Source organism: Rhipicephalus sanguineus, chromosome 1 (assembly GCF_013339695.2).
Source record: "Rhipicephalus sanguineus isolate Rsan-2018 chromosome 1, BIME_Rsan_1.4, whole genome shotgun sequence".
NCBI classification, from domain to species: domain Eukaryota; kingdom Metazoa; phylum Arthropoda; class Arachnida; order Ixodida; family Ixodidae; genus Rhipicephalus; species Rhipicephalus sanguineus.
The window spans coordinates 131,971,286-132,043,374 of NC_051176.1; the positions used below are offsets into that span (position 1 = coordinate 131,971,286).

At 45.0% G+C, this 72,089-nt stretch overlaps 1 protein-coding gene and 1 long non-coding RNA gene across 2 annotated transcripts; one reads left to right on the forward strand and one right to left on the reverse strand.

The window, feature by feature from the left end:
• Positions 1-23,383: 23,383 nt before the first annotated feature.
• On the reverse strand, positions 23,384-24,899 carry LOC119386835 (uncharacterized). The gene is made up of 3 exons (XR_007416448.1): positions 24,860-24,899; positions 24,212-24,369; positions 23,384-23,500 (listed from the first exon to the last, which is right to left on the reverse strand). It is a non-coding gene; the product is annotated as an uncharacterized LOC119386835 (long non-coding RNA).
• A 21,401-nt stretch (positions 24,900-46,300) lies between these two features.
• LOC119398242 (antimicrobial peptide microplusin-like) lies at positions 46,301-57,342 on the forward strand. The gene is made up of 5 exons (XM_037665339.2): positions 46,301-46,555; positions 46,735-46,796; positions 50,910-50,999; positions 53,181-53,207; positions 57,056-57,342. The coding sequence occupies exons 1-5, from the start codon at positions 46,471-46,473 to the stop codon at positions 57,131-57,133; spliced, it is 342 nt and encodes a 113-aa protein (XP_037521267.1). The 5' UTR covers positions 46,301-46,470; the 3' UTR covers positions 57,134-57,342.
• The last annotated feature ends 14,747 nt before the right edge of the window (positions 57,343-72,089 follow it).

The following is a 72,089-nucleotide window of genomic DNA, read 5'->3' on the forward strand; positions in this document are numbered from 1 at the left end:
TAAGTAGATAGAAACGCTCAAAGTGCCTAAAGTTCGCTAAGAAATGCTTCGAATTTAAAACAATCCAAAGAGAGGGCAGCCGGATAACTTCTATGCAGTTCATTGCAAGAAATGCACCTGCCACCTAGGTAGGAGCATAGACGAAATGGCCAGGCGCATCCCTGAAGCTCATCAATAGCTATCAATGGCGATGCGTGTAGCAAACCATTCATATCATTAACTGAAAAAAAAACAGTTGAAATTTCCGCTCATGACATGATCCCTTAGCAACATGCGACGCAGGTTGTGCCCTGCAGACTGAAGTCATCTGTGCAATACCAACGTCTTGCGGTGGCCGCTGCGTCGGGCAGACAGGCCGCTGCATTAACGACCGGCTGCGAGAGCACAAGAATAACCTCAAGGCCAAAACTGGAAGCAATCTGGCAATTCATTGTGCCGAGTGTGGCGACGCTCCTCTAGTTTCGAACAGACGCGCATCTTGCACAGTTATCGTGATTGCCGCGCCCGGATATTCTACGAAGCATTCACAATTCATTCCATTGGGACATCGTAATAATAAATAATAATATCTGGGGTTTAACGTCCCAAAACCACGATATGATTATGAGAGACGCCGTAGTGGAGGGCTCCGGAAATTTCGACCACCTGGGGTTCTTTAACGTGCACCTAAATCTAAGTACACGGGCCTCAAACATCATTGGGACATCGTGTGTAAGCGCACCGTCCATGGTACAAGCCGACAAGGAGAATAATTATCTCCGCGAGTGAACTTTGCAGTTTTATGTATTAGTCGAGACGCATGCGTAGCGGCTTCCCCTCTCCCTCCCCTTTTGTTCTCTCTCTCCAAGGAAGCGTCCTATATTTGTTCCCACGAAATAAATGTTCATGCTGTTAGCCAGCGCAAAATCCTGTCTGTCTTTCTTGTCCCGTTTGCCCGCGCTGTTTCCTGTGATGAAGCCATGCCAAGAAGCTCAAGCTTTTTATCCCTTTTATCGTTTTATTCTATAGGGCAGGATTTCTCTATTTACTCCGTTGGTCATTTGCAAGGATTTCCGGAAGTAGACAATGAACACTGAAATTTCGCAAAAAAGTTATTGAATGATGATCTAATAACTGCAACATTCGCATTCGAAAACAAATGTAAGTAAGCCCACTGACGAATAGTGCAAGCATAACATTGCAGGTTCGTAAATAGTACATTTATACACACCAACCGCATCAAGATGCAAGGAACGTATTCAGGAATTTGCAGCTTACCTTTAGCACACATCATCGTTATAATGAAGACATCGCAATGAGCACTCGACATTGTGCTATAAGTGATTGTTCGTTAAAATTTGAGGAACGCCGAAAAAAAAAAAAGTAATGGGGCAATTGTACAAAATTACGAACTTGGAGCTTTACCGCGTTTTTATTTCTGCTTAAATTTTGACTTCCCATAAACGTTAACATGGTTGCGCGGCAAAAGCTGGTGTCATCATTCTTTCCAATTCTTGTAGTGGTACTGACTGAACCCGTAGCATCTGACATCAACACGTAAACACGAATACAACGCATTCTCAGGAAACATCACTGGTGCGTACATTTACTAAACTCGGATGCAGACGTTGACTGAATTCTTTATTGGTTGTATTAAGTGAAATCACGTGCTACCTACATGCGTAACCTAAAATACTTGTTTTTTTTTAATTCACAGAATATTGTTCTTCCGCATTATTTCTCGGTAAGTGATTTATGTTTCCTGATTGTTCAGCGATTTGTGTGGTTGTTGCTATCACTGAAACAGCAGAGTGCGGTCAACATAAATGCTGCATGTTTTAAGCGTTCGGACAAAGGGTTCGAAACCAGTAGGAAAATCATTTTTCCTCGATTCATACAGACCGATTTGTGGCTGACAGAGGACCGTATTGACTGATTACGTTTAAGGTAGGCTACACTTAAAGGCACAGTAGACGGTACGCCAAATCTTATAACAACAGCTTCAGTTCGCATTACGAAACTCAAGGTTTATGTTCATTTTGTCACGCTGTGCTTTAATAGCATACATGGTATGACAATTCCGAACTAAACAATAAAGTGGAACGCTAAGCTATATATGCTTGACATATTAATGAACCTTCAGAGGGGATGATTGTTGTACGAGGGGCGTTCAATAAAGATTTCCCCTGACCTACTTCCTGTGGACGGAGAGCAACGAAAATTTGCAGATTTATTAGTCCTTATCTACATATGTGCCACCCAGCGACACACACTTCTCCTTTCTTTTTATGCAACTGTAAACACCTCGCTTGTAGAAGTCGACAGGTTGCTCCAAAAGCCACGTTGTGACTTCAGAAATCAGAGTCTCATCATCTGGAAAATGCTTGCCCTTCAAATATGACTTCATTGTTGGAAAGAGGTGGAAGTCCGGTGGTGCGAGGTCGGGTGAATAAGGGGGATGCGGTAAAATTTCAAAGCGGCAGGAGCGTGCTTCCATCTGGGCAACATGTGAGTTGTGAACTGGGCCATTGTCTTGCAGAAGGCGGACACCTTTGGTGAGCATGCGACGTCTCTTGCTTTTGATGGCCTCCCGCAATTTCCGCAGCAGTGAAGCATAGTATGCCCCAGTAATCGTGGCACACTTTCCTAGGAAATCCATCAAGACTACTCCGTGATGGTCTTAAGGGACTGTGAGCATGACGTTGCCCGCCGAGGGCTGGGTGCGTGTCTTCTTTGGTGGCGGTGACTCCAAGTGCTTCCATTGCATCGACTGGACTTTAGTGTCCGGATCAGAGTGATGGACAGAGCATTCATCCTGTGTATTCAGTTTGTTGAAAAAGTCCTGCTCGTTTCCATGGCACGTGGTCAAAAGAGCCTGGGATGATTCGACTCATTCCTGTTTTTGGAAAGGTGTGAGCAGCCGGGGAACCCAGCGTGCGGATGCCTTGCGCATATGAAGATGGTCCTGAATGATTTTTTCCATGGACCCCACACTAATCTTGACATTTTGGGCTAGGTCTCGAACGGTTACGCGGCGATTTTCCAAAATGGCGGCCTGCACTTGCTGGATGGTGTGTTAATCGATAGCGGAGCGGGGTAGCCCAGCAATCGGAGCCGTTTCCACCGAAGTCCTACCGTATTTGAATTGACAATGCTAGTTCTTCACTGCATCATATGATGGGGAATCCTCCCCATAAACCTCTTTTATATCATCGAACGTCTCCCTTGGAGTGCGGCCTTTCAAGTAGAGGAACATGACGGCTGCTCTGTGTTCTACTGCATCCATTATCCCACCTCACACTACTTCAGCACCTCTAAAAGATAGACCGTTGTTAGTTCAAAGTTGCACATTGGCACGTGACCTACAGTGACCTATGTCATTACACATGCGCAGTTTCAGCATGCTTCAATAAATAGAAGTGAGTCAGGGGAAATCTTTATTGAACGCCCCTCGTACACCATCCGTCCACTTAGAGTGTGCAGCGTACACGAAAACTGCCACTGAGAAACTCGAGATTATCACGTTTTCAATGTGGGCATTGCATGCCCTAACCAGCATGCTTTCATCTTAAGAACGGTTTAAAAAGTTAAACTTCACACAGGATTTGTTCTTGCGTGTCGAAATGGGTTGTTGTGAGGCAAGTAGTGCCAAATAATCCTTCGCAATCCAATCAAAATGAAATATACGTATAAACCCACGCGCAGACGCAATGGCCACGAGTTTGGTACTAGATTGCATATAATAATTGTTGAAGTTTTACGTCCTGAAACCACTATATGACTATGAGAGACGCCGTAATGGAGGGTTCAGGATTTGACCACCTCGGGTTCTTTAACGTGCACATAAATCTAAGCACAAGTGCAGGGTTCTAGACTGAAATAGACATTTAAAACCCGATAAAAACAAAGAGCTTGGGTACTATATGCCTCCACCCCTTTACAAAAGGGATGCCAATAATAATAATAATAATAATAATAATAATAATAATAATAATAATAATAATAATAATAACAATAATAATAATAATAATAATAATAATAATAATAATAATAATAATAATCAATCAATCGTTTATTTACCGTGCCCAGGAACAACCGTGAGGTCTTTGTGCAGGCGCACGCAAAAAAAAATCAATAAAAATAAAGAATACAATACAGACAGTCTTCAGAAATAAAAAGAGCAAAAACACGTAGACAAAGAGAAATGAACACGAAAGGGGAGGAGTAAAATAAGACAATATGAGAAATACTGAAGGGGAATAAAAAATTAGATTGCACATATACAACTATGCGGAAAGACGGAGAAGGGAAGACTTTGTACATTGGGCCATACTATGTCAAAACAGTGCAAAGCTCAGATAAAAACAACGATTGTGGACTATGAAAAACGTCAAGATCAAGAAAATTAATATTATAAAGACTTTGTATTCTGTGAACGGTAGAGTGTTGGAAGAAGCAGGCGGGTACATGAAACGGTCTGTTCTCTCTGGTTAACTTACGCGGAATTCGAAAATTAACACAATTGAGGAGTACAGGGCAGGATAGGATACCGTGGACTAGTTTGTAAAGAAATAAGAGATCAGAACGATTTCGTCGGCAGTGAAGTGATGGCAGTGATAATGATTCAGCAGTATTTGAACGAGATCCAGAGTCATTTTTAGCAAAGCGATGGTTATATATGCTGAGGAATTTTTTCTGGACTCGTTCAATGGTGTTACCGCTGGATTGAGCAATACCATTCCATATCACGGACGCATACTCAAGTTGCGGAAGACATATTGCCGTGTACAATTTGTGTAGGGCCATGGGAGACCTGAATTCTCGAGATATTCTACAAACACATCCGAGAGAACGAAGGCCCCGCATAGCAGCACGCTTAACGTGAGAAGAAAAGTTTAACGCGCTGTCAACAACAACACCAAGATCACTGATTTCATAAACCTTGCATAACGGCACAGAATTGACAGAGTATTGAAATGACAAGCTAGATGTTTTGCGAGTGATAGACATGAATTTTATCTTTGAGGTATTTAGAGAAAGGTTATTGCCGTTGCACCCTTCGGAAAAAGAACACAAATTTGACTGCAGCAAGCGACAGTCGTTAACTGAATGAATTTCCTTAAATATCTTGATGTCATCGGCATACAAGAGGAAAGAAGAATTACAAATGGCAAAAGAAACATCATTAACGTAAATTAAAAATAGGAGTGCGCCTAATACCGACCCTTGAGGGACCCCACTAGTCACTTTATACAAAGAAGAGGTTTGGCCATTTACGGCAACATAACAAGATCTATTGAGCAGATAGCTGTGCAAGAGATTCACAGTCGACAAGTCAACGTCAAAGTTCGCAAGTTTAACCATAATCAGTGTGTGGCTGACTACGTCAAAAGCCTTGCTCAGGTCACAGTAGATTACGTCAACCTGTCCTCTCTGAGAAATAGGTGTGGAGATCTGCGTCATGAAACTAGCAAGATTTGTGGTAGTTGAGCGGCCAGCAAGAAAACCATGTTGATTTGGAATCATTGAGTTTTTCACACTAAAGACAATATTTTGTGAAGAGCCAGTTCGAAGATCTTTGATGTGGCACATAGTAGAGAAATCGGGCGATAATTAGAAACATCTGTCTTAGAGCCCGACTTAAATACTGGGAAAACACGAGCAGTTTTCCACATGCTAGGAAATGTGGAAGTGTCCAGGCAGTTATTAAATATCGTAGTCAGTACTGGGACAAATATACTACCATAAGCTTTTAGTATGGCGGAGGGGATGCCATCTCGGCCACATGATAAGGATTGTTTTAAGCGCTTAATGCATTCGCTAAGATTTTCATCCAGCGACAAAGCACTGGATGAGCTAACTGCCTTGGGCTGTTGTCTGATATCAGTGCTTGAGTCTGAGGCCTTATAAACAGATGAGAAATGCGTGGCAAAACAGTCAGCGACTTCTACCCCATTCGAGTCTAGTAGTCTGAAGGACTCTCCGCTTTTTCTAGACCGTTTACGTACATACTTCCAAAACTCAGCCGGCCTGTCAGAGGCGCTTTTTTCTAAGAATTCAATGTACGAACTATGATCCTGTTTATATAGGCGTTTAGAGAGAGTTCGAAAAAAGCTGAACTCTTCCTTCCACTCGCTGGATTGAGAACATTTAGATTTCCTGTGTGCATGATCTTTACGCTTCAGTGCACTGATAGGTTCAGATAAGAACCAGTGGGGATATTTACGTTGTTTAGGTGTATACTGGGGAATAAAATTAAGCATGCTGCTCAGTACAAGCTCCGTAAACCGATCAACCTGGTCATCAACATTAGGTTTGTCAGTAACCTGTGACCACTCAACGGTGGACAAGAGATGATAGAGGCCCGTGTAATCACCTCGCTTGAACGCAAATCTTGGAGATTTGTTTACGTAACTGCTGTAGCTCGTTGTTTCGGCTGATGCAGATAATCTTACGTTAAGTGGTGGGTGGAATTTTTCCGGACGTACAAGAGAGATGTTGGAGCGGGAAACTTCAAGGGGTTGATCGTTTGACACACACAGGTCTAAGACGTTGCCACTCGAATTGACGACTGAATTATGTTGCAGTAGGGAATTAAACGCCAGAAAGTCCAAGAGCAGGCAGCACTTTTTCTCTGTGAAATGATTGTAATGAGAAAAGGTAAGCGTGCTCCAGTCAATTCCAGGTGCATTGAAATTCCCAAGAACAATAATTCTGTGCCCACTATGAGAAGATATCACAAGTTCAATAGAAGACATGACATCATGAAACGAGGCAGGGGAAATGCTGGGCGGTAAACAGAAACATCCAATCAACAATTTTTCACGGCGCTCAAGGTTGATTTCTAGCCAGATCGATTCTTCGATAGTTTCTAGGTCTTTCCGTCTAACGGATTTCAGTGAATTGTCAATGGCAATCGGCACGCCAGCGCCTTTCTGTTTGGTTTCACTGAAATCTCGGTCACGGCGGAAGGTGGTGTAGGTCGGGGGAAAAAAGTCCGATGAGGGAATTTCAGTGCCGAGCCAGGTTTCAGAAATAGCAATAATAGGAAAAGAAGACGAAAGAACATTAGAGAAAAACTCGAGTGTCTTGGTACGCAGACCCCGAGCATTTTGGTAGAATATGTCTACGTTACACGGCACTTTCGATTCCAGGCACTAGCTCAGATGGATGAAGCATGTCATCGCGCAGCTCCCCACGAAATGGCTTGAAGAGGCATCCGAGGGGCCACATCGAAGGGCCATTCAGGCGTTGTAGCGTTTCTTCGTCAACTTCTATATATATGAGAATATGACTGGAATCTTGTTTGAAGTCGCCGGCAGGAAATGGAAGACATATCAAGTGAAGCAATATGTTTTTTGATGTCAGCAGCAGTGGTGTCCGGGCTCAGCTTCGTAACAAAAATGGCCTTTGGCCGTTGTGGCCGTTGTGGCCGCTGAGCTACAGATATAGTGGATGTCTTCAACGCTCCAAACGAGGCGGATTTCTTCTTTCTTACACCCTCAGTTACCGCTGCAGAAGAGGCTGTCGCAGGCATCACACTGACACGCGCGGACGTGTCTACGTCACCTGGTGGCGAATTCGAAGATGAAAGAATTTTGGACAGAGGTTGTTCTGAGTACGCAGGTTGCTTGGAGGTCACAGATCGGCCAACGGTCACCTGCTCTGGAGGGATCACAGGTGCCTTCACTGACACGGCGGCCGTGCGGCGCGCCAGCTCCTCACGCAGGAAGCGGACCTCTGCACGAAGGGAGGCGACCACACGGGCTTGTTGTTCAACACCGCGGGAATGATCCTTACGGAGGCGCTCGTTTTCTTCGCCTAGTTGGGAATAATAATAATAATAATAATAATAATAATAATAATAATAATATAATAATAATAATAATAATAATAATAATAATAATAATATTATTATTATTATTATTATTATTATTATTATTATTATTATTATTACTATTATTATTATTATTATTATTATCATTATTGTAATGCTGAAACAAGAGGAGGCGAAAGGAAGCGCTTGCGTGAGACTGCAAGAATTTGAGTAGCAGGGCCTAGAACAGCATCAGAATGTTGGCTACCTTCACTGCATGAACGAGGCTTTTATAGCAGAGCTGTTATGATAGAGGTTTGTCGTGCGTCGTAGATAGAAAATTATGATCATCATGAACGGGGACGCGCAATATGACCGCCCAAGCATTCTGTACAGATGGTTAACAAGAGAAGCGAAACGTACAGCCACGTCCACATCTGTGTATAGCGCGCGAGCAGCCGGCCCCGCGACACCTTGCGGCAGTTGCGGGCTCTGACGTGGTGTGGCTAGGAGCATGCGCGGCCTTAGACATGAAGACCTACTTTGCACGAGTGACAACGTTGAAAAGTGCGCTTGTCTAACCAAAGATGCACGCTCACTCAGGGCGCTTTCGGCACCTCGATTCTAAGAGATGACACATTGCGACTGATAACACGCGCCTGACTCAGTCGCAACGTGTTCTCGAAACGCGCGTTATCAGTCGCAGCGTGCGTGATAACACACATTTGCGCAGTTTCCGCGGCCCCACTTCCTATTTTCGCCTATTGGTACGAGACTACGCCTCATCAGCTTAACCCTACACAGTTCTGGTGTTTCCCTTTGTGTGGTCACCCGAATGAGAATCAGCGTTTGCCCACCCGAAGCATGCCCTCATATCTGAATCAGTACTTCGCAGTTTTGACGTAACCGCACGTACGCTCCTGCCTAAGGACGCTTGTGGTCACAGCATTGGTAATATTTTCTTACAGCGAGACAAGGTTTTACGTTTTGTAAGGCAAAGGCCTTAGATGCCTTATCAAACGATAAAAGATACCGTCGGCGTCAACGAGAAGTGATGCAAAAAATCATGTGATGACGTCATCACGACGTCACTAGGACGTCGCATAACGTGACGTCATCACATTACCTCGACCAACCTTCAAAGGTGGGCCGATCCCGGAGGCATGTGAGGTGCAAAAGGCCACGAGTGTGCACGCCACCAATGCCCGCGCTGTTGATCATTCTCATATTCCATAAAGCCGCAGGACAACGCCGGTTCCCCATGCCTCCACCCTAATTATAACGCATTTCTCGCGCACTTACCACTAAGTCGAGAGTGGCTTTTTAACAGCGAAGCTGCTCTAGCTCGGCGCAAAGTGGGTAATCGTACACTAAAACTATCATCATCATGAACGGGTATGAGCCACAGAATCTGGACAGATCCCACTACTCACCGCTACGGCGTGGCCTATCATAACCCTGCGAACAAGGACAAGGGGGAGAGCGAGGGAAAGAAGTAGACAAGCAAACAGAGAGACGGAAAGAAAGATATAAAGAAAGAGAAAGAGGATGCTTGCCGAAAAAAATTCTTCTCGAGGCGGGATTCGAACCCGCGCGTGTACCCTCGATCCGAAGGCGAGCGTCCTAACCACTAGGCTACCCACACACGCCAGCAGAGCTTTGTATAGTATAGTGCAGCATGGGGATGGTAAAGGGAAGTGAGTATTAGGTGGAGAGATGTGATGGTAAGGAGGAGAGAAAGGAGGAGGGGAAAAGGTAAAGCGTAGCACAGAACGAGAAAGAGAGAAATTAGAAAGAAATGCAGAAAGAAAATGAAAGAGAGACAGAGAGAAAACCAACGAAAAAGAGGGAACGAAGTAGAGAGAGAGAGAAAAGATAGAGAGAAAAGATAGAAAGATAGAGGAAGCGAGCATCGCGTTGTCTAGCGACCAAATACCGCACCACTTGGCCAAGCCGCCCACGCGCAGTAGCTAAGCCACGCCCACCGACGGAGACATCGCGCACAACCTTCGCTCTATATAGTGCGTATTCCCGAGGAGGAAGCCGTGAATATCGGAGCTAGACTTGGCGGTCGACGGGAATTGCGAGCGGCGACGGGTCCGTGCTTCGCTGTGCCAAGCTTTGCGCGACTTAGTGCAAACTGCCCGCAATTTTTTCTTTTTTGTGCGCTTTTTTTTACAGGCCAAAGATATCTTCTTGCTTCACCAAGCCGTCGTAGCGTGCAAATTGTTCTGACGCCCGCAAGCGGAAGCAATGTGCTTGACGTGAGAAAAGGGTCGCTTGAATAAAATTTATCGGCACCTTGTCTGATGTGTGTGTGCGTCGATGATCTTGCTGCTCCGTTTGGGACATGAGAAACTGACCAGTTAAAATAGAAACATGCATTGAACTTATTATGTGGTCATTGAAAATCTAAAGCCAGAAGAAAGCCAGTTAACCTTATTTTAATAATTGGGAGGACAAATAGCTGCCTCCCGCCATTTACAGCAGTATAAGGTGCTTTCTATAGTATGTAATTTATTTACTTTCAAAAAATTTTTGGAAAGTAATTAGTAACGTAATTTAACGACTTCTTAGCAGCAATTGCGCCATCTCAGCTTGCAGTTAACAGGAGCAAATTACATATAAGGGTCGAATGCACAGTGTGTTTCAAGAAAGGTACCCGACAATTCTCAAAAATGAGGGAAAGGGAATATTCGCCCGATGCCTTCCTAAATAGTTTTTGTTGCGGCAGTCATCTTAAAGGGACCCAGAAGCGGTCTTTTGAAGTTTTGTCAGCGGTTAGGCAAGAGCATCCCCAAATCATTCGCACCAAAAATTAGGCGACGCACCCTGTACCAAGGCCTCTACGGAATGTATATCTATACCCTCCTCCTCACGACTACCTTGCACGCTTGCACCCCCAACTCACAGACACGCTGGCATCGCCGGCGATCGCAGCGCTCTCATGAGCGCACTCGACGGTTTGAGCTTCGCCCAGTCATGGCCTCAGATATTGCGCGCCGACGGGTTGCGCGCAATCTCGGAGGCCCAACAAAGACGAAGCTCGCGGAGTGGTTGATATCAGCTCCGACAGGTGCCGCCACACTACTAGCCGATGTTATTTTATTTTCCTGTACGGCGACAACCTGCAAAAGCATGCGGACAAACAAAAATAATTCGAGAATGATCACCGATAAGCGTAAACTCGGGCAATGTAGTTGTGTCTTCAGGGGTGAAGTTACAGCCGCAGACACGTAGATCGTGGCGTTGAACGGATAGCGAGAGCGCGACGCTCCTTGCAGCGACGAGCTGAAGGGATTCCCCTCGCCAGATGCCTCACGAACATTGCACGATGTCGCAGATTTACAAGTCACCAATTGCTAGAAATTGCTAGATATGTGGTACACAACACGGTCAGGGCGATTCATTGTGTCCAAGAAAACAGACCTCGAGATAAACACTGTCGCTCAGCTCACGTCAACACAGCACGTTGTAACACAGGCAGACGACGCTCGCTGCCCACAGGTTCAGCCACGCCTTCACAATGCAATACGGTTATCTAGGTACGAAGTTTTCAAGTCGGCTACCTGCAGCGAGCAGAGTAAAGTCATCGTTTATATCAGATGCGAGCTTACCTACATCGAACACTTAGTAACACCACATGATAACAACCAGTACGCCTGCCTGACAGTAAAACGCAGGGATTTCACTTTCACGCTAGTAGGTGCATATATTTCACCTTCAAGCCGTTTTGACACTGCAAGACTAAGCGCAATTTTATCAGCCTCTCCTGGACCGTGGATTGTTACCAGTGATTTACACTCACCACCCACTAGGGAAGTCAGAAGATGGATCGTTGTGGAAGACAAGTTTTCTCCTTTGCGTCCGATCAGGAGCTGCGCTGTGTAAACGACGCCAGTCCTACGTTTCTACGGGGATTGACATACAGCAGCTGCCTCGACCTCACGTTTGTGTCACGAAGCCTAACTGACAAGATGCAGTGGTTTGCAGACAATGAGACCCATGGGAGTGACCACATTTCGACTTATTTAAAAATCAAGGGCCTGAGCAAATCACAAAATTTCACCGCTTGGCCTCGCATCGACTGGCCAATGTTCAGGTCGCTAAGAGAAGAGTGGTGTCAGGAAAATGAAGCGTGTCCTCTTGAAAATCTGGAAGGTATGATGAGAGATTCTGTTCAAGAAGCTACTTATAATTTTGAACCTATATCAAAATTTTGCGAGTATGAAGCGGAATTGGAGCGGCTCAGAGCTATCTGTCACCGTGCCGAACGACGCTATAGGCGCACAAAATCCATTTACGACTTGAGGGAGGCAAGACGTCTGCAGAAGAAGATACAGCGTCGGATCAACTCACTCCAGTCTTTTAGGTGGAAATCTTTATGCGAGTCGCTTGATCCCCACAAGCCTCTATCGCGAATATGGAGGATTGTTCGCGGCCTACGAACATCGCCGCACCAACATCGCCCCTTCAAATGCCTTGCTCTCCACCAAGGTCGCCGCGAAATTGAAGTCGCAGAAGATTTCTGCGTGAAGGTTGCCGGTCAGGTGTCCGCGGCCACCACGCGTTACCTAGGAAACGCGCCAGTTTCAATAGATTCGAGAATGGACAATGCGTTCTTTCTAGAGAAACTTCAGGCTGCCTTGGCTGCACGCAAGCGACCTTCATCACCTGGACCTGATGGGGTCACCTGCCTGGTTCTTTGCAACCTCGGTCAAGCAGCTCGGCGCGCCCTTCTGGCCGTGTACAATGACTCAAGGTGCAACGGACTGGTCCCATCTTCGTGGAAACCCAGCCGCCTCGTCCCTCTGCTTGGACAGGTAAATATCTTCTAGACTTGACCTCCTATCGCCCCATCGCACTTGCCAGCTGCTTTGGAAAAGTGATGCAGAGGATGGTACTGACTCGCCTAGAGTGGTACCTGGAGCACTATAAGATATACCCTGAGGCTATGACCGGCTTTCGGCTTGGACGGTCATCCATAGATAACGTTATCGACCTGGTTTCGTCTGTGCAACAGCAAAAGAGCCTAAAAAGGTTATCTGGGAACGATGTTCTTGGACGTGAAAGGCGCATACGACAACGTATCCCGTGATGCCATTTTGGATGTCTCGGGGAGTATTGCACTGGGAGGCCGTGTTTACCAATGGATTGACAGCTATTTGAAGGGCAGGACCTTCTTTGTACAGACTGAAGATGGTCCAACAGCGCGCCATTACACCTGTCGCGGCGTACCTCAAGATGGAGTTTACAGCCCCACACCTTTTAACCTAGCACTCCTCGGCCTGGTTGACTCACTTCCACGGTCTATTCATCTATCAATATATGCAGATGACATCTGCATCTGGGCTTCGGGGGTGACGCGTCTCCACGTACGTGCCAGGCTTCAGAGAGCGGCTACACTGACGTCAAAGTACCTTCAAGGACGGGGGCTGGAGCTGTCATCAGAGAAGTGCTCACTTGTTGCCTTCACGCGCAAGGCGATGGACCCGTATTAAAATCAACAGACATGCTATCACTTATGAGAAGACCCACCGCTTTCTGGGAGTCATAATTGATTGGGAGCCCTCGCCTACATGAAGAAGAAACTGACCATCATCACCCACGTCCTAAGGTTTCTTGCTGGAAAATCGTGGGGTGCATCTGTGCGAGCGATGCTTCAACTTTACACCGTTCTGTTCCTCTGTTTCATGCGCTATAGCCTACCTGTGCTTTGTAAAACCAGAAGAACAAATGTACGTGTCCTCCAGTCGCTTCAAGCTCAAGCACTGAGAATATGCCTTGGCCTTCCGAGATGCACAACTACAGCAGCGACTGCCGTCATCCCGCGTGACCATCCAGTCACTACACGCATACGCATCGATGCTTTGAGAATGCACATCAGGCATTTCGCTCGGATTACATCGCACCACCTTGCCTCACTTCCTACATCTAGGCCGCACTCGGCGTTCAGCGGTACTGTAGCATCACATCGCGCAGTGATTCCCTCGAACTTCACGCATGCAGAAAGACCGCTCTTACCACTGTGGTGCCTACACCCACTCGAAGCCCTTCTTACCATTCCCGGAATCCAAAAGAAAAAACAGTCGCCGTATTTAGCCTTACAACAGGCCTCACTATTGTACCTGCATAAGAAACACAGCGGACGTCTTCACATCTACACGGATGATTCTGTCTCTCCTGCATGCTCAGCAGGGGCAGTGTTTATTCCCGCAAAATCAGCCACCATAAAATTCAAAACATCGCATTTGACATCGTCGACGGCCGCAGAACTCGCCGCCATCCGTGCAGCACTAGTTTGTGTTTGAAGAACCTTCGCAAGCTTGGTCCATTTTCTCTGACTCGAAGGCAGCTTTTCAATGTCTTATGTCGCCATTTCGTTATGGACCTAATGAGCAGTTAGTCGCTGCTATATGGCTCCTTCACCACCATGCCATCGAGAAACAACACAACATAGCGTATCAGTGGATACCGGGTCATTGTGGTATATAGGGTAACGACCACGTGGAGGGGCCGCCCGATCTGCACATGACAGTGACCGCTCCGCAGATATACCGTTCTCCAGAACCGACTCAGCTACAAGACTTCGTTCGCTGGCACGTGAACTCACACTTGCCCAGTGGAACTCGGCGGAATTCACCAATGCTCGTCTACACAGCTTGGATCCCAATCTCCAGCTCCGTCTTCCGTCAGGAATATCGCGAGCTGAGGAGACGCTTCTGTGCCGCCTGTGGCTTGGCGCGGCCTTCACGAATGCCTACTCCTGTCTGATTGAAATGGGCAACAACTCTACATTCAATAATTGCAGCTGCGAAGAAAAGATCTCCCATCTTCTGTGTGAGTGTCCCCGTTTCAGTGCGCCAAGACAGGAACTTTCGCATGCGCTAGATAAACTTGATAATCGCCCTCTGTCAGAACAAAGGGTTTTGGGACCTTGGCCGAGTCCGCCGTCAGCACAGAAGGCTTTGAAGCCATTATTGCGCTTCTTGCGGACATGTGGTCTTAGAGACAGACTCTAAGCAGTGTCGTATTCTCCTTTCATTTTTTTCTCTCTCTCTTTGTCCTTTTCTTGCTCTCCTATTTCTTTTGTAGCATCTCTCTTCTATCATCTTTTATCCCCCCTACCCTTTCCCCCAGCACAGGGTAGTCAGCCGGTCTAAGAACTGGCTAACCTCCATGTCTGTGCGCTTGTTTCTTCATTCCTTCTTAAAAAGCGGCAGCAGGTAATTTTAGCACAGTAATTCAATTAGACCAATTTCACCGGCAAAACCGAAATGCGGAAGAGCTCAACCGCCATATTCTTCTTAGACGCCCTGAATAATTGAGCCTCGGTACATCAAGCATCGATCGACTTCGTTTCGTTTGTGTGTGGGCTGCGCTTGCCATGATAGCACGCATGGCGCACGTACGGTAACTGATGTTAAAGAACTAACACCACTGCAATCACTGTAGCGAACACTGTATGACGACATCCTGGTCGTCTGCTATTTGCGCTTTCTGGCGCTTCGGTTTCGCTTTCGCCGGTGAATTTGGTCGAATTTCATTATTCCGAAATAAGTACCATTATTTCCCAATAACTACACTTGTTTTTTACCAGCTGGCAAAAAATAAAAATTCATCGACGATTACATACTGCGTAGTGCGAATTCTGAGCGCAGCTACATGTTAGAGCAACGCCAACTGTGTTTGAAGTTCTGGCTATCCGCAGTTGTAGCAATATAACATTCGTTACATATTGGCGCAGAAACTGCCAGCGCTCGAGTGCTACGCACAACACTCTGTGCACTGCAGGCGTCGCGAACCAAACGAGACCCTGACAGCCCCGTTACGACAAGCGAAGTCAGCCGCAGTGCACGTACCAGCCCTGCATGCGCACGAGCTCCGACCGAGGGGCCGGCGCGCGAGGCGTATGAAGAAATCGAGGTTCACTGCAAACGGGTTTGAGCCTTTTAGGGAGTTTCGGGCTCGACGCATAACGTGCATCCAAAAGGTACTACGCAAAACCCCCTTCAAAATGAGGTTCAAAAGGAGGTTTTATTTACATCCTTTAAGGGAGTGATAAGACGGAACTAAGGAGGTAAATTTGTGTTTTTATTGAACTCATTTTGAGGGCTTGAACGGAGCGCATGGGAAGCTTTTCTGGTTCTTTTGAGAGCTTTTTAAGCCTCCTTTTGGAGGTATAGTTGGTGTTTTTATGTAAGCCATTTTGGGGGCTTGAACAGAGCGCATTGAGAGTTTTTCTGCTTCTTTTGAGAGCTGTTAAACCTTCCTTTTATACGAGGCCCTAGAGCGGTCGCGAAATGAAAAAAAAAGTATATTTTAGGCAGTATATTACGTTTACCGGCCAATTTCCGCTACTACTCATCACTAGGACATAATAGAAAATGGACATCAAAGTATTTACGCACACACATGACATCTGCATGCAAGTACGCACGACACAGCAATCGAACTCGCGACCACACGCACTCAAAGCAAGCACTATAACCATTACACCACAGCGCCACCACTTGCAAGTTGCCTTTTTTCGTGGTCTTATATATGTACCAATGCAAGTACAAAGCGGTTGGCAACCCGTCGGCACAACTTCGAACTTCTGTGCTTGTACCATCGGCGTGTGTTTGCTCTTGCGGAAGGTCAATACACAATTTGTGGGGCGTCATGCAGGCCGAGCCGATCGCCGTAAACACCCTCGGCTGCGAATTCTCCGGTTCACCGTGTCGTGCCGCTAGAAAAATTATAAACGTATGCCCTCTTCGCTCGCGCTAAATTCGTGAATACCAGCGTGACAAAGGTATCTTCAGATGAGCGAACGTATGTGCATTCCATGAGCGTATGCTGTGGAGCAATTTTCGTTATTTCTGCAGCCGCGAACTGCGCGCGTCCATATGCGGCAGCGTGTTATGAGCGGTTCGAAGACCGCCTGCGTTCTCATATGAAAGTTACACACGCAGATGCCCGACTTAGAAGAACACTGTAACGCGCCTACATTAAGTGCATTTAATGCGCGCGTACTGCCGCGAGCTGCACGCAGGGGCAGCAGCGCGCTCTGAGCATCTGAAGAAAAATCTATTTCCGCAATTAGCGCTTATTCGCAATGCACCCTTTAGCGCGGACCGCCTGCGTTCGCATATGAAAATTACACACGCAGAAAATTCCAGAGTTATAAGGACATTGTAACGCGCCTACATAAAGTACGTTGAATGCGCGCGTACAGCCGCGAGCAGCGCCTTCTGAGCAGCTGAACGCTTATCTATTTCCGCAATTAGCGCTTATTCGCAATGCACGCTTTAGCACGGCATTCAGTGATTCTCTATAACGCATATTCAGTATTTATTTGCTTTCATACTCGGATACTACCTACATTTCTTACTAATTAGCTTTTATTGGTAAGCATCACCCCACCGCGTTAAAGCGAATGCCTAACGCGTGCCCCAAGGTCAAGGACAACCTCCCCAGTTTACCAGTGACAGGTCTCCCACAAAACAAAAAAGTTAATGTACTTGCACTTCTCTCTTGTGAACGTCCATGTGTACTTGGCCCTCCCCTCAGACAGATGATGCAGTACCCATTAAAAAAAAGCATTACCCTCTTCCTCAATGGAACAGCTGTTCTTGAGAAAACATGGTTCTGTTGAATTACTTCACCACAGCAGCAGAGAGGTTGGCTTGTTTGCAATTCAGAATTTACCAAGCGTAACACAGAAACACGAGGACTGTAGTAAATATGCAGAAAACTGGAAAAACTATCATATGTGCACTCCCTCGTCCACCTGCACACTACGTTAAACTTTATTTATACAACAGCAACTTTCAATTACGCTACTATTGATAAAAGATCACCCAATCTACGTTAGAACACAGTGATGACTTTCTGTCTTTCTGTTGCCTATCTTCTACGATGTGTATAATCTGTGAATCATCTGTTGAATGTGTTCGGTAATAAAACACAAGCAGTTACATTGAGGAGGCAGTGTTTTAGCAATTTGTTTTGCAAGCACAAATTCATTTCTTCAATTTGCATGCACGGCAAGTAGTCATACTTCAATTGATACAAGAACCAGTGGTTGCAACATTTTATTGAAATCAAAACCGCAGCAGTTCTCGTGTCAATGTAAGGATATAGGTATATATTTCCATCGTCGCGCACAGAACCTACACCCAAAACTGAACACGTGGAACAACATATACTGTACAGCCTAAGCACTATACATAATTCACAGCAGTAAAGCAATATGAAAGTAGGGTGTAAAATCCCATCATGATGCGCACTAACGTGTACACTTCACCGTGCCAGTATGTAAGTATAATAAAAAAAAAATAAGCTACCCAAGGAACTTGGTGTCAGCCTACACACGAAGGCAACTAATCAGTACAATAAGGCTAGCATCACTTTTGGGAAATATGAAACCGTGTAGACAGGCAGTTGTACAGTTTTTTATTGCATTAGTTTGCCCTATGGCATCAAAACATGTCGCACATGATTTTGGAGTTAAGTTTCCTACAAAAAAGCCCAAAATAGACCTGTGGTGTTGACTGTAGGTCCACTTACCAAGGTGCATAAAAGCATTCAGCAATGCCCACAAAATTACAAGGTTGCCTTCATATGTTGCTGTACATATTTACTCACAGATACCTGGAAGCCATCGTAAATTTCTGGAAGTGTGCTTGGGAACTTGTCGGCATAATCACATGACTGCAATGTACCAATACTTCTAATATGCATAACAAGTACAGCCATGCTTCAATGTTTTTATGCCAGCTAGTGCCATCTGTAACTCAAAAGTTCATCCTTAATTCCTCACTTGATGGCTTACGCATAATTACCACATTGAAAATAATCCAAGCACCATGGCTGCAACGTCAACTTGCAATTAGGCAATCACAGGCACTAAATAAAAAAATTCCTGTAAATAGTGACTGATCGCTTTGCACATTGGATCTTAAGACCTTGATATGCCATGAAGATGAATAAAAATTGACCACACATATATAGAGACTGTGAAACAGTCAGGAGTTCAGTTCATAGGTAAGGAAAACGTGAAAACGAAATCAGAACACATAGCAACAAAGGGGACGAAACGACACACTACTAACAACTGAAGTTGAACATGTGCGGCTTTTTTAGTCGTGTGTTTATATCTTTCTGTGGTTTTGATTACACTTCAGTTACTAGTAGCGCATTGTCCTGTCTGCTCCCTTCATTCCTCTGTGGATGTGTGATTGTTTAGTCTTGTAATTTTTTCGTACTGTGTGCTTACATCTTTCTGTGGTTTTGATTAAACTTCAGTTGTTAGTAGCGCGTCATCCTGTCCCCTTCATTTCTCTGTGCTGTGATTTTTTTGCACCCTCTTTAACTATGAATATACACCAACTCGCCCAACTGCCCCTGTTAAGACTTATGTTTGCTGAATAACACTGGGTCCACTCAGCGTCTTTTTAAACAATGCGAAATGTTCAAATGCACACGATATCAGAAAGGTTGCACGCAGTATTGCGCATAACACTCTGCATCAATACCAGTGTTGGCCTAAATGTGGTAAGATGTATGAGCTGTTCGACATAGTGTAAAGTGAGGCACATCGGGGTGTTCCCACAATCATGTGTGTCGGCAGGGGTATGCACAAAGGGCACCTGCCGCCATCAAGACACACCAGCACTTGAACCCACCCAAGCTACACCAATGCTCTCCTGCTCACCAGGCCGACACGTTACGCCGCCTTGCACCCCCAGGACAAAATCCTGCCGACACTCATGCCCACAATACACTTGTCTTGAACACAGACTGGTGGGCAAGCAACACTTGCTGCTTTGCCAGAAGTGTATTCCTGAAAATTACACAAAAAAGAAGTCCACTAAGATTTCTGTATACATAAAAATGAATGTCTTACCGAAGATTCGCACTCGACTATCCTTATTGCAGACATTTTGTCAAAACACGAAATAAATACAAAATTGAGATGCTGCTAAGTATTTCCTTGTGAGCGTTTCACTTCGTGTGCACAGGGCGAAAAACAAACGGATGTAAAAAAATGCGAAACAGCACCAGAAGTGTACTCTTGCCATGTTTACCATTATGTGGGTAGTTTTTGATGTCAGTAAAGTTATCATTATAAGTACACTTTAAAAGGGTTGTGAATGTTAGCAAGGTCTTGATTAACCGCACCTACTCTGTTTAGGAGTGAAGATTGGGATACTTGGCACTGAACCATGGCAAAAATAAACAGCGCACTTCTAATGAGGATAAACTAAGGCCTGGGTGCAATAACAGCGCTTTCACCTTGTCAAATTGTGTCAACAGTCATGATACTATGTATTGACCTTGAAAACTATGGCAACATAATGCAAAACAGCAAATTAACGAGAGGGAGTAAACAAGATGATTCAATAATCTGGTTCAGCAGACTCAACAGCTGACTTATATCAATGCGATTAAATTAGCCTTGCACATCTCCTAATGGCTAAGAATACGCACATGTAACCTCGGCAAATTCCACTGTTGATACGTGACCAATGAAGTTGCATTCCTTCCATGCCGTTGAATGGCCGTTCCTTCTTTTCTGTTTTCACTGTTTTCTGATTTTCATTGTTTTCACTAACGTAAATGTTCACCCTTTTTGATTTTGTTACTTTGCAGATGGCGTGGGTGTTTTGCCTTTGAATGTGCACGTTTCTTCTGCTTTGTCTTTCCTGCTTCTTTTTGTATGCGTATATGTTTTGCCTTTGAACGTGCACACGTTTCTGCTGCTCTGTCTCTCTTTTTGCTCTACTGGGCCTTGTGCACTTCTCAAGCTACCATTGTCGCTTTTCACTTGAGGCCCATTTCCTGTATTTTGCTGGAATAAACATTTATCTATTCATTCAATACCATAAAACGCACGTGCTTCACAATACACACTGCACTTAGCAGATGTCTGTCACATCATATGGCCGTCATTGTATAGCTTTAACATGATTTATTCGTTCTAGCTAAATGAATCCAAGCTAATGATGTTAATGTACCTTGATGTGCTATTTCACTGTTCCTTGATGCATATGTATGAAGGTACAGTGCTTATGTACCTTAATATGCTATTTCAGGAGAGGGGCAGAGTGCGCAATGCAAAATTGTTGCTGAAAAGTCTTTTCACTTCCTGACAATCAGTGCTTCGGTGGGTTCTCACAGTTGCATGGCGGGAGAAAGATGTCCAGGGTAGTTGACTGCATCCAAGGTAGATGCTGCAAAATGAGAGCGCACGGTCTTGTCACATGTCAATGTGCGCAAATTGACACGATGACGAAGGATTAAAACAAACAAATGAAGATGGAGAAAGGAATAAATCGCAAACAAAGTTGTCCTTTATGCACATTCCATCATGTGACAATGTGATAACCATGGCCTTTTGCTCTAATGTATATTCCCTGAAAGCATCATGCCTCATTCATGCTTTATCGGAGGCAAGAAAATTATATCGTGCAAACAACTTTATCAGGGCGCACTCCTGGGTCGATTGACTGGTCGTATGAAGCATGAGTGATATTCACAGAAGTTCCAAAACATGCATCACACATCATTGCTATCTGATTTTAACGACCTAAATGCGAAGCATTTGTTAAACACTTCTACGACTTTGAACGGATCTATCTACCTATCTATCTAGCCGCCTACGACTCATAGCTCGTGTGGGTCTTTCGTTAATGGGATGTATGCCAAAATTCGTGTGGCATGATACGACTGCATGAAGAACATGAATGATGGGTCTTAACTTGAAAATCATGATATGCATTTCATTAACGACATGATTTACACGTCACTGTCTTGGTTCTCTTGCGACTGTTTCGTTAACTTGATATTTACCAAAATACGTATGGCATCACAAGAGTGTATGACGCACAGAAACGACAGTTCCTAACGTGCAAATCATGACACGCTTGTCATGTATGGCGCTATTTTGACAACATGGTCTCGGGGGCGCTAGTGGCCGTTTCGCCTGCTTCATATACACCAAAATTGGTATTGTGCAGTGTGACTGTACGTCCAACATAAATGACAGCTGGCAACATGGAAATAATGACATGCATGTCATGTACACACGCCACGCTCATGGTTCGCTCGCGGCCGGTTCACTAGCTTGACATTCACCTAAATTGATATAGCGTGAAGTGATTGTGCGACGAACATAAACCCAGACAACGCAATGGCGTCCTTTGGATACACCTAGAATGCGCTCCTTAGGATGTGTGGGAAGTTCTAAGGACGTCCCAAATAATTCCCGCAAACCTCCAGGAAGCCTCCAAAATGAGACAAAAAACGGGATCCATAGGACTTCCTCCCCATAGGACATCTCGGGATGATATTGGGATTAGATTTGGATGTTGCACATTCCATTATCAGTACATGCAGCATTTAAAGGGCACATGCTAGTTAATATAAAGAACTGCTTTTTTGAAAGCCTTACATTTCTTTGAATGTTTTTAAAACCCCTGCACGTACTCTTCCAGCAATGCAATTCACTCCTGCTTTTTCATGTGACTGCAGGCCTATAATATGCTCAGTGGTTCTGTTGCTTTCTTCTTTGCTTATTTTCTAAATCTTCAAAACACTGAAAACACTGCTGCAAGGGCAGAACCCCACACATCTGCCTACAGAGCACTTTGCATGTAAAAGTTCCCAATGTAAAATAGAAGAACAACGGATCTTGCCCTATGTATTTCAATTTCAAGCCTGAATTAAAGAACAGCTTGAAGGCGCTTTCAAGCACACGTAAAGAAGCCAATGATAAAAGCTCTGAATTCCATGATCCTGTAACAGTTCTATAACAGAGATGAGTACAGAAAAAGCAGTAGGACAAGTGCAACACATATCATACTTTTCTGAAAATGGCTAAAGTTAGGCGTGTTCAGACAGAAAAATGTATTTTTAAAATACTCGTAGTATTTCTGGATCTGTTGTAAATGTATGACACTAGTTTAATGTCACACTATAACTTACTTAGACAATATATAGTTCATGCAAATAGAAGTTTGAATTCTTTATTTTACTGCACATTTGCCATGCATAAAGGGCACACATATATATCATTAGGAAACATTCTCCTCACTGGAACTGTTAATAAAAAGCTTAAAGTAATCACTTTCTTGCTCTGTCGTTCCCTTAGCCTAACTGAAATTTTGATTTCCTGAAACACAATTTCTTTACTAGCACACACAACTTGTTTAATTCTCATCTACTAGTGCGGAATTCAGGGTTGTACTTGCTTGCTCGGATGCTTTTGCGATTACTGCAGGGCTCTTTTTGAACAATGTACTATGTAGTGGACCTGATTTTAGCATTACACTATTGGTGCAGTTAATTACTCTTTGCTCTTCAATCTACAGGCAGTGTGCAAGTAAGAAAATGAAGTTTTAGGAAACAAAAAGTTCAGTTCCAGCACAGGAAACAATTCACCAGAAAAATGATGGCACTGAATATGGCATACATAAACAAGAAACAACAAAGAAGGAATGAAACAGTGGTGAAAAAAAAGCAACACAAATTTTAATACACGCAATGCAGAGAATTTGCAATAACTGACCTTCAGGATTATCTTATTAGTTGAAAAAAAAAAAAACTATTTTTGTTGCGCGGCCAGCCGCTCAGCAGCATGACGGAACCAGGTCATCGCAGCCTTCTCCACATCCTTCAGGGTCGCATTCGGGTTTCGGATGTCATTAGTCAACACGCCTGCATGCACAAAAGCAATATTATCGTTCCTATAAGTTTTGCACACCACACAAAACTTGGGCCGGTATGGCACTCTTCTAGAAATTAAGGCAGCTTCGCATGTGTGGTGTCAAGCCTGTAGGAAGTGCGGAGCTGGGCAGCCTTCTTTGTTTCTCTTCGGTTTTTTCTTTCTTTCCGCCTCTCTTTTTTTCCTCCTTTTCCCTCTTGCTGTCTTTTCTTCTCTTTTTATTTTTATTTATTCCTTCCTCTCTATCTATTTCTTTCTCTTTCTAATTTTCTTTCTACCTCTTCCTGTTCTTTCTCTCTGTCTATTTCTCGCTTGCTTCCTCTTTTTTTCTATTTTTTACATGGCTCTGCCTGCGTAAGGCCAAGCAACGACAGCATACGACAGCCCGGGCCCCTAATGTGCTCCACACTTAATATCATCATCAAGGCGCTCGAAGAACAAGGGGAAGACCCCTTTAGTGCGATCACGCGCTCATTACTCTATAGATGGCTATGCTATACGCGGTTTTGCCTGCATTATGCCAAGCGATGACAGCATACGGCAGCCCGGGCCCCAAAAGTACTACACACTTAAAAACTGACAGTAAATACCAGGACTAATTGCAGCAAAGTATAAATAGACAACCTAGCTATATTGAGTATACTGCTTGACCAGAAGATTTCACAAAAAACCAAGTGATATCAAGCTTGTTACACCTGACTCACCGCACATCAGCTTGCAGAGGTGCAGTTCACAGAATTTTCTTTCACTTTGTGCCAAACCAACTGAAGCCCACTGCAGCATTCCAGCTGAGGAGGGACTGCAGTACACATGTTCTTTTCTGTTTCGTCGAATCTCCCCCTTGTACAGCCATGTGCTTTTTCTGTTAAAAGGAAACAAGAAGATATACAGCTAGAAAGACACATTGGGATCCAGTTTACTTTGAATGTTTTGCAACCTAAATGATCTTGTGGTAATAAAGAAATACAAGCTGGCTTCTAGCTTTACTTAAATTGTTTAGAACTGTCATACGCAGCTAGCTATGTAAAAATTCAACAGTACGTCACAGGCACGTAGGCAAGGGGGGGGGGGGGCGGGGGGCCCGGGCCCCCCCCGAAATTCGTCCAGCCTTTTATGTTCCCGGGCAATTTTTTTTTCTTTTTGCCATGAAAAGACTTTCTTTCGAATAAATAGGCCTTGGGCCCCCCCCCCCCCCCCGAAAAAAAATTCTGGCTACGTGCCTGGTACGTCATTAATCCGACTGTCATAAGTAATATTCACATGAATTTATAAATGCCTAGTCACTCCAGCATGCTGTAGTTACAAGACAGGCAACATTATACTGAGCTTAGGCCATGAAGCAGAGAAATTACCATTTGATCATGAGCTTTGCTGTCTGTCTCGAGCTTCTCTTTATACGCAAGAACATCCGCCACATTCGAGAAAGGCAGGTCTGGGAGGCCATGAGGGTGCGGAGCTGCACTGTCGGCATTACTTAGCAGCTCGCTGAAATATTGCAAATGGGCTTGCTGGGTGTGCTTCATGCTATTTAACACATGTTGTATCCTTTCCATGAAAGCTGAAAAAGAATTGATGACATCAGTGTTATGAGAGTTTTCAGTTCAGCAATATGTCTTAAGATGAAAAACTACCGCAATAATTCGAACATAGCTAGGCTTAAGGTAACTAAAGGTTTGTAATGTTCAAAGTGCTTTGCTGTTCCAGGTAGCTATAGGTTAACCTATATTCAAAATATAGCTTTAAAACTTTTCAGTGAATTATATGGCAACACATAAAAAAAACAGTCATGAACATTGCTGAGAGTTACTTGTAGGAGCGCTAACAGCAAAGCATGAGTCTCCTTTGCATTAAGAATTGTTGGGGTTTTACGTTCCAAAGCACGACATGATTATCGAGCCAAAAATTTTGACCACCTGGAGTTCTTTAACATAATTGAAATCTACGTACAGCCTTCTTTGCAGTTTTTGCGACACTGGCTTGGTGATAACAGTGTAAGTGAGGATCTACGATTTGATTGATGTTGCAGCAGCACCACGAGCACAAATGTTTTTATAAGTCACCGCTTGCACATTAGCAACCATCGTTGCTCAAATGATGAGGCATGCTCCTAAAGAAGAACGAAGGGATAAACTGCGCCACTAACTTATCGTTAGAATGACAGAAAGCTGACGAAAGCTGAAGAATGACGAACATGGACACAAGAGAGAATCCAAGATGTCAAGGCGTTTGTGGTGTCTTGAGTTCTTTCTTGTCTTCATGTTTGCACGCCCTGTCTCTTCAACATGACTCATGGTAGTGTGTCACTGTGTCACAACGACAATGGGAAAGTATGTTATGCCAGCAGCAACATACAATTTTTTTTTCATTTGTGCTATGTGGCTGCGGCATAGGGGAGGGTAATGAATGCTCAGACTAATACTATTATCATGAAACCAGAGCAAGGTGGGGCACACTGTTCAGAAGCTATGCAGTTTGTGTTTCTATTTATGCTGATACATAGCATATATGAAGGAAATAGGACACTGCCCACATACATGAGCTCAAGAGATGGAGGTGGAGCAATACAGCAGGCTGTTACACTGCTTGAACACAAATCGTATTACTGGTGACAGTCATTGTAAGATGGGTTCTGCCATAATTTTTTCCATCATGAAGCCAGCAACACCAACTAAAAAACTAATCTGATTTAGTGCTAAGAATATCACCTTCCGTTTCCAACACGTTACACAAAAGAACAATACTCGTGGAATTAATTTCACTCTTCTGGGCATGCATTATCACATATGTGAATAGTACATCTACAGTACAAAGGAAACATTTGCCTCAAGTAAACATGAAGCAAGAAAACACATAAACAAGACGGGAATTTTTCCCTTAGAACCCAAGGACACAGAACATTATGGACTGTAACCATTAAAGAAGGTGAATGACATACCGAGCACTTGTGGGTCTGTTTGTGACCTTGTAGCCCCGGTCAGATATGCGGGTCCAGGACTGTAAGATGAATCTGAACATAATTCACACCACAAGTTAACATCTAGAGTTACACAGAGAGGCAGACGGAGATGAAATAGGTACAGAGACAGACAGGCAGGCTCAAAACACCTGAAGTGGGCAAAGGATTCTCAATTTAACGAGTAAATGTAAATAAACTACAGCAACGTGCAATAAGACATCAGAATGACATACCAAGCATGCTCGGTTCCATGTGTGGCCATGCAGCCACAGCAAGAGTTGAGGATACTGGTATGTGCGATGAGCCTGAACATAAAACAGACCACAGGCATTTGGCCATAGCACAATGACTGTACAACAAAACAAGGTAAAAACTGGAGACATTGCATAACAGCAACATAATGATGTATACCGCATAAATGACATACCATGGGATTGCAGTTCCATAAAAGAGTTGGCAGCTTCCAACATGTGCAAAGCACCTAAAACATAGAAACGATAGTTCGCACTCCACCTTGCCGCACAATGCAAAAGCAAACACCTAACCGCAGCAATATAAAAATTGCTATGTGAAACCAGAATGACATACCAAACATGCGTGGTTCCGTGTGTGGCCCTGCAGCCGCAGTAAGAGTTGAGGGTACTGGTATGTGCGATGAGCCTGACCATAAAACAGACCACAGGCATTGGGCACATGGTAAACATGTCTGAGAGCAGATTAAAGCCCTTCACGCAAACCAAAATGACAATAATGTCCAGAATCCAGCAGTAGTGTGACATTTGGCACTCTTGGTGTGGACAAAAGCACTCTGGCGCTACTTGGTAGCTCACACATGCAAGAATACGAGCGAAGAACCTTTAACAGATTTATGACGGCATCGTGAGGCACACTTGACTCTAAGCTTCATTGTCACAAGTCTTCTCTCAACGATGCGATATCCAGTTCTTTCAATATACTTGAGTTAGAATCTGTTGCAGTGTCCTGCTGTGTAGGCTAAGGCACCTGTGGCACCCGTCGGGCACGTTATCGGGTTCCACGGGAACGCTGTGCATGTTGTCACCAGTATGGTACTCCTAGTCGCAAGATTCCAGCATGCCGCCATAAATGCCGGCACTGGCAACTTGGCCGAGGGAACGGTTCAGAGGTGGTTCGGGAACTTCTGGCTGATTGGAGGTAAAAGCCACACGTGAAAGATTCTCCTTCGCGTTAAAAGATTCGCCAGCAGCTACCAAGACTGCGCGCACATCGGCCTGCACGGCGTGACTGATCAGCAGTCGATCTCGACATGGAAGCCATCTTTAGGCGACTAGAAGAGTGGTAAACCACTTGGTGAACCACGTGGTAACCGTTAAACTCACTTTTGTCGTGCTGTTTAAGCGGGTGACGTCTAAAGTATAGCATCGCACTGCACATTACAAAAGGCAGATGAACACAACAAACGTGGAAGAATGATAAATGCAACGATAACTTACTCTCGTATTCGCTTTCCATGGCGCGCGCTTCCCGCCTAGCGTATGCAAGCTCTAAAGATAAAACACAAGGCCAACACACGTATATCTTCACGCTTGACAAATCAAAAAACAGTCGGAAAACAACACTTACCTTCGATTACAACCAGCTCCGCGAACCCAAATTTCAGAGTGCGCGCGAATTGTAACTGTTGTGCACGCAAAGACGCAGAGAACACGCTTCAAATGCGGAACTATAGAAACAGACTGCAGCCACAGCCGCATTCTCGTAATGTTTTCGTACATATAATGAGCATAAAATAAAAGAAAAAAGTTAAGAAACTACAGCGCACTTCAAATACGAATTACAAAGTCGTCGTTTTTATAATTTTTCGCCGGCCCATTTAAGAGCAGTGTACATGTAAAACGATACATTCAAAGAACTGAAACCGAAACTGCTCGCCGCTTCTCGAACGGAGCGGTTACATGGGACGGTTTCAATCCCCATTAATGTTTAACTATATTGGACTTTTTCGTGTGCCATCCGGGCTAAGTACGTTGAAACAGTTTAGTGGGCAAGGTTGATCGCATGCATATATGTGGTTCCGAATAAACGAGCAACGCGCAGCACGACAGCACATCACGTAATATACTATGACGTTGCTCAAGTTGGACGTGCCTTAATTATTCAGGCCTGCACGAAAGAATAATTAGTATGCAAAACTTCAGCAAACAAGAGCCGTTATGTGTTCTCGCCTGTTTAATTAATACATATGTTAATTATTTGTGAAGGGTTGCGCAAGTTCTATATATGTATTGGTGCGATTATAAACAATGATCGCTGGAAAAGTGCATTATTAATTCATGAAGACAACGTACATATATGTGTGCTAATATGAGTAAGTAGATTAAAAACGCATATGTGATGTGAGGCATGTAAGCATCCACCCATTCATGTCCTCTTCTGGGATGTTTAATGGACATCCGTTCGCTGAAGTCTACGGGACACCCATATGACTTCCTTTATTGGATGTGGGACTTCGGTACTTGTTTGGGGCATCCTTAGGACTTTTCGTGCTGTCTGGGAATGACATATAGTAACATGAAAATAACGACATGTATGTCATTTACGGCATGGAGCGTGGTGCACTCGCGTCCGGTTCTCTAACTTGATATTATCATACCAAGATTTGTATAGCGTGACGTGACTGTATGACGTACATAAATGACAGCTGGTAACATGGAAACAATGAATGACATGCGTGTAATGTACGGCATGGGTTACATGCCATGCTCATGGTGCGCTGGCGGGCGTTTCGCAAGCTTTACATGCCAATTTTCTTTTCTTTTTTTTTTTGCTTTTCATTGCACTTTTCAAGCGACGCAATGTGCAGAAGGTCATCTACAGGTGCATAAGCGACGATAAGGGCTCGGAAAGAGAGAGAACATCAGTATTACCATTTTTGTTCCTGACTGTGCCGAGCACGCAGGGTGCCCATCATCTGCTTGGTAATGCACAGCGGCACGCTCGCTTGAGTCGACAGGCCGTCGCGATTATCGCACTCGCAGCGCAGCATGTCGCACTGTCGTCAAACCACGCATATCACATCCAGCGGCGAGAACACAGCGAGGCTGCGGGCACAAAACGCGCACACACGACCGACACAGCTGATCAGTTGAGAAGTGGCGTTCACAAGGCCTAGCCGGCCTAGCTACGACGATCGCGCCGCCGCGGGAACGACTCCCTCCTCACGTTTCTTTTTTTCTGTTTTTTTTTTCTTCGCGCGCGCATGCGGCGCGAAGCTTTGTCCCATTTCACTTCGGTAGCGCCTCGTCTGGCTTGCTTTTGACCTGGCGGGGGCGGGCCGCAGTAGGCTGCAGCCGCCAAGGCCAAAGGGCTTCCTCGCTTCCTCTCCAGCCGTTCGGAGGGTCGCGTATATCTCTTTCTCTGGGCTATCTGTGCAAGGGATTTTTAGTGCGCTGAAGCATGCCGCCTCTATCTTTTACTTCTTTCCCCCGCACAGCTGCATACATGCCCGCCAGCACTGAAGGGATTATGGAAAGCTTCGGAAAAAAAAGAGAAAACATGCCAGAGGAAATGAGATGGGAGTTTTTCGTTCCTCTAACTCCATTCGACGAATGGCGTCAGATAGTGAATTTACCTCCTTTCTTCCACATAATTTCTTAACGAAGTAAAATTGAAGACGCAGAACTTTATTACACCCACCTCATTACACCCTAAGGTAGTATTGTCCAGATGAAGGTAATATAAAGGAGGATTGTAGCCCTTAAAACGCCTAATTCGGCTAGTTTGCGTTTGCAGTGTTAGAGGCCAGTGGCTCGTAATATCGACAGGCTCCGCGTTCACTCTCTTTCGTCCTCGTTTCTTCGCTTTCTTTCTCTCTCTCTGCTTCTTTCTCTCTGTTTCTGTGTTCCTTTTTATTTCTTTTTTTATTTCAGTTTCTGCCTTGTCTGTTTTTTCTATCTCTTTTCCGTGTCTTTTTCTTCCTATATCTTTCTTTCTCTTTCTATGTCTTTCTCTGCCCTTTTCTACCGCTCTTTCTCTCTTTTTTCTCTCTTTCTGTTTTTCTCTCTGTTTTTTTCTGTCTTTCTCGTGTCTGTTTTTTTTTTCTATTTCTTTCTCCCTCTTCCTATGGTTTTCTCTGTCTCTCCATATTTTTGTGTTTTTTGTCTTTATTTCTCTCTATTTTTCTGTTCCTCTTTCTTTCGATTGCTTTCTTACTGTCCCTCTGTTTCTGTCCCTCTATTTTCTATTTCTTTCTCTCTCTCAATTTCACATGGTCGTTTTCATTTGACACTCGTACCTGCTGCGCACGGCAGTGTGCTTGGCCAATTCCCGTGGCACACACATGTTGGCTCGGTTCGCCACCGACGCCGATGGTGACGCCGCTCAACCCAGGAACGCGCGCCTAAGAGCTGCGCTTTCAAAATTTACTCCATCTTTCTTTTGGGACGTTAAACCCCAACAGTTATTATTACTAAAGGCCCCATAACACCGCATTTTCGTGTCGTAGGGACGGTGGAATACGTCTTCTACCGTACTGCAGCGCCCTCCATTGTGCTTCGAGCGAAACAATCAGTGCGCGGATCGTGCCGAAATGAGCGGCTGCGGGTATAGGCATCGGCTTTCCAGTGCGTCAGCATTTTGGACTGTCGAACACGGCAAGGAAGCCCCGTGTGCAGTCTTCATTTCGCGTCAGACGTACACGTGAAAGCGCAGAAAATTGAACAACCCCAAAACAACAATTGATGAGAGCGCGATGAAGCCTTGATTTAGCAAACAATGCGAATAGGCCCACAAAGCTTCCAAGAATCCAAACGAATTTATTTGCGTAATGTTTTATCATTTAAGGGATGTTTCCTTTTCATTTTCTAACATTCAGTCTCCTAAAAGTGCGCCTGTTAATTTATTCATATTCCCAGTCTAGCTTGCATTTCGCCAGAATATAGTATACTCATTCCTTTCCAGAAATAGGTTGTGTAAGATAAATATTGCAGGAATTCGACTTACAAAATTATTAACGTTTGACTTCTTCGTGAGATACTTGCAAAAGCTTGGAGGACGCTTGAGCTTCGCCTCCGAGAGTACAACGTGATAGCGTAATCTAACACCTTTCGCATCGCCTTCTCAACCGCTAGCCTGGCTTCGCTTCTCGGTTGGATACCTAAACCGTGCCGCAAGGAAAGGAACGTCTGCGTGCCTCTAAATTGGCCCTTTCAAACTATCCTAGAATACCTGCTGCAAGTAGAGTTGCCAAGTACCCGCTACAACGTAATTCTTCCTTTTGCGAGTTGGCGAGGTACCCACTACGCGTTTGTAAAGCAGCACGCGCACCTGCGCAGATGCGCACTTTGTTGATGTTGTTGCTGATGATGGTGATCAATCATACCTAAGCGTTTCACAATGGGTGAGACCTTACGCCACCCACTCGTTGCGCAATTCAGATGGTGTGGCGCCTGGTGCGATTCTGCGCTTCTGCCACGAAATATTACACGTGTTAATGACACTCCTCGTACTACATAGCATTCATATCTTGCTTTTTCCGAAGTGATTTGGATTATGGGCCTGGCTCTGTCAATAAAGAACAAAAAAAAAAGCGGGCCTGGCTCTGTGGTAGAACACTTGTTTGCCATGCGGCATTCCTGGGTTCGATTCCCGCTCTAACTGAACTTTTTTTTTCTTCGTTATTTGCATCTATCTGTAATTCTCGCTCACGGACGACGCTGATTTTAACAGTGAAGCTGTTTAGCAAATCGTTCCTTGTCCGACGTGAATGAGTCAGTGAACAACTTTATTCAGTTTCCTGTTTCCGGGCTGGGTTCCCGCCTAGGAGCCGGCCGAGAGACCGTGTCTCTCGGCAGCTTCCTTCGACTGCTGGATCGCCCAGAGTTGGTGGTCTAGTCCTGAGCTCACGAACAAAAAAACTATAATCATCCTAAAGGGGTATGTGCCACAGAAATTGGGTAAATCGCACTACTCACCACTGGTCCACTAAAAAACGGCTTCGCTGTTAGAATAAAAACTACGAAATCCATGAAACTGGTTCAAGTTCAGAGTTATATTCGACACATATAATATCTCAGCATAACTTCGCTTTGAATAAGGACCAATTAACTGCCAGGATAGCTAACAAAATTAATTGAATTAGTTAATTGAAAGAGCAGGGGATTTTCTTGCGAGCAGCTGAGATCGTTGCGGCACCCGGAGGAGCAGTCACGCTTGGGCCTCGGCGAACCACTCTGTTACGTGAGACCGGAATTTCCCTAGACGAGGAAGTGACGAAATTTGAATGAAGGCGTATCGTGGCCGTATCTTTTCGTGAAAAGAGGCAAGTCATCTCACTTGCGCCCGCGGATCGACTTACTTTACGTGTGGTGTTTGGTGCTTATCTGTGTCTTTCGAGCTGTGCGGAAGAAAACCGCCATATCAGCCTTTTCTTTATCTGCGAAGCATATATAACTCTGAGGCAGCCACTGCAACGCTCCGTCTTGCAGACAGGCAAAATAGTTTTTCGCGCCTGTTTGTAAAGAAACAGATAACCACCACACATCGCACGCCAAGGGTAAGCTGTGTACTTCTGTATTTCAATATGCTTGCAGATTTTCCTGACCAGGTTCTGTGCGTCCTAGGATAATCTGCTTATTGTACAGGCATCACTTTTAAAGACGATAGTCTTTCTTGGGATACTTGAACGCTGAAATTTTGGGTCTGTCTGTCTGTCTGTCTGTCTGTCTGTCTGTCTGTCTGTCTGTCTGTCTGTCTGTCTGTCTGTCTGTCTGTCTGTCTGTCTGTCTGTCTGTCTATCCCACGATTCAGCCAATTCAGCCACCCGGCCAAAGTTTAAGTTCACTTGCTGAACGCCCAGCCACCTTGAACTGGTAGCGGCGTTCATAGTTGTGAACATTCTGGATCAAAAACAAATATTACGCATATCTGAGGCGCAACATCAATACGTAAGTATTATATGTTGTGTTCCTTTAATAGAAAATACGTAGATACGTAATTATAAAGACCCAGTGTTTCTTAGGTTGCGCTGAAAATGCGACGCTATGAGCCAGATGCGGCGATTCAACATATAGGAGGAGGGCTCATGCAGTACGACCGGCAGAAGACTATCGTCTTTCGACGACATTTGCAGCGAACCACGCAGATACGCGGCCAATATTTTTCCCTCTCCCCGTTATCGCCCTTCGTCATTCTTTTTTTCCCCTTCTTTTTTCCTCTGCGCAGAGTAGCAGGCTGGAGCGTACTAGTTCAGGCCGACCTCTCAGTCTTCTAATAAATGCTCTCTCTTTCTCTCTGGTAAAGAAAAACGGCAAGTCTTATGAAGCACACAAGTAGACCACTTGTCCTGTGCCTGTGACGTGTAGTGATTATCTGTTCTGTAAACTATAAACAGGCTCAAAAAACTATTTCGCCTGTCTGCGAGAAGAACCACCGCAGTGGCTACCCTTGAGTTTTATGCTTTACAAAGAAAGATTGGGTGGATATTGCGGCTTTCTTGTGCACAGCGCGAAATAAATATACAAGCACCAAACATGATACGCAATGGTAAGGCGATCCGCAGTGCATGTGACATGACTGGCCACTTACCAAGACAAAACACTGCCGCGCCGCGCCTTCATTCATATTTCGTCACTTCCTTGTCACACGGTCAGACGCAACAGAGAGGACGCATTTCCTGTGCGCCGAGCGTGGTCAGTTTCGATGTGGCCATTTAATTTCGATGAAGAATATCTCAAATTACTTATAGATTTCATTATTTCTAAAAAATGGGTATGCCATAAATTGGCATGCACTACAACTTTCAAATTTAAACATATGCCATCAAATCATTACTTAAAAAGATAATGAACGAGTTTTGTTAATTAGTCTTGTCAATGTCATTTTATCTGCGATGGAGTATTTGCGCCTTGAGATAGAGTTTGTGTGCGAAGATGACAGGACAGGACAGGATGACAGGAGCCTTACTGTCATAGAATTGTTATTAAAAAATGAGTATTGTTAAAAATAAAACCTACGTATTTCCAGAGGTCTGTGCCGAAGTTGCTGTGCTACATGATCGACGTAAGTATACTGCGCGGTAGTAAACACGGACGACAAGAGACACAAGGACAAGCGCAGACTATCAACTGAAGGTTTATTTTTCACAAACCACATATATATGACTGAAACAGAAGAGAAAACACAAAAAACCTACAAAAAATGAAAATTTAGCTCTTAACAATCAACAAAACTTGAACGTTTGATAAGAGCGGCTGAGTTGTCAGGAAGTCGTTGGTATTTTCAGGTTCGTCGACGACTACTTGGTGGTTTTTAAGTGTGAGTCTGCTAGAGTAACTGGGTTGTCATCTGATGTCATTGCAGCTTTTAGTGACTGCTTGAGTCCACTCGTACTGACCCATGAACTCCCAGTGAACAACTGGATTCGCTTCTTAGACATGAGACTTATGTTCAGCGTGAATCACACATGCTGGATGTATGAGCCTCGCGCCATGAAACCGCTCTTGCCTTTTAAATCAGCGCATAGAAAGTTGGTTAAGAGAGGCATAGTGAACTCCTGCTTCACTAATGCCCTGGACCGATCATGTTTCCATATGATGGAAACAAGCTTTCAAAATCAAGTTAAGCGTCTAAAAGAAGCTGGCTACCCGGATTCGCTTCTCATTTCTGTGGTAGAAACAATAAAAAAGAAGAAAAAGCCCAGAAGTAGAGAGAGTACTGGTCACAGGGACAAAAGCAAACGCGACAAAGTCGCGGTAATCCCTTACAAGCACCAGCTATCTCACAAGATGACAAAACCTCGGTCAGCGCATGGGCGTAAAGGTCGTTTTTTCGGCACCTTACAAGCTCTCTCAGCTAGCCAAAATGACATGTATAAACAATAAGCCCAAACGATCTTGCACTGTCAGGCATAAAACCCAGTTTGTCAGATGTGACACGAAGGTAGTTTATAGAATTCCGCTATCATGTGGTGCGTGTTACATCGGGCAGATTGGGAGATGCCTAAATGAGCGCCTACGCGAGTACGCATGCAATGTACGCAATGGCAGTGAAGGTTTTTTGGCTCAGCATGTCAGTAAGCGTGGCTGCCATGCGCAGTTCGAAAGCACGGTCGTAATGTTTAGGCACAAAGACGATCATACCCGTATGATCGTCGAAGCGGAAAAAATGGCACGGGAACCAGCAAACTGCGTAAGCAAACCGTCGTTAGCTCTTCTAGATAAAGAGCTACGTTATCTGGCAAGTGACGCACATAGACCATGAATCTGCTTTTATCAAACGTTCAAGTTTTGTTGATTGTTAAGAGCTAAATTTTCATTTTTTGTAGGTTTTTGTGTTTTCTGTTTCAGTCATATATATGTGGTTTGTGAAAAATAAACCTTCAGTTGATAGTCTGCGCTTGTCCTTGTGTCTCTTGTCGTCCGTGTTTACTACCGCGCAGTATACTTACGTCGATCATGAATCACCAACTCGCCCAATCGTCCGCCTTGCTGTGCTACTTCGAAGGTTTGGCAGGGGTGGGTGGTAAATTGTCATGCACTTCTAATCGTAACAACTTCCTTTTCGCAGAGTGCGTACCACGATAGCAACTGCTCCGCGGTCAGGCTACATGCGAGGCTGGCCGCTGTGCAATACTCAGTGGCTATACACTATAGAATGTGATAGTGACAAGAACATTATTGAATAATCCTGAGGAAAATGATGGGGGAGAGGCCTAGGGCTACCCATCATGTCGGGGACACTACCCAGGATGGAACCAGGAGGTGGTGACTCTCGCGACGACCCGGGCCCTCTGGACAGCCTGTAGTTGAAGAATGAAGTCCGAACTTCGAAGCGCTTCGTTCGACTTCGTGTTGCTGTGCAGACCGGAGCCCACATTGAATGGGCACAGCGAGAGCATGTGGTCAAAAGAGAAGGAATCGTGTCCGAATTTAGAGCATGACTGCGTATAGTCAGGATCAAGACGATTAAGCGCTCTAGGGGTAAGATATGTTCGCGCCTGCAATAACCTGAGCGTGACCGACTGAGCCCTATTCACTTTGAAACTAGGGAGAAGGAAGGTCCTCCTGCTTAGTCTGTAATGCGAGGTAATCTCGTGAAATGTGGATAACGGGTCTATTGGGGTACAATCCAGGAGGAGAGCAGGGTCATCTGAACAATCTCGGTGCTTGAAATCTCACGCCAGACAGTGAGCCTCCTCACTGGGATTTCACCCCACCCCATTAACACGACTCCGTCTACACGAGCCGGGAACCACGAAATGTCGTCTCCTCCCGTCTCACTGGTAACGGTGATGTGAAAGGATTTATGTACGGTGCTCGCTGCTTGTTCCGATATTAGTCCGGCCTAAAAAGACCTGACCGCCATACGCGAGTCGGAGTAGATAGTCGTGGGAACCTTGGCAACATGTATGGCCAAGGTTATCGCAGTATGCCCCGCCACGGTGGTCTAGTGGTTATGGCGCTCGACTGCTGACCCGAAGTTCGCGGGATCGAATCCCGGCCGCGGCGGCTGCATTTTCGGTGGAGGCGAAAATGTCTGAGGCCCGTGTACTTAGATTTAGGTGCACGTTAAAGAACCACAGGTGGTCGAAATTGCCGGAGCCCTCCACTACGGCGTCTCTCATAATCATATCGTGGTTTTGGGATGTTAAACCCCAGATATTATTAGTTATCGCAGTATCTTCCGCCACCTTAGCCTGTTGCGTACAAATGGACGCTGCACTCACTAGCTTTCCACGCGCGTCAACAACTGATATTGCAGACCTGTTCTGTCTGCGGTATTTGGCAGCGTCGACAAAGAAAACCCCGGCCTGGTGGGGGTTGATCATTGTAAGGATAGCATTGACACGTGCGTTTTGACGGTCTTTGGATGGATATTTCACGGTACGGGTCATAGGTCCGCAAAAAATGTGGGGCTCTCTCAGACTCACTCATAAAATATATTTTGCCCTTAGGGCTCACTCGGACTCAGACTCCCCAAAAATTTCCTCATCCAGATTCACTCGGACCCAGACTCACCAAAATATTTCTCATTCGGTTCACTCGGACTCAGACTCACTAAAACTTTTCTCAACCGGCCTCACTCCAACTCAAAATCACCAAAACATTACTCGCTCGGAGTCTGAGTGAGTCGACTCATGAGTCCGTTAGCCTATAATTAGGTTTTCTCGGCCATGTTGTCAATGCTCTTGCACACCAATATGTCGCACAATTGGGGCTCTACTTAGCACTCTTTATATACGAGTTACCAATGGTTCCAATCCATTAAAGACATTTTTATTGAAAGAGAGGAATCACATGAGATATCTTTATGAATTTCCCGTGAAAGAGTGAACGCGGAGGTCAAGGCACATCCTCCCCCTTCCCTCTCCCTTCCAAACTCATGCCACTGATCAATAAATATCGATTTGGCATATGGACGCTAGTGCGTTGAAGTATGTTTGAGTTGACGGGAGTATAGACGTTAACCGATATAAGGCTGATAGCAATGCTGAAGTTGAGTAGATAGGACAAAGGGTCGCAAAAAGAAGCGGACGTCACTCAGACTCACTCATGAATTATATTTTACCCTTCGGGCTCGCACGGGCTCATACTCACCAAAGTTTTCCTCAACAAAAATGACTAGGACTCAGACTCACAAAACTTTTTTTCTCAACCGGACTCACTCGTACTCAAACTCACCTGGATATTACTCACTCGTACTCACACAGACTCCGACACTAGAGTGTAGCCGCTAAATCAATGCAGACGGCAAACGAATCAATGCTCTGCTGGTCTACACATGGTGTCCCCATGTGTAAAACAGCAGAGCATTGGTTCGTTTGGCAGCTGCACTGATTTAGTACGTTGAGTTCATGTGCGAAAGACGACGTAAGCCTAACAGTCATACGACTTTTATCAAAATCTGCAATGTTAAAAAAAAAAAGCTTCCATTGGCTGTAGTAGAGTGCCAAGTTGTGCTAGCTGTAGGAAGTTCACCTCGAAGAAGGGTTTTTCACTGCGCTAGAAACACGGATCACATAAGATGAGAAGACAGGACGTGCGCAGACTCACAACTATATATTATTTATCTATTTATTTATTTATTTGTTTATTTAATTATTTATTTGCTTATTTACAGATACTCAGCCCTTACACAGGGCTGTTACAGGAGTGGAAAAGAAATACATAACAACCATTCTATAAAGAGAACATAATTATCTTGTGTTATCAAATCTAACAGATAAAGGGACAAAATGAATTGCACCAAGAGACATAACCATACAATAAAATTAAATGCACCAGATCACATATAGACAAATAATGCTATGTTAGTTACAAATCAGAATATGAGCTATTTGTTTTAAGAATAAATCGGTAGATGAGGATGAAACAGCTTCTTTCGACAAAGAATTCCATTCGCTGATAGCTCTTGGGAAGAAGCTCTACTTAAAAGAATCAGTGTGAACAGCAGGAGCACGAAGAAACATTGAATGGCGATGTCTAGAAGTTTCACTGCGAAGAATATCAAAATAGTCTGAATGCTTTATGTGAACATGATGATTAATAGTTAGGTAAAGATATTTGAGTCTTTCGCATTCAGTTCTAGCCTGTATTGTGGGTAGTTCTGCTAGTACACACAGTTGAGAAGTAGAGTCCATCCACCGATATTTACTGAATATAAACCAGACTGGAAGACGCTGAATTTGTTCAATTCTTGATATGTTTCTAAGAGAGAAAGGATTCCAGACATATTCTCTGATAGGTCTAGTTAGCGTTTTATAGACTAAACATTTTGTTTTTTAAGTTGCAAATGGCAAATCGCACCTGACACACCAGAGGGACTTATTGACCTTAGCGCACACATAATCTTTGTGATGATTCCAGTGAAGACCACTTGTGAAAATCATACCGAGGTACTTATGTTGCTCAACTCTTTCAAGTACACGATTGTTAATATAATAAGAATAATTTAAATATGCTTTCTTTCTAGGGATTGTCATAACTACGGTTTTTAACGGGTTTATATATATATATATATATATTGTTGTGAGTCTGCGCACGTCCTGTTTTTTCGTGTTCTGTTGTCCGTCTTTTTAGTGCAGTAAAAACCCTTTCAAGATATATTAGCTGCAATTTAAAAATGAAGAAATTAGTTCTATAGCTTTAACTTAGGTGTATAAGCGTATTCTAAAGGCACGTTGTCGACGTTGCGGTCTATGAATTCGTATGGCGTTATCCTGCTGAGGCCGCGGTTTCAGTACCCGGTGTCGTTTTGGCGTGTGTGTATACGAGGGCGGTCCGATAAGTACTTAGCCTTCAAAAGAAAAAACGAAATTTTTGGAATGGTGTCGATTTATTTCTCAACATAGTCCCCTTTCAGCTCTATACACTTGACCCAGCGATCCTCCAACTTCTTGATCTCGTCAGAAAAATACGTTTCCTCCTGAGCTACAAAGTAGGCTTCTGTGGCGGCGATAACTTCTTCATTCGACTCAAATTTTTGTCCGGCGAGTGAATTTTTCAGGTTGGGAAACAAGAAGAAATCACTCGGAGCCAAATCTGGAGAATACGCTGGATGGGGCACCAGTTCGTAGCCCAGTTCGACCAACTTTGCCGTGGCGACGGCGCTGGTGTGAGCTGGCGCGTTGTCATGGTGGAAGAGCACCTTTTTCTTCACCAAATGTGGCCGTTTTTTCTGCAATTCGACGTCGAATCGGCCCAGTAATTCGGCGTAGTAGGGTCCTGTCACCGTTTTGCCCTTCTCAAGGTAGTCGACGAAGATCACACCTTGAGAATCCCAGAAAATGGTGGCCATCACCTTTCCGGCCGATGCGACAGTCTTCGCCTTCTTCGGAGCAGGTTCTCCGGGTGCAGTCCACTGTTTCGGCTGTTCTTTGGTCTCTGGTGCGTACCAGTGGATCCATGTTTCGTCGACGGTCACATAACGACGCAGGAACTCCTTCGGATTACGCTTAAACAGCTTCAAACACTGCTCTGAAGTGGTCTCACGGACGCGCTTGTTGTCCGGAGTGAGCAAACGCGGCACCCATCGCGCCGACAGCTTTCTCATGCCCAAATTTTCATGAAGGATATGACCCACGCGGTCTTTTGAGATGCCTACTGTCTCAGCTATCTCGCGCACCTTCAGTCGGCGGTCTGCCAATACGAGGTCGTGGATTTTTGCCACGTTATCGGCCGTGGTAGCCGTATGCGGGGCCCCTGGGCGAGGCTCATCAAAAACCGACGTGCGACCATGTTTAAACTCGTTGAACCAATTTTTGACGGTTGCCATCGAAGGAGAAGACTCACCGTAGACGGCATCCAGTCGCTCTTTAATCTCGCTGCGCGATTTCCCTTCCAAAAACAAGAATCGAATCACCGACCGATATTGCTCTTTTTCCATTTTTAACGGACACACGAAATGCACCTCCTTCCTGAAGGGGCCAAAACAAAACCGCGAGCCCGATTCGACTGCACCTTCGCATGTGTCCCTCTAAGAGAACGTACTCAACGTCGGTATATGTCTCATGGAATAGCGTCGCCCTCTCGCGGTGAGGCTAAGTACTTATCGGACCGCCCTCGTACTATGCCGAAATGTCCATCGGACGTGTTTACAGTGCACTTTTCAGTATATACCTTTAGTACAGCTTCTTGTATCATGAATCCGTACCAACTAGCTCAAGTTTCTGTCATTCTAAGCCCAGGTGGTCAGTGTTAACCCTTTGCGGTCCGTTGTCGGGCAGCGCCCGACAACGCAACACGGCCGTAGCGGTCCGCTGTCGGGCCCCGCCCGACAAGGGTGTTCGTGGTTTAAATTTTGCTGCTTTCTCACCGCGAGTCGCGCGCATTTTTTGTATACATGAAGGGCCATCTCTTGAGGAATAAGTGAGCTTTGTTTGTTGAGGTTTTACTTTTTTGACACTAGGGTGCAGCACTATGATCAGCACGGGGCCTAGAGCGTACCCACTCGCGCGCGCGGTTCGCTGAGAAGCATGGCCACGTTTTCACCGCGTGCGTTTTACGGCGGTGCTTTTAGCGAAAGCGAGGATGACTTTAGTGAGGAAGAGAATTACGTGCCTCCACCAGACAGTGATGACAGTGATTCGACAGAAGTGAGTGACGAAGACGACGACGGCGGCGGTGGAAACCTGCAGTAATAACCCTGGCCTGCACACAGGGGAATGCTTTGAGCGGTATCATACGTTGCCCAAATATCACTAAAAGAGTTGCCTGCAGAATGCAGGAGCAAAAATAAATATCCTGTGCGTTTCTCTTCCACAGCTTGTGTTTTTATTCGCGGCGCCAGAAACTGGCGAAATAGTTTCGGACCGCTAGAGCCGGAAAGTGGGTAAAGGTTTTGGACCGCAAAGGGTTAAACATAAGCACCTACCTGAGGTGCCAACGCCTGCTGCAGCGCTAATAACCATGCCAGCAGCATCCTCAGACGACTTCAGCTGGAACCTTTCTATCGTTTTTACGTCTACACATTATATGGCTACTATCCGAGCAAAATAGTGTGTGCTCGTGTCCGTAATATAACAGCACGTGATGCGATCTCGGAGATAGTGAATAATTGAACTGGCAAGGAGACAGCAACAGTGGCCCCACAAAGATTTCATTGAACAGTACAGTCGACGCATCAAGTAACCATATCATGCAGTTGGCACAAAAAAGAAAGACTGGAAAGCGTCGTTGCCACAAGTAACTATACCATGTGTGCCACCATACCTCGGACATACATACATACAGGAGGGTGTCAACTTGAGATTGTTGGCATGGCCTCATCGTCGGAAACAGCGCGAGCACACGGGACTAGAAAGACAGACAAGACTTTGCGCTGGCTAACAACATGAGCGTTTATTTCGTGCGAACACATATATACGCTTCCTTGGAAATAGATAAACAAGAAAGGATGAGGGAAAGGGGAAGCCCAGTATTGTACATACATACATACATACATACATACATACATACATACATACATACATACATACATACATACATACATACATACATACATACATACATACATACACACACACACACACACACACACACACACACACACACACACACACACACACACACACACACACACACACATACATACATACATACATACATACATACATACATACATACATACATACATACATACATACATACATACATACATACATACATACATACATACATACATACATACATACATACATACATACATGAAGTGCAGGGCGTTGCTTTCTCGCGCTCACCTAAAGAATATAAGGTTTGTCGCGATAATTACACCACATGTTTATACAAGTGTGACTCAAAGATGTCTATTCATGGGTCTATTCGCGCTAACTATATATGCCGATCGATGGTTATGTTACGGGCTGGAGAAACGAGTATGGGAGGAATGATATTACAAAAATAAAAAGAAAACAAGTGTTTGCTCATATTTTGTACCTTGTAAGAAATGGCATCAGGGGGAAAAGATATGAGGTTGAGGATGCAAAAACTGACGGATATAGAAGTGACGTGGCCAGTACTGAACTCGAAGCTAGTCGACAAGAGACAAGCTGCCGTTGTAGTGCTGAATATGCAAGAGATCTTGAGTGGTGTCAGCCCTGCGTAAAGGCTGCGACGCCTTGCGCCTTTTTCTGTGGCGTGGCCGTGGCTCACTTCAAGCACGTGCTTGCAGTGGGGCGTTTATCTCAACATAATCAGCACAAGCGTCAGCGTAGCAGCGCTAACGTGACAGCTATGAAAAAGAAAACAACTTCCACTGGCACCTACTGCGACATCACTGAGGCTTCTGTAGAGCACTTGCTCCTAGACAATATGCACATTATGGCCAACACAGAATTCACTTGTGAAATGAATAAGCATTTCGAAGAAATGCGATTTTTTAATTGTGAATATAGTTGCACCAGGGAACCCCAGATATTATTAGGATTGTAAGTGCAGCCCGGTTTTCCGCGGAACAAAAGTTCTGGCACGGCACAAAGAACGTACTATACGTGAGATCGTCGAAGCTTATTTTATGTTCAAAGCTGGAAATAGTTGTGTTGCCAGGCCATCTGTGGCGTTGCACGAGGCGGAGATTGTGTATCTTGATGCGTACATGTAGTTCCTGTCTGCTGTTTAATCTTGAAAACGTGGTTTTATTGCTCTTCATATTCTGTGTTTTTTCAATAAACTTCCAGTTGTTAGTATGCGCTTGTGTCGTCCGTTTCTTTGTCTACGTTTTTTCGCGCAGTTTTCCACATAATGCATTACCAACTCGCCCAACAGTCCTGTTCTTCTAATATATAATATAACTTGAATAAATCGTCCTTGATGAAGACAGCTCTTCCATTCTCCAAGTATGGGTTTTACTAGATGAAGCTTGTTGCTTGTACACGAGTCTCATTGCTGCTGTCATTTAGCTAAAGATTGTTTACTAATTATTCGCTGGCTGTTTTTAAGGAGAATTTAAAAAAACCACCGGAGAATCGAATTAGCCTGGCTAATTCAATTCTCCGGCCTCAGCGCTTACGTTTCGGTCCAATCCAAGTCGTCCGGAGACCGTTTTGTATCCGTTCTATCGACAGAACGGGGCCTCTGTTCGTTCTGTGGCTGTTCTGTGGCTATTCTCACGTCTTGACCATCAAACGAGCCTTCATCAATTGCGTACGGCTCGATAGAACGGACCGCCTCCGTTCTGTGACAGAACGCTTACAAAATATCCCCCCTGTACGACAACCGTTTCCGCGCACCGTTTCCACGCTTCGTAAAACAAGATCTTTTCTTTCATTGTCAGAGGAATAACTTCTTTTTCTTTCTTCCATAATGGGCAGGATCGGGAATACGCTGGGTGACGCCCCTACAGTTGACGCAAAGTGGTGATGAGGTACAATTTTCGGAAGTGTGGTCGTATGCACTGCATTTGGCGCATGTTTCCTTGCCTCTGCATGAGTGGGATGCGTGACCGAATCTTTGACATTTGAAACACCGTCTGGGGTTGGCAATGTAGGGTCTCACATTGATTTTCATGTACCCTGCATCAAGAGAGGTGGGCATTTCGCTAATTCCAAAGGTTAGTATGACGTGTTTTGTTGGGATTTAGGCCTACTGATCGTAGCGGCGGATAACTATTCTCTGTACTTTTATGACATTTTGGTCCTGAATGCCCTATAGGAGCTCTTCATCACTTAGACCCAAGAAATATTCCTCGGATATTACTCCCCTGCTCGTGTTTAGTGATCTGGGCAGAAATTGTGACGGTAGCGTCACCAGTACGGATAAGTTCTGAGAGTTTTGGCACTTGGTCTTTTCCGGCTAGTTCGAGCAGTAGGTCACCAAGAGTCTTTGTACGTAGGTCCAATCTTTTCTTTAAGGCACCAGAAATAGGGATAACCTACTTGCTGGTGTTGTTTCATTGTCACACAGCATTGTCACATAATCATTTTCACATAGTACTTCGGGAATGTTGCCTCGGTCTACATGTTGAAATGGAAACCTGCTTTGGTGTGGCCTCTTTTTCGAGATTGATGAATGACTACAGAAGCTTACAAAGCCATAAGAAGATATTCGGCAACAGTGCCGACCGCCTACCACGGAGCCCAACAAGGGGACGCAGCTGGACTTGTCAACAGGCCTGCACGACGCCAGCCGTTCGCTTCCACTATAACCCAATATAACTACCGAAGGTTGGGCAATTAAGCCTTGCCGTCGGGAAGCAAGGAAGCAAATAGAAGAGAGACAGGAAAGATCAAAGGTGAGAGAGAAAGACGAAGATGTGGGGAGGGAGAGATAGGAAAAGGCGACTGGCGATTTCTCCTAGGTGGGTCAGCCTAGGGGTGTCGTCTACGCGAAGCCGGGGCCAAAGGGATGCGATGCCTCTGCCGGGGGGCCTTAAAGGTCCAATCGCCTGGCGTCGGCTCAACCCCCAGGATGCCCTTTTTCCCGGACACAGCAATGCCCCGCACGGCTAGGCATGAGAGGGGTCGAGCACCCCTCCCTTCCCCTCCCCCGCCCCCTCCCCCATTGGCTCGGGTCCGTGGTGACGCCGCTCACCAAACGCCTTCTCGCGCAGACGCCCCGGCGGGGTTTGCAAGAAAATGACCCATCTTACGTTATATGGCAATTTAACATGTCGCAAGCACCTACGATAATGATCATTAGAGGAAGTGAACATCGATGGCAGTGGCTTAATAACAAGCGAGTTGGCAGCTTTGTGAGTAGAGGCGTGTGAATATTCGAAATTTCGAATATGGAACCTAATATTTTCCTGATTTGAAGCATATTCAATTCGAAAATGTATATCCGAACTTTGCCGAATAATCGGCCACGGCCGAATCTTCGGTAAAGTGGCGGATATCTTTGAGCTAATTCGAATATTTAAAAAAGTGAGGATTTAAGAATGCTACGCAGTCTTATTTTTAAAGCAAAACATCGCGAAGGCGTATCCGCTACGTTACGTTGTACTTTGCAGTTACTGCAATGTAGGAAGCTGAGTCGGAGCACAATACAGCTACGCGCGGTAAACTTTAAATAGGTCAAACCATAAGATGTATTAATGAGAGCTTAGAATTTACCCTTTCGATGAAGAACGGAACCAGGTAATATTGGCCCTGGAAATCGGAGTTTATCGGATCAATCCGAATTGCAAAAAACTTTACCGGCGAATGTTTATCCGATTTTTTTTGGATAAAACCGAAAACATGGAGCCCTACCTGCAAAATTCCCGTTTCGAAATAGATAATATTTGGTAATCAATAAGTGTGTCTATGTTTTCCTGCGCGTTTTGTCTACGCTTTAGAGCACGCAGTTATAGGATATATGCGCACTGCTAGGAAGGGGGGACGACGGTTAACCGTTAGGAGATGCTGAGTTCACGCCAGCTAAGCAGCTAGTGCGAGCTGCTGAGATCATATGTTCGGAGGTGTCCATATCGTGCAGCCACGATGGCATTGCTCTAGCTTAGTCAACTGTTGACGTGAACGAAGCGCCGATATAACAGGGCTCGCTTCACCAGCGTTCAGTTTCCATACCGCCTGTAAGAGGCCAACAAAAAAGCACCATGAAAGCGCTGCTATTTGCTTTAGTCACAATTTGTACGTATGGATTCTTTTCGGCATCTGCTGCAGATGATCCAGATCTTTGCGGTAAGATACTCTTTCTTATTTCCTGTGTCACACACTGAATATTGAAACAGTATTGTCGTCTCCGCAACTAAATTTCATTATTTTTCCTGAAGTACGTGTTACGTGCTCAGCAAGTCGTCTATTAAATTTCAAAGTCTGCAAGCGCGCTATTTAAACACTTCTTTCTTTTACTTGCAAAGCTTTCGATGATGTCAAGCTTGGAATATTGTTGAGGTGCGTCAGGGAGAAGGCGTGGATGATGGTGAGTCACCAATTCAGGATCTTCTCTTTTTCCACTTAGTTGTACATTCGGCATTTGCTATTTGATCACTGCACCTGAACACCAGGACAAAGAAAAAAATTGGCCGCGTATCTGCGTGCTTCGCTGGAAATAAAGACGACAGTCTTTCTTGGGATAATTGTACGCCTAAATTTTGGTCTGTCTGTCTGTCACACGATTAAGCCAAAGTTTAAGCACTTGCTGAACTCCCAGCCATCTTGAACTGGTAGCTGCGTTCATACTTGTGAACATTGTCGTTCAGAAAGCAAATATTACGCATATCTGAGGTGCAACCTCAATGCGTAAGTATTAGGTGGTGTGTTGCTTTACCAGAAAATACATAGATACGTAATTCTAAAGACCCTAGTGCTTCTTAGGCTGCGCTGAAAATCTGACACTATGCACGAAAAAGCCCCCTGCCGACTAGAGTTACTGTATATGCTACCTTTGGGTAGCAGAGTTGCGCATAGGTCCGGCTAGCAACCATGGCTATGTCGCGAAGACTCGCTCCGTTTTTGCAGGCGACATGTCTACCGGGTCACCGGTCGACATGTTTGGCGTGTCGAAGACTGGTGATTTACTTTAATGTGAATGACTACTGTCAATCCAGTTCGTTGCAGCAGCGCCATCGAGAAATACGGAAGTTGGCCCCAGCGTCAGCTTCTCCGCAACGCATGGTTGCTAGCGGCGTTTGGACGACAGATGCGCAACTCTGCTACCTAAAGGTAGCATATGCAGTAACTCTACTGCCGACGATATGGGGCTGCCACCTAGCAGTGGCCTTGGGTTTTGCACAAGCTCATGTTTCCCGACGCCACTGCCGGATGGCAGTGGCTAGGCTCTCCCCAAATCGTACGAGAACAGTATCACGGGTGGCCGCGGATGAGACCAGGACTCATGCAGTACGGCCGGCAGAAGACTACCATCTTTCGACGGCATTTGCAGATGCGCGGCCAATTTTTTTAAAGGGGGCCTTTATCATCGTTGCTTCCACGGCGCCAGAGCTCGAGCTTACAGAACTCTATAATCAGCGCTTCCGAGCTACGTTGCATGCCAGCCTAATGAAGACCCAATGCATATGTCGTAGCCATACAAAAACCCCTAATATCGGAACTTTCAAGCGTAATGTCGATGTAGACGCCGATAGAGTACTGGCACTCGGTTTTTATTTTTAAGCACGCTTGTCTTCGCCACTGTACTCCACTCATTCTTGATTCGTCATCCACGATCAAAATTGTCGATAGCAACGGAAGGCGACCGCTGGCACGTTCAAGCTCGCTGACCTGAAGATACGAAACAAGGGGAAGCAGCTACTCGCCGAAAAGTTCAAAAGTCCAGAGAGAACGTTTTTTTCTGGCTCCGAACTCACTTACTGTGACAGCAGGAGGCGGTCACAGTGGACACAGCTTTCTTTTCAAGAAGGTATTTTAGCTTTACGAAGCGCCGACTTCTTCCTATAGACGGGTTGCTTCGATGACGCTCTCCCGCCTCAACGGCAATTACGTGACCCACGCTCAGTTCGAATGCAAGAGGTGCGATGACAGGCAAACACCTCTCGCTTCCCGCAACCATTCTTGGGAATAGCCGCGGTCTGTTCGCCATCAGTGTAACGATCGACACGACAGCCTCCGGCTCGCGGGGTGCGAGGGAACCGCGTGAAGGCATCCAGGGCTACGACACCGATATATCTCGGACGGAGTCCGCGAACCCGCTGTCACGCAACAGTGTGCGGCTCAGAAATTATAGGGCGCGAAAGCTGCGCGAGAGCTCGATTGTTAGCGCGTCCGTCTGCTAATTTGGGAACGAAAAGTACGGACGGATTGACACAGCAGCGCCAGTTAAATTTTAAATGCGAAGCATTTCTTAGCGAACTTCTGCGACTTTGAGTCTATCTATCTATCTATCTATCTATCTATCTATCTATCTATCTATCTATCTATCTATCTATCTATCTATCTATCTATCTAGCCGTTTACGACTTTGTGCTCTCCTGGCCGTTTCGCTAATAGGATATATACCGAAATTGGTATGGCATAACGTGACTGTATGCCGAACTTAAATGACAGGTCATAACATGAAAATCATGACATGCATGTCATGAACGACATGATTTATATGCCATGGTCATGGTGCTCTTGCGGCCATTTCGTTAATTTCATGTATACCAAAATTGGTATGGCGTGATAAGGGCATATGACGAACATAAATGACAGGTGGTAACATGAAAATCATGGCACGCATGTCATGTACAGCATGATTGAGATGAGATGGTCTCGGGACGCACGCGGCCATTTCATCAAATCGATATGTACCAAAATTGGTATGACGACACCTGTCTGTTTCACGAGCATAAATGACAGGTGGTAACATGAAAATCATGACATGCATGTCATGTACGCATGATTTACATGCCCCGCTCATAGTGCGCTTGCGGCCGTTTCGCTCGATTGGCATGTACCAAATTTGGAATTGCGTGACGTGACTGTATGACGAAGATAAATGACAGGTGGTAACATAAAAATCATTACATGCGTGTCATGTACGGTATGACATACATGCCACGCTCATGGTGCGCTCGCGGCCGGTTCGCTAGTTTGGTATACACAAAAACTGGTATTGCGCGACGTGACTGCATGACGAACATAAATTACAGGTGATAACATGAAAATAATAACATGCATATCTTGTACGGCATGACTTACATGCCATGCTCATGGTGCGTTCGCGACCGGTTCGCTAACTTGATAACACCGAAATTTTAACGGCGCGACGTGACTGTATGACGAACATAAGTGGCAGGTGCTGACATGAAAATCATGACGTGCGTGTCATGTACGGCATGATTTACATGCCACGCGCGTGGTGCGCTCGCGGCACTTTCACTAGATTGATATACACTAACAGTGGCATTGCGCGGCGTAATTGTGTGACGAACACAAATGACAGGTGGTAACATGAAAATAATGACATGCATGTCATGTACGGCAAGATTTACATCACCTCTTGGCACGCTTCCGGTCATTTTGTTAACTGAATAGATACCAAAATTGGTATGACATGACATGAGTGCGTGACAAACATAAATGGCAGGTCATGCATTGTATATACCAGAATATACATTTCATTAGCATGGTATATACCAGATTGTACAAGTATGTATGCATGACAAACATGCGATATATAGTGAGCTGGATGTCATGGCATGAAATCCTTGAGTTGTCTCAAAAACAAACAACGCGATGTATGCAGCTCCTGGCTGACTGCTTCGTATTATATCGATTCCCACAGTGCGTGGAATCTGCCGGATTTTTTTTTCGCTTTAAACGTCTTGAAGATTTTTTTTGTTCTTGAAAAGTCCGCTACGACCAACGCCCATAAAAACAAAAATAATGAGTTGTATGACGATCGAGCAGCGTTTCACTGCAATGAAGATAACAAAAAAACGCGCGATGTCACGAAGTTTGAAACGTCCTATGGGACAGGTTTGTAAGTACGTGAAATGTTTCACTGTACGGTAAAGGAACGTGCTATTCGATGGTATCTCTACAACAGGCTTGCTCTACGATGTGAAAATATCTGCAGGCATGAAGGAAAGCTGAGCGCTATGGTACTTTGCTTTTGAGCGGTAACTTTTATGTTGATCAAGCTTATGTTGAATAGATTATCTAATAAAAATAAATACTAATGTACACCAGTCAAAGCCACCAAACAATTTATTACATCTTAGAATGTAAAGTACCTGTACAAGTACACTGACAACCTCATTGTGCGAACTATATGTTACATCGACTGCTTATAATCGAGCGCCCCGAATTTTCATTCTCAATGTCAGTCTGCGTATTGTCGTCAACATCATGAAAGCCGGCACCAATCTTATACTCTGGGTTACTGTTTAGCTTATACTTTTCTAGTGACTAGCGGCAGCCCTCATTCGGCTATATACAGAGATTCAAAGTCAGTTCAATTCGACGTTAATCACCTTGACAATAGCTTCGTGCCACTACTGAACGCATGCTAGTGCATGAACACATCAATGAGCGAAATTGTTCCGAATTTTCGACACAACTCTTTAATCTATTTACGTGTCTCTTACAGCTGCGCAATGGACTTGACCACCTGCTACACGTTTACCAGTGCCAGAGTGACACCTGCGTTTTCAACAAGATATGCGACGAAGGAGACGTTGTAAGGAAGAGCTTTGCATGCGTTCATATCTCCGCTTCTTCATCAAAACATTGCGCAGATAAACTGTATAGTTGCCGGTGTGTTCACTCGGAAGATAATAATAATACGTGAGCGTGCATGGATGCTTGGGTAAACACTTCTGCTCAGTGCAATAACACGATGTAGTGCTCTATTTTTCCAACTGTATTCTCACCAGAAATGTGCGAGAGTTTGTGTGATGCGCACATTTATCTAAACATCTGCCATACTCTACAGGGCAGAGGCGGGATGAGTCAAAAGTAAAGCGTATGCTTTCCGTTCGCTGCCGAATACGCATGGGGTCATTCATTGGTGTGTTATAAAAAACGAGCTGGCGTTGCGGCCAATGCTGCTTACAACTGCCAAAAAGGGGACGCTTTGACATCAAGAACACAAATAAAAACAGAAGGAAAAGAAAAAAAAAGAGGGGCAACGCTATGTTATACCGGTGTATTTTAGTACGGTGTGCCATTTGTATCATAAATCCATTGTCCCGTTGAAGCTCCAGGCCCGACAGCCACCTGAGTATCCCAGCATTCATATCACCTCAAAATCCGTCAACACACAAACACGCACGCACACACACACACGCACATACAAACTTATTAAGCTCACTGATTCGCTCTAGAGTCTATAGACAGCTTGTGGGCTTGTGGTCAGTGGATAGCGTGCCTTTCTACTGACCAATACTAAACAAAACACAATCCATAGTTCCGAAAAATGAGCAAACTTTAATGCGGCTGGAATCGGCGTCCGATCAACGCCTGTAGAGGACTCCACGCAAGTGGTAGCATGCAGGATACAACTCGACGGCACATGCACTACCTCACATACACTTGGCGTCATGTTGCATGTACATGAAGAACGAAGGGCGTCATGCATTCAGTCAGTTAATATCTATGTAATTTTGAACGAAAAATTGGTTAGGGAGCCTATGAGTCATAAATGTACAAAATAAAATCGAACTTACCGAGAAGACAATAAGCTCTCTGCAAATCTACAAGCAATCGATTAACAAACTTTCCGCACCTATTTATGGACACTAAGCTTATTGTTAGACAGTTATACAAATATGCTCAATGGAGACACAAAAAGCGGCGTTTGTAGTAGTTTTGTGACAGAAAAAGAGCAACAACGCAAAAAACCACAGGTTGGTTATCAGAACTCCCACTTGCAGCTCTGCGCTGGACGCGGATAAATATCTCGAAAAAGTAAAGGGTAGAAAAAAGTAGTTCGGACAAAACGGGCAAATAACACAGCATTGTCTTAGCCTATAGCCCTCACCTCATATGTGAACCTTCTTCACAGGTAAGCCTTCTTCACAAAAAGAGTGGTGGAGAGCAAATATGCCGCGAGGAACTCCACATGTGTTTTCGAGAGGCTAATGAAATTTACGAGTTGAATTGCGGTGCAATCATATTTTCACTCATAGCCAGCTATCTTCGGGCAGCGCTTACATTTTTGGTTCCTAGCACTACCTCAGCGCGGATTATACTGATTATTGATATTCCAGGTCAGGGAAAGCGAGGGAACATCAGGAAACACTGTACCTCAGACCGTAACATCAGTCTTTCAGCCATTTGATGATTACACCGGCCTTGGACAACAAAGTGTGCTACAACCAAGGTTTTATTAGTACATATTTTAAAAAGCTATGCGGTTGTGACACTGGTAACTTGGATTGATTGGTCAAGTACTATAATCTACGTGAGGATGCATTAACTACTGAAGCAGGATACAAGAGCTTATTAACACACTGAAATATTCCGGTGTCTTTTAACTTCGTGGTTGGCTACATTTTGCCTTTTTGTTTATTACGTTAGTTTCGCTGCCGGTTTTTCGCTTAGACGTTCTCGCGAAAAGAGGCCGGACAATCTCCATTGCTGGAAAACACTACAAACAATATTTCTGGCTTTCCTGGAATGTCCCAGGTGACGCTGCTTAATCTTCTCATATCTGTTAATTGTGATTATAGCACACTGGAGAACTAATTTGGCCTAAATAAAAGAATGCAAAGTAGCTTGTACCGTTATTGGTTTTGGTTTATCTTTCGCATGAAGGAGTTGCCTTCATATCACATGTTGATATTTGAAGTGTGGGTGAGGAACAGGGGTTGCCCAGCGTATTATGCTGTTAATTATCGTCTCTTCTTGTTAATTTCAGACTACTGCCTTGAATAAGTACATGAAGGTAAGTACCCCTGGACGACAAACATTTTGTTTCATGACGTACTAGGGGGGCGCGAATGAACAAAACTTCAGATGTGATGCTGCTATAAATCTGAAATATCGTAGAAGAGCGAATGTCGCTGGCGCAATCGTTTAGATAAGAGGGCTTGTTTGTGTCAAGTGGCGACTGATAGAGACAGGTGATTCCAGTAACGACATGTTTTCGGAAGGAAAGAAAGATAGTACGCTCATGATGGTGAATGACTGCAAAGGACGGAGTCTCCATTCTTTGTAACGCTTCACCATCATGAACGCATACCAACACGCTCAATTGGCTGTCATTCTACAGGTAGTACGTTAACGTGTTACTTATAGGAATGCGCACCTCGTTGTTGCGATCTAAGCGAGATGATATCACAGATGCAGGCTGTATTAAACACGATTTTAGCATGTGGTTGGGATAGTACATTTTGTGGAGCATACAGAGGCGTTCCAGATTTCTGTGCATAACAATTGGTGTAAGGTTAAGGTAAGCTTTCATGGTAGACACACTCTCTGTTTGATGATAATTTGATAGGATGTAACGTGCCGAGCTATCTTGAACAGCCTCTAGCTGGTTTATTAGTAGAGGTAGAGTATAGAGGTTTTTGGTCTGCCTCGTATTCCGCTGTAGGCAAAGGCGTGGTGAAATACCTGACAGCGCGTGCTGGGTAGCGTAGAAAGGCTCACACATGAGCTTTAGCGTACGTACGCCCAAAATACGCCACCAACGCCCGCGTAGCTGTTAGTCACCGCATCCTCGTATGCACGATGAAGGAAATAATAAGCACGCCATTACTGCGGCAAACTGGAACATTGAAGATAGTGCAAGGCATGTTTGTTTGGGCAACTTAACTTTTTGTTGCTTCATTCCCCTCTTGTTATCATTTGAAACAAGTGATAAGCAAACCACAGTTATCAAGTGACGCCAGCTATGGAGAATAAAAAAAAGAACTGGCAAACGCGTAGTCTATGTCCTCCGAGATTTCGAAAACACCCATCGGGCAACTCGCTAAGCCTACAACGCTGATCATATGAGTATGGCTGTCGGAAACGGTGCCGAATCGTCACGAATACTTTCCTATCGAAGCTTCTGGACATAATTCTAAAGCAAATACAAACACCAGTTCATAACTATAACAAGCTACAAAGTGCACGACAACCACTTGATAGATTCGACGTGGACGGCAACTGCTTTGGGCGGTGCGGCCATGTTCGGCGTTTTTCAGGCGTATTGGCCGTTTCCGGTCATGCGCGTGCATGCGCAGTTCACACCCGGTATTCCGTTATACGCAAAATGTTTTGCGTCGAGCGGAATACCGGACAAACTAAAAAAAACTAGTGTTACTTGGCCGGACTCCCATACAGATGGGGCGTATTCTAACACAGGACGAATATAAGTGATAACTGTTTCTTTAAAGATGATGACGCAAGAGGAAAGTTAGGTTTTATGTAGCTTAGCTTGCGATTGGACTTGGATACTACGTAGTCACTGTGGTAGACAGTGTCACCAAGACAGACTGACAGTAATGTGGACTCCAAGACACTTACGGGATCGAACATATTCGAGCGAGATTGCGTTCAATGAATAGGAGTTGTTAGATGAATATGTGAGGTTACAAGAAACTCTCATCTCTTTCCATTTAGAAGTGTTAAGTTGCATTTTCCCGAGTCTCACCAATGCGGAATGTTATCCAAGTCATTTTGGAGGGCCTCAGAGTCCCAGTCGTTAGTAATTTCGCGGCAAATAGCACAGTCGTCTGCAAAAAGCAAATAGCAGACGTTATATTGCTAGGCACATTATTGATATAAATTACTAACAGTAGTGGGCCCAGAACAGAAGCCTGCGGTATAACGGAATGCACAGGTATTTCAGCAGAGTCACTGTCGTTAGTGGAAACAAACTGCGTGGGGTGAGGATACATTATTTATTTAAATTAAACAACAAATGGTTAATACGCAAGCAGTGTCATTTTAATAGGAGTAACTCGTGGTTCACCTTGTCAAATAGTTTCTCGAAACTTGCAAAAAAAATACAGTCAATCGCCACACATTTGTGCGGAGTAATGTGCAAGTCATTATGAAATATAATTAGTTGGGTTTAGCATGAAAATATTTTATGAAAACCGCTCTGAGAGTTGCGGTAAGCAAGAGAAAGACGTACCACTCGTTATGGTTGGCGATTTTAATTTAGATATCACACAAGTACACAAACACCCTGCAAAGACCGTCAGCAAAAAAAAAATTCACCATCTCCCACTAAAGGGAACCATATTGGGATGCGAAGGAGCGCATGGGTCGACTTAACGCTCCATTCATTACGGGCACCTTGCCCGATGTTAACGCGTCCTTGCATGTGGAGCACGCCATGAATTCACTGTAGTTGCTGTTGCTGTTACTCGTCCCGAACTCTTGTTGGAGCACGCCACGCGGGTTCATCGCGCGTCTGCAGAATCTCGTTCCCCGACGCCATTATGTGATTGCTGAGAGAGTGTAAGGGGAGAGGCCACAGCGTCTTACCCAGCCCCTTACACAGGCCCGAACGCGCTAGCGCGTGCTAACATGTTCGGGCTAGGATACAACACGTTGGTTCATCGCGCATCTGCAGAATCTCGTTCGCGGACGCCATCACATGATAGCTGAGAGAGTGTAAGGGGGAGAGGCCACAGCGTCTTACCCAGCCCCTTACACAAGCCCGAACGCGCTAACGTGCCAGCACACGTGGTTTTGTCTGCGTTACGCCAAGCTACGACAGCGTACGGCAGCCCGGGCCCCTAAAGTGCTCTGCACGTGTCATCATCAAGGCGGTCGAAGAACAAGACGAAGAAGACTTCTCCTTGGCGCGAGCGCGCGCTCAATATGTTACAGGTGGCTATGGTAGGTTTTAGAAAGCGGACGGTCGCCAATGGAACTACGGACAAAGCCCAGCGCAAAAGCTGCTTCGCATCTAAAACGCGTACAGATCATAAATAAATGTATTACATCAGTGATTGTACTGACGGTTCCCTGCCATCATTTGCGGTGGTAATGCTTGTCTAGACTCAATTGCGGTGGGATTGTTGCAGATCCGCTCTTATAACAATCTAACAAACATTGCGTATGTACTACTATACGACCCGGCAAACTATAGTCTATAGCTTCGCTCGATCCCGCAGAAGTACGCCTATGAACGCCGCTTATGATAGGCACATCAGCGCATCGTACCGTGCATTTATTTTCGATAAACTGGACGACTGGGCACTAACGCGAGTGCCGAAGTTACGTTTCACCACAAGCTACACCGCAGGCGTCACAGTGCAGTCACGTGCCTGGTGAGCCCATGGATGGTATATGCACACAACTACTCTATTTACACAAAGCTGTCGATTCGCCTCGTAACATTTGACTCGAATCCAAACAACGCGGCATATATGCAGCTCCCTGCTGACTCCTTCGAATGACATCCACTCACACACATAGGTAGGAGAATTTTTAGAATTTTTTCTAAGAAGAAAATAAGACGTTCACACGATGTGGATTGCCCAGTGCCATATATGGTTCTATGACTTCGACCATTAGGCTCCCATAAGCTTTCTTGCACTCTACCACCCCTCCCCCATTCATGAAATAATTCCAAGGTCATTTATGATGATCCAGTTCAAGCATCGAGTTCTAGTCCAAGCATTGAGTTCACTGTGAACGCTTGCGTTTGACATTCTCGAGCAGAATTGATAGTGACTTCTATGTGTCAAGAAATGAGCAGCAGCCGAAATGTTGCAAAATAATGCTTCGATTTTTTAAAGGGTATTATTAATATGTTTCTCAAGTTGCGCTTTATTCTTTCTTGTGTAGCCGAAGCCCCGCAGAGAGTTCTGGGAAATAAGCAAGAAGTGCGAGAAGGATCTGCCTCCGGACGACGCGACCGTTTGAGCATGCTGCCCTCACATTTGCACACCGTCGCTTGCAACAAGTTGCTTAGAATCGCTGTAATATCCTTGTTCTCGCGGTTTTCGTGAGAAACGTTCTTGCAATACTGTCGTTTTACTTTGAGGCCTCTTTTCACACCTCCAGCACTCAGACTGAACCCTGCGTCGCCGCTCACAGATATGTCAAATCTCAACGTAGTATGCCAAATTGTGTGATATTCAATAAACAATCGCTTCACGTATGGCAAATGAAGTATAATTTATAGATTTGTTCTACGTAAAGATTTCCCTTCTGCAATGCTATCCTTCGTTGGGGTACTCTCAATTTTCCACAGTGACAGTAAGTCATCGCTGTCTCATGTATGCAAATAGTTTCCATTTTTGTTACATTAAACACGTGGGATGTCCAGCTGCAATGTCAGCTGAAAACTTCCTTGTGGAACATCATTGGGTAAGTTATCTATTACAGCCAGGGGACTTATATTGTAAAAGGTCCTGACAAAAGTATACGTCTACGCTCCAACACTTGCTCTAAAGTTTGGACATGGAAATTTATTGTGCCATGTACTGGCAGCAACGAAATATATTTATTCATTTTAACTATTTATTTCTTTAACTACGGCTTCCATAGCAGTAACAAGAGTAAGATAGCATAATAAATAAGGAGCCATTTGATACACACGATCATGTCAAAACAAAAAAGTTTTTAACCACGTATGGCATTTCTTTGGCTACCTCCCAGCCAAACCTTCCTATAATGATGATTGCCTCAGTCGAGGCGTTTAAAACTGTCATTAATGAAGTGTTATATAAAGCACTTATGCGCTTTCACATTCGATTGAAGGGCGACTCGATGACACTTCGATGACATTTGTTGTCTGAAGCACACTTCTGATAAGCTTCACTTCAGAAACCGGCACTGCGTATTCTACGGCGAAAGCGTGTTCAAACAAATCTGCACGCAAATGCGTGCTGCCGTGGGCACTGCTGTAACAAGACCCTCCGCGTAGCTTAGGGCTCATGCGTTATACCAATTATAAAATAACCAGATAACAGTATGTGAACAAACAACATCGTAGACTAAGAAGGAAACCATAAACCACCACGTTCAAAGCTTACAGCTGCGTTGTTTGAATGTGACATGCATCGCCTAAAACCCGACCATGAGCTTCATGAACGTATAAATTCTAAGCAACTGCATGAAAAATTAATGTGCTCTCGTTTTACATTTCGCGTTAATGATTACTCCCATACTGTAAGATATAGCGTGTAAGCGAAGAAACTGAAGTATCAGCAGTAAACTTAGGCGCAAGAAGCACGACCACACAAGAACACATACCTCGCCCATCCTGGGTACACCTTGCGTGGTCGTGTTTTTGGCGCCTAAGTTTACTATCGACACTAATGATGCACCAAGTAGCCCAACAGCAAGTACCATATCCCTCACAAAAATGGATTAAGACAGTCCATTGACTGTCTAGACATGGGTTTAGACAGCCAATAGACTATCTAAATCCATTTTAAGGGCGTGAAGAAACGGGACCATGAAAGTGGAGCCAACTCATCATGTGCATGTGTGAAGAATTTTTTTCTGTCCTCTAAATTTAGTAAGCCGCCGGCGCTAAAACGGTTTTTGGCGTAGCTATACGTATAAAACCTTCAAGACCGACAGCCGCAGAACTTGTAAGCGAGCGCCTTTTCCCTGGTGGCATTGTTTGATGAAACTGTGCGCCAAGCAGCTGAATCTGCGCCACAGTGTAAAATGTGTACCATATTCTTTAGGTAAGGACACTTATCGGCTTCTTTGCGAGCCGCAATCGGTCAGATAAAAGAGCAACGGCGCGCGCCCATCAGTCCGGCAACGACGCAGAGTATCTATCGGCGGTATGACGAAGCTTTAAGACAGAAAAAAAAGGTTATCTCTCACTACTATAGCAACCGGCACCTCGCGGCAAATAAAAAAAAACGCCAGGCCTGCGCTGAAACCGCAGCAGTCACAGCGAAAGCTGGAAGAGCGGCATTTTTAGAGCCCGTTGAAAGCTCTCTTGGGGCTACTAATACAAGTACACTAGCAAGGTACTCACTAAGGCATAAATCACAATTTTTGTGAAGTTGGGAAGCATCTACTAAGCCATTATTCGTCATTCTGCGGAGAAACGAGGCACCAGCTACAAGGCATTATGTGCACTTTGTTGACGCGACGACTGATGACGATGAAGAATTATGGCTCAGCCCTTTGTTACGGGTTGGAAGCTTTAAACGGCCCACCAGTTATGTAATTTGCATTGGGTGACGCCCGGTCGCTATTTCCATCTCCCGTCATGCTGTATAACATACGTTGACGTGGGAGAGAGAGGAGGGGGGGGGCGAAGAACATTACTGAGTCCTCGAGGAAATGGATCATGCGCTTATGGGCTTCCTTGGCAACCAATACAAGTGCACTTGCGAGGAACCCACTACGCTATAAATCATTGTAATTTTTGAGAAGTAGGTAAGCAGGCACTATGCCACTTTTCGTCGTTCTACGGAGAGCCGTGGTACCTGCTAAACGCATGTAAGACATTATGCGCACTTTGTTGATGCTGTGCCTGCTGACCATGTAGATCTATGGCGGAGTCCTTTGTAATGGGCTGGAAGCATTCAACAACCTACTCGTTGCACAATTCGCATTGTGTAATGCCTGGTTACAGAATTCGCCGTTTGCGACGCTTGGTGCTTATTTTACTCTTCTACCACGCTACATTGCATATGTTAAGGTGGTTCCTTCCCGACATGAAGCCTGTATAGGACCTTTTTGCAAAGCAGTTTCAAGCACCGGCATGGCTCAGAGGTAATAAAGAAAAAACAACCGGCATCGCTCAGAGGTTGAATACTGGTCTCCCATGCAGAGGGCCCACGTTCGCACCTCGTTCCATCCTGGAATTTTTTTCTTATTTCGTTTTTTTTTATTTCGAGCGATAGTGGTTACAGACACCGGCGGCGGCGGCGGCGGCAGACAACTACGGCGCCAAAAACGGCCGCTGAAATTATCTCATAACAGCTTACGCTGTAAAATATATGAGCCGGGCGGCGAAAGTCAGATTGGTGCGTGCGAGTGATGGTCAGAGGCTCCGAGTTGGGACACGAGACGGTCTGTCATCGAATTTGCATTTCCTGCGAAGCGCCGGTTGCTATAGCAACACGATATAAAATCTGCTCTGCCTTGAAGTTTCGTCGTTCCTCCGACAAACGGCGCTGTCGTCACCGTACCGACGGACACACGCCGTTGCTGTCTTTATCTGGCCGATCGCGCCTGGCGCATGCCCTCATCTAGAGAGCATGCATCTCAGTGTAATTACACCGAGAACTGCGTTACTGTGAAGGTATTCCATAGAGTAATACAAAAAAAGGTTAAGAGAGGACACTCCCGTAGACCCCTGCGGCTGATTTGGGTTCGCAGCGCACCAAACGGAAGTGGGGAATCCTAACAGCCGCCTCAGAGATCGGAAATTGCAAAAAAAAATTAAAAATGCCGATCTCAGAGGTCATTATTTAGTTATAGCTAAAATTACACGGCCTCCGAGACCACCTTTGTTCGTGTGATTGTCTCGGAGGTCATATATATATATTTTTTTTAATTTTTTATTTATTAATACTGTAAGCCGAAGGCTCATACAGGAGTGGGCATACAAAAAGTACTGCCAAAGTATCCATTTAAAGAAGACAGATGAGATCAAGAACGACACAGGAACAACTAAATACAATAGACAAGCTCTGTCAAAAAATAATAAAAATAAAATAATAAAAATAAAATAAAAAATAAAAGAAGTCAGCATCCACATTGGGCACCTAATTAAAAGCCACGTTATACAAAAATGACAAATAAGCGACGCAGTGAGCCATATTCGCGCACGCGTATACACTCAATAACATGTCATCGTAAACACTCAACACCATGTGCAAAAAATTGAGCATAAAAAAAAGAAAGAGAAAAGCTGCAGCTACAGTACAAGGACAGAAAACGCGTAGATACTGAGTATGCGGTAGGTTTGATAACATGCTACACATCGTAGTCATGGTTGCGATAACGACTCAAGGTGCAACTCGAGTGCCGATACAAAAGCAGCCACAGATTGCGAACAAACAATATCAGTTGGAAGTGAATTCCATAGTTCTATTTTTGAAGGAAAAAAAGAGCATTTCAATGTGTTACAACGGGAAATAATTGGCCTAATACATTTGACATGGTTGGTTCTACTAGAACGACGTCCGGGCGGCCCCAAGTAGTCGGACTTGGTTAACTTTGTCAGGTCGTGATAAATCAAATAAAGAAATTTCAAACACGCAATCTTCCTCCGACAAGCGAGCGTGGGTATACCAGATTCGATGCGAAGCGCGGTGACGCTGTCATGTCTGGAATACTTTGTGTATATAAACCTGATGGCCCGGTTCTGAATCTTTTCTAACGCGAGGCACAAGTATTTTTGATACGGGTTCCATACTATGCTGCCGTATTCCAATATAGGCCTGACCAGAGTTTTATAAGCGGTTAATTTCACCGAGGGGGAAGCCGTTGCTAGTTTTCTTCTTAAAAATGCAAGTTGTTTAAACGCTTTAGCGCAAACATTACTAATGTGTATGTCCCACTTGAGCGATTTTGTTATCGTAATACCTAGATACTTAACCGAGTCAACTCGTTCCACGCGATCGTTCATTAGTGTGTATGTGAAGGGTAAAGGTTCTTTTTTACGAGTGATTGTCATGTACATGGTTTTCTTTGTGTTAATTTGCATGCCCCATTTTTTGCATCAAGTGCTGATATTTTCTAAACACTTATTAAGTTTTATCTGATCATCGACTGTCCTAGCAGATGTGTAAATGACGCAGTCATCTGCGAAGAGCCTTATTTTCACCCCGGTTTCCATACATGAGTAGATGTCATTTATGTACACTAAAAATAGAGTTGGCCCCCAAAACTGATCCTTGTGGGACCCCTGAAAAAACGGCAAGATGGTCTGATTTTGCATTATTTACATAAACGAACTGGGAACGGTAACAGAGGTAGGCTTCAATCCATGAGACGACTTTGGAGTTAATTCCTAGTGATTTAAGTTTGTGAATCAATAAATTGTGTGGGACGCGATCGAAAGCCTTCGAAAAATCTATAAAAATCGCGTCAGCTTGCAGTCCTGAATCGATTGTAACCGCAAAGTCATGTATTATTTCTGCAAGTTGAGTGGTAGTTGACAGTCCTTGTCTGAAGCCATGTTGCATAGAATATAATAAGGTATTTTCCTCTAGGTATGTCATTACCGCCTTATTAATTATGTGCTCCATTAACTTGCAACATGTGCTGGTCAGGGATATTGGCCTGTATGTGTCTAGCAGGTGCTTGTTTCCACCTTTGTGAATTGGTACTACCTTTGCACACAACCAGTCAGCGGGAAGTACTGCCGATTCAAGTGAGGCATTAAAATTTTGTGCAAGAGAGGGGAAAGTTGACCCGCGTATCGCTTGAGGAAAGTGTTTGATAAATTATCAGGCCCAGACGATTTTTTGACATCTATATTTAGTAGCAAGTTGAGGATGCCGGACTCTGTTATGAAGATATCAGGCATCAACGACTCATGCTCTGGCAAAGGCATATTGGCGACGTAACCACGGGAGAAAACAGACTGAAAATATGTGTTGAATGAATTGGCGATAGCACACGCGTCATCAACAATTACACCGTCAATTTCCAACTCGCTGGCAGAGTCTTCCGGTTTTGACATGTACCGCCAAAATTTCCGAGGCTGATTTATCATGAATTCAGTCAATGTGCTAGCGAAAAAGTTCTCCCTCGCGTGTCTTAACATTTCCTTCAGCTCTCGCGATAGCTGACTAACCAAGGTGGAACTTTGCTTTTTCTTACGCATTCTTTGCACCTTCCTTTTCAAATGTTTGATGGTTCTGGTAATCCAGGGCGTTTTTCGCTTTATTTTTTTACCTTGCTAGGAATGAACGAATTTTCGCAATGATTAATCCCATTTTTTAATTTTAACCATAGGTCACTCGCAGTCAATGTGCTATCACCGAAGTCATCCTGCATCATTTCTAGATAATCAATAATACTTTCATCGTTTGCCTTCATGTAATCTTTAACTACGATTTTAGTGTCAGTATTAGGGCGCCTAGCAGCCGTACCAAGACCATCAAATGTCATCAAAATTATCTTATGGTCGGAAATACCCTGTTCTACGCTAACTTCGGGTGTTAAATCTGCCGAAACAAAGACAAGATCTAATACTGAGCATGATTGTCCCTGGACTCGTGTTGGCTGACGCACGGATTGAACTAATGAAAAACTATGCATGATATCGAATAGGAGATCACAACTTTTGATTTCTTTACTGCCAGATAGCAAGTTGTCCCAGTCGATTCCGCCCAAGTTAAAGTCCCCGGCTAAGATTAGTTTGGTCCTTTGGGTGACGCGGCTGTGCAGAAAGTCGTACAGTTCTACAAGAAAGCTGTCCGGAGCAGCCGGGCGTCTGTACACACCGCCTATGAGTAAAGTGGCATCATTGACCTTTATTGCACACCATACGCTCTCATGATGGGCGATACCATTTATCACAGTAGGAGAGAGATGCCGCTTAACCGCAATGGCAACACCCCCACCACGACCGTCTCGGTCTGCGCGAAAAAGTACGTATGAGTGAGGAACCACTTCAGAATTGTGGATATCAGAGTTTAACCACGTCTCTGTGATGACAATCACATCTGGGCTGTACAATAATAGTAGTTCTTCAAATTTATCAAGTTTGTTGACAATGCTCCTCGCATTGAAGCACAGTAACGTCAGTGGCGTTGTACATTGTAATGGTCAGTCTCTAGAAGTGCTAGCGTTCGCTGTGACTAACTTTCGAGCGCCCTAATGGTATAATTTTGTTCTCAACATTATTCCAAGCGTACAAGTTATCATTGATCTTTATTTTGTCGTAAAGGAGTGTGACTTGTCGCCGTTACTCCGATTGTCTGCTGAGGCTTTCCATAGTTTTCTGCGCACGTCACGGATTCGTGCAGAAAAGTCTTCAGAAATAGAAATTTCGCTTCCTTTCAATTTCGAACAATTGTGAAGAACTGTCATTTTTTCTGCAAAATCATAAAAGCGTAGTATGATCGGCCGCTGTCTATCTGCCTTCTTGAGACCAATTCGATGCACACGTTCCACTGTTTTTACCTGAACTCCTAGAATGTCATGCAATATATCTTTTGTTACAAGTGCTTCAAGTGCTGCAGGATTTTCTTTATCGGGTTCTTTCACACCATATATGACGATGTTATTACGTCGGCTCCTGTTTTCCAGTTCATCGATTTTTATCGTCATTTGGGCAACCTCGCTGCGCATAGCGTGCACAGTCGCTTCACACTTATCAACTTTCTCGTGATATTGCTTAAGTGACAATAGAGTAACTTCAATTTGTGAAAGCCTCTGCTGTACGTTCATCAAACCAGATTCCAGGGCTGAGTGCGAAGTTCTAATTTCTTTTACAGCGCGCAATATTTCATCTATTTTGTCGGGGCCGGGGTTTTGCTCAACATCGCCACTCAGTTGCAATAGCATAACAATAACACGCAATGATTGCAAACCAGAAAGCAGTACGCACTGTGGGCTCGGTAGCACTACCAGACAAACATTGTTACTCTTAACGCAAGTACAAGAACACCATTTGTTACCAACCTGTACGAGGAATAGCACGAAGTAAGTCATTCTGCTCCGGGCGGTGCCACCGAGCCCATTAAGTTGCGCGTGACTGCTGGGCCTCCTTTTAAGCTGATCCGCCGATGATCCAGATGTCGCTGGTAAGCCGAATGGTTGATGCAGACGTAACCCAGGCCGCCGAGAATCCACGTGTCTTGAACACAGCGGGATGAGTACCGGTGATGCGCCCTGCGCAGTCGAGGTGCGTGGTAGCTCGACCGGCTCCGTTGATGCCGTCGCCTTTGCCGCAATGGGAGGGCAACCACCGCTGCCGCCGCATAACCCCAGCTGCATCTGTACGAGGATTAGCACGAAGTAAGTCATTCTGCTCCGGGCGGTGCCACCGAGCCCATTAAGTTGCGCGTGACTGCTGGGCCTCCTTTTAAGCTGATCCGCCGATGATCCAGATGTCGCTGGTAAGCCGAATGGTTGATGCAGACGTAACCCAGGCCGCCGAGAATCCACGTGTCTTGAACACAGCGGGATGAGTACCGGTGATGCGCCCTGCGCAGTCGAGGTGCGTGGTAGCTCGACCGGCTCCGTTGATGCCGTCGCCTTTGCCGCAATGGGAGGGCAACCACCGCTGCCGCCGCATAACCCCAGCTGCATCTGTACGAGGATTAGCACGAAGTAAGTCATTCTGCTCCGGGCGGTGCCACCGAGCCCATTAAGTTGCGCGTGACTGCTGGGCCTCCTTTTAAGCTGATCCGCCGATGATCCAGATGTCGCTGGTAAGCCGAATGGTTGATGCAGACGTAACCCAGGCCGCCGAGAATCCACGTGTCTTGAACACAGCGGGATGAGTACCGGTGATGCGCCCTGCGCAGTCGAGGTGCGTGGTAGCTCGACCGGCTCCGTTGATGCCGTCGCCTTTGCCGCAATGGGAGGGCAACCACCGCTGCCGCCGCATAACCCCAGCTGCATCTGTACGAGGAATAGCACGAAGTAAGTCATTCTGCTCCGGGCGGTGCCACCGAGCCCATTATATATATATATATATATATATATATATATATATATATATATATATATATTTTTTTTTTAACGTGTTATGCATGCATAAGTAGCCTCCAGATAGGCGAGCACACAATGCCATTGGTTATGCAGACATGACAATCGTTGGGAGAGACGAAACATTTTATTTCAAGTCACATTCTCAGTAAGCACATACAAAAGATGGGTGCACTGCACAATGCAAGACAGCTGCCACATGTTGAGAAATTGCACAGTAGGAATAAATAGGCGATATTTAGAAAATTCCCACAATACAATAAAAGTGCAGAAGACAGCATTAGCATCACAGAGGAAAAGGGGATTTCAGAGTGAAAAGGGGACGAGTTTTCAGAGTGAAAAGGGGCCACTCGATTTAAGCGAATTAAGAATATGTATGACCATCCAAACACTAACTAGCTGAACGGCAAAATAGTGCGAAAGATACGGACATACTCTGATAGTTAGCTAATGACAACCACAACTTCAAAATTACATCTTGGAAAGGTGCAAAGGGCTACCTGTCGTCTCGCGGAATCCTGAACCACTTAGTACCACGCTCTCTCCCTGTCCTGCCGTTGTTGTTGCACCACGCAGCGCAGCAGTAGCTGCCGTAGTATTTGACTCCGGACGGCATGACCTGGAAAAAGAGAAAAAGTTTACCGTATTTTCTCTGGCCTTCGCAAAAATTGTCTCCGACGCACTTCTCAGCGCCCTTTCGCGAAAAACAGTCCCAAGCAGTTGCCGCAGTGAAAACAAAGCAACCTTCGGTGCATGAACTACTGAGGCAGTATTTAACGAGAATATAACGAGGCCAACGAACACTGTTCTCATTTCTCAAGTTCTCTCTAATTCGGCTCTTAACATAGGCGTCAAGCAAACTGCGAATACCACAAATAACGATTCTAAGCATAACTGCACTCTTTCACACATTTGCACACCCATGCAGTGAATTAGAACTGCGTGTAACGGCATTGTATGCACAAAAAAAAAAAAAACCTTACGACGCAAGCGGCGACTCATTTTTGGCGCCAAGAAACGATTTCTTCGCTAACGTGCTGCGCAGCATTTCAAGTTGCTATTTCTTAATGCTAAGCAATTCACGAGCATCATACGCGAAGCGTGAAGCACAAAGAAGCTTTCGGCGCTAAAACACAAAGTGCGTCAAATGTCAACTTAAAGCTGTAGCGACAAATACATTGCAAAGTAATGAAGGGAAAAAAGAACCTAACGAAGGCGTTCTTACCAAGCAGCCGAAGAGCAGGGTGACTTCCCGGCAGACGATCCCAGCGAATTCCACGGAGCAGGTAGAGCCAATTTTGTATGCGTTGCCGCTCATGTCGCGTCGTCTTGCCATGCCGGCAATCCTGACCATATATGGTCATGACAGCTACCAATCGATGATTTCGAACTGTCCAATCGCAGACGATAAAGACGGATTTAGAGCCGCACTGCGAGCCAGCGGAAGCCACTGCCGCAGCCACATAGTCCGACAAAGACAAGTAGATGTATCGTGACCCAGAAAAGGTACTGCAGTAGATAACTAGTACGCGCGTTCTCTTGGAAACAGGGAGTGACGTCCTGCCGTCTAACGGCTGGCGAGAAGCTGCGTAGCTCCGCCGCTTATAGGCTCGTGTGTCCACTCTTGTCATTTTCTGTTACTCTATGGGTATTCTAGGAATTTGACGTCTTTTCTCGAAGTTTATAGTTATCTATGATGATTGTCAATTCCTAGCTGGAATGTTTACGACTGCTGTAGTTTACGGCAAGACATTTTACCTCATTCGAGATGCCGAAGAAGAAACTAGGCGGGTGAGCGTGCTGCGCACGCATCTACAATAACATGCTGAAAAGCAATGACGTCTACCTCACTCTCAAAAAGAAAGAGAGGAAGCGTATTTAGGGCATCTCTCTTATTTACGACAACCGTAACCTGTTTTTGCTTTGTGGACAATAATCGTTGGGGTCATACGTCCTAAAACAACCAAATGATCATGCTATACGCCGTAGTGATGAAAATGGCGTATGGTAGTCTTCAGGTGAGCGCTCGTCACCCTCCAGCTTTTCCGAAGACTCGCCGAGGGAGCTTGTGGCAAATTTTACTAACAAATGGCTGTGTAAGCCTGTGACGGCCGCTCAAATAATCAAATGGCCGTCACAGGAGGTACCGAAGGTTCACAAACCAAAACTAAATTCGAAACGTGCGCCGAATCGGACTACTTCGCCGAGCAGTATATGTGCAGTAGCTCCGCCCCCGTAGCCTTTCCTTCATTGCCAAGAAAAGTTGTCCGCGAGTATAGCATTTCCCTTCCATCGGAATGCGGCCGCCGCGGCCGGAACTCGATCCCGCGACCTTCGGGTCAGCATTCGGGCACCGTACCCACTTTGCCACTCTGCGGGATATGGGGCTTGCCTGCATTTCCTTTACTGAAAACCGCGTGCCGACTGCTATTCTTAACAGCATTTTATTTCTTCTGATAGCACTCACGCCGTTCGTAATCCGGAAGTACCATGCCCGCAGCATTAACGCAAGGTAGATGAAGATTAGTGTTAGGTTACAGAAAGACACCCGTTCACTCGGTGATCCAACTGATGGAACGGGTGATTTTTCGCCCACTTTAATTCATTTTACTTTGCGTCACGACTCGTACACTACAGTTAAACACAACAATTAACGTCCTCTATGGTTTCCCTGACCTAAGTGTCTCTTCGATTCGTTTGGTTGTGTCTAACAATAAACGAGACTCTCGAAAAAACTCCCCTTCTTTCGTTCGTCCATAACGAGGGCGTCGCCAGCGCAGACTTAATGCCTCAGGTTAGCACACGAGGGTTTATTGGTAATCTGCCGCCTCGTGCAAAGGTCACGTGCCATGTGACGCCCCCTGGAAAAAAATTAAGGCAACTTCGCACTAGTAGTGTCCAGCCTGAAGGCGGCCTTCTTCGTTTCCTTTTAGTTTCTCTTTTTTTTTCGTTCTTCCTCTCTTTCTTTCTATTTCTCTCTTCCTGATTTTATGTATTTTTTTTCTCTCTTTATGGCTATTTATTTATTTCTCTCTTTCTATTTCTTGCTCCTTCTATTTTTCTCCTTATTTCTTCCCTTCGTTTCTTTCTCTCTTTCTTTCCCTCTAATTCTCTCTTTCTCATTATTTCAATGCTAACTTTTACTCTCTTCCCTCATCCTGTCCCTCCTCTTCACACTCACATCTCTTCTCACCATCACTTCCCTTTCCCAACCTTGTTGCTATACTATACTATACAAGGCTATGCTATGCTCCGCTAGCGTACCTGTATAGTCCAGTGGTTACGATGCTCGTCTTCGGATCCTGAGTACACGGGTTCGAATACCGCCTCGCCAAGAAATTCGTTTCGCCAAAAATTTATTTTTCTTTGCATCTTTTTTCTTCCTTTCTCTCTTGCTCTCTTTCTTTCTCTCTGTATTCGTTCTCTTGTCCGTCAGGTTATTTTATCCCGTGCCATATAAATCGTCGTACGTGTCGTAGGAGTGAAGCAGAAGACGAAGAATACGATGACGATGAAGAGGAGGACAAAGAGAGTGCGTGCCGCTTCATTGTGGTGATCATTTCTGTTTCCCACGGACAAATTACGGCGAGCTTAAACAGCTCCGCTGTTCAAAAGGCAGCGTTCGCGTGACTCAGCCGAAATTTACATGACCACCCGCGCGCCTCGTGGATCGAGGCGCGCGAGCTTCGCGCCCACTTAATCTTTGCGGCATTCGCGTTATTTAAAGACTTTTAAGTACCGGCGTTCGTGTGACACTCGCTTTGTCTTTGCGAAGGCGTAAAAATGAGTCGATAAGGAAGAAGCTGAAGAAGACGATCCACTGGTGCTAAATGTATGGAAAGCTGCCGCGGAGCAGCGTAAGTATTTAAAAAACACACAGTTTCGCCTCAAGGTCGAAGAATCGAATGCGATAGCAAAGAATTGGAATGTTGTACAAAGAAATGCCCTTCTTGTGTAGCGATTGGTGCAGTTCTAAATCCTGCGCTAAGTGCAGCTCCACTACCGTGAAACCTGACGAAGTGAGTAGCGCGGGCACAAAGCGATTCCCGTTCGTAGAGTTCCGACTGCTCCGTTTACCAAACCGCCGATGGCGTCAGTGTTTGAGTTAGGTATGTACGGGTTCCCCGGCACGAGTACAATCTTGTTAGGGAGATTCGCAAGCTCGGTGTGCCATATGCGCGCTACTTTTTGCTGCGCTTTATCGAGTTCCTGCTTGTTACGGCAGTTGAGATACGTGTCGTCTGCGGGGAGTTCCGTCTGGTTGTTTTGCCCTTCAGATGCAGCGACGAAGCGCCCGCGAAGTGCCGGGGTAGGAGCAATTGCTCACTCGGAGAGGCGGTGGCGCCCTCTCTTGCGCGGCTCGGGTGTCAGTCTCATGTATCCGAAGCATTTTTAACGATGTTAATTATTGCGATTACTTTTCGGTTCTGGGTGTGTCCAGATAAGATCGAACACGACGTCCCGGTCACCTTTCCAGATTTTGATGAAACTCACTCTAGGCCTAAGCATTAGACCCAGAACAATGGTTTCGAAGTTGGTTTCGTGAAAAAAAAAACTTTGCCTAAAAAAGATTATATAAATATTGGCGGCGCAAAACACTTTCCCGCCAATTAGCGATTTCTCAATTGTGAGCGCACCTAGAGAAAAACGGTGCACTTCTTGGTCACAATGTTTATTCCCTCCAAAGAACAAGCGAAATACAATCATATGAGTCTATTATTTTTCTTACCTGTGAAAGCACATTTCACAAAAAAAATCACAAACACGGCAAACCGCACAAAATACCTACATTTCAGGAATTTATTGCTGCAAACAAGTTAAACTGAGGATAATAAAAATCAGTACATATCAACTTCGATGTTTGCGCTCTATTTTAAAGTAATTTTCTTGGTTTCATCGCCCTCCGTCTTACTCCATAATTGTGCTGAAACGTAAGTGATTCACCAGAAACGCCGAAGTTTGGAAATACTTTTCTCAAAAATACCATTCTCGATATTTTTTTTAATCCCTCTGATTGAAGTCAAGGACGTCGTCTATCATTCTGCGTAAAAAAAAACGTTGCATTATTTAGTTTGCCAACCAGTTATAATGCGTCACATGTGACCAAGTCAGCCTAGCGGCCGCGCCGTTCGTTATGTGCTGAGAATCAGATAAAAGTTGTTCAAAGCAATTTTACGTGACGTAATCTCAAAGCAGCAGCTCCACAACAACAAATGCGCAGCCAGGTGTCATGGTTCAACAAGCTTTGTTTCGCGATCAGCCGCTTGACAAACCCGCAGCAGCGGCCGCTCGATGCTACGGGCGCTCACATTACATGAGTGCCGCTTCGACTGCGTACGAGCTCCGCTTGCGCGCCAAACTTAGCTCATACAAGAATAAAATAAGGAATGCATTACTGGGAAGGGTAACGGCTATTAAGTGCCAACAAAAGCAATATTATACAACGATAACTCTGCCAGCAAATTGGCAGTGCTGGCAAATTCGCCCTGCAACACTTTTCCAAGTAGCCATGGAATGGCTTCATTAAAGGACCTTATTTGCTTCCGACTCGATAACCGCAAAAATTTTTAGAATCCGTCCAGTACAGGCGGAGTTACAAAGATTTGTCGCACGCTGTAATTGCTTTCTCTATTCTCTCGTCCTGACGAAAGCGCTGGAAGCTAAGCAGAGAGGGGTGGCAGGGGGAAGAAGGTGCGTGACGGGCGCCTCGTGACCTTGAGCACTTTTTCATTTTTTTTTTCTTCGAACGCGCGGCGTACTTTCAGTGCGATTGCGCGCGCGCATGGTCTTTATGTGTTCGATGCCTGGTCAATCCCTTAACTTGGTATATACCAAAATTGGCCATACCCAGCAATTCCGGACATCGCTTTCAGTTCGCGGTTTTTGGCACCACGTGGTGTACGGGCCTTAAAGATTCGTAATTCCCGCTATGACTCCGACAGCGTAGCGGACACAAAGACAGACGACAATATCGGCTTTCACGACCGCGCGCGAACCGGCAATCGCCGACTGATAACCGCAACGCATGCGACGAGCGGGCGGCGCGCTGCTCAACTGTGAATGAGCACTAGTTTTGTTGCAAAGTGGCTCGGTCCTTCTTCAAGACGACGGAATCTGGAAAAGGCGTCCTGCCCTTCCTCTCATTTTTCTTTGAATATTTTCCGAGTTTCTTCAATATTTTTCGTCCGATCGTACTGCCGTTGGCCTCCCCTGGTTCCTTTTAAAG

Bases quoted from the DNA above. Each gene is read 5' to 3' on its own strand.
- LOC119398242 (XM_037665339.2), top strand. From the start codon at position 46,471: ATGAAAGCGCTGCTATTTGCTTTAGTCACAATTTGTACGTATGGATTC. The intron at 46,556-46,734 runs GTAAGATACTCT...TTACTTGCAAAG, and splicing joins AGATGATCCAGATCTTTGCG to CTTTCGATGATGTCAAGCTT. The intron at 51,000-53,180 runs GTAAGGAAGAGC...TGTTAATTTCAG, and splicing joins TATGCGACGAAGGAGACGTT to ACTACTGCCTTGAATAAGTA.